The sequence below is a fragment of the Triticum aestivum genome, chromosome 5A (genome assembly GCF_018294505.1).
Source record: "Triticum aestivum cultivar Chinese Spring chromosome 5A, IWGSC CS RefSeq v2.1, whole genome shotgun sequence".
Taxonomy (NCBI): domain Eukaryota; kingdom Viridiplantae; phylum Streptophyta; class Magnoliopsida; order Poales; family Poaceae; genus Triticum; species Triticum aestivum.
In genome coordinates this window covers 3,784,668-3,856,756 of record NC_057806.1, presented here as the reverse complement: position 1 = coordinate 3,856,756, position 72,089 = coordinate 3,784,668, and the positions used below count along the sequence as shown (strand labels likewise).

Below are 72,089 nucleotides of genomic sequence, written 5' to 3'. Positions count from 1 at the left end.
TCACAAATGAGATTGCCGGATTAGGAAGTGAAGAGATGACCGATAAATTCATCATCAAGAAGATTCTAAGAGCCTTGGATGGAAAATATGATACCGTGTGCACATTGATCCAAATGATGCCAAATTACAAAGATCTCAAGCCAACGGAGGTGATTGGAAGAATTGTTGCTCATGAGATGTCACTTAAGGATAAAGAGGAACTTCACAACAAATCAAGTGGTGCCTATAAAGCCTCATGTGAAGCCCCTACATCATCAAGTGAGAAACAAGACTTCAATGAAGAATTGATCTTAATGGTGAGGAACTTCAACAAGTTCTACAAGAGTAGAAGCAAAGATAGAAGCTCCAAGTCAAGGTCCTACAATGACAAAAGATCTTCTAGTCGAGAGCGAAACTGTTACAATTGTGGAAGACCTGGACACTATTCCAATGAGTGTACGGCTCCCTACAAGAGAAGAGAAGATTCTCCAAAAAGAAGAAGCAAAGGATCACCACCAAGAGAGAGAAGGAGTAGAGATGATCATTATGAGAGAAGATACTCACGGAGAAGCAAGGATTCGGAAAGGAAGGAAAAATCATCAAGGAGCTACACAAGACGAAGACATCAAGCTCATGTTGGTGAATGGGTATCTGGCTCCGACTCCGACAGCCACTCCGAGAGAAGTTATCACTCCGACTCCGAAGATACTCAAGATGAAGGTGTTGCCGGTCTAGCACTTGTGTTAACCAACTCCTACGACATATTTGACTCACCAAATGAGGGAATTGGAAGATGCTTCATGGCCAAAGGTCCTAAGGTAACACACCCCGAGTATGTTGATTTCAATAGTGATGAAGATGACTTGTTAGGTGATGATTTGCTTGTTGACAACTCTAGTGATGAATACTATGATAAAAGACAAATTAATCATGCTAATCAAGATAAAACGAATGACAATGATAAGGAGAAGATTGAGGCTCTAACTAAAGAACTAAAAACTCTTAAGTTAGCTCATGACACTATCTTCGAAGATCATCGAGAACTTTTAAGAGCTCATGAGAAATTACGCTTTGAAAAGCTCAATCTTGAGCAAGAGCATGAGTTCTTAAAAGCAATCAATGATAATCTCCGCAAGAAAAGTTCTTCTTACATTGCCAAGCGTTTGCTCTTATCCACTTACATGCCTCAAGTCAAGTCTAACAAGAAAGATTCTTCCTCTAGCAGTAACAATGATCATGTTAAATCCAATATGGTTGCTTCTAGTAGTTCTCTTGATTCCACTAATGATTCTCTTAGCCAAGTTACACTTGAGCAAGAAAATAGCTTATTGAAGGGAATTATAGAGAAAGGAGTGTACAAAAGCCTTGCCGGGAGTAAGCAATTCGAAGAAATTGTGCGCAAGCAAGGAATGCACCGGAAGAATCAAGGTGTTGGTTTTGAACGAAAGTTCAATGCCAATGGAGTTGAGTGGGAAGAAGATCAATAACCCAAGACAAAGTTTGTCCCTCAACAAGAGAAGTATACTTCTTTCAAGGGGACACAAGCTCAAGACGATCTTCCACCACAAGACTACAAGCAAAAAGGCAAGGACAAGCTTCAAGAGGAAATTGATGCATTTGAAGAAGCTCCGAAGACCTTAGTCAAGTGGATTCCCAAGACTACTTCAAGCTCCACTTCATCAAGTACGACTACAACTCCAAGGATTCCCATCAAGATGATGTGGATCCAAAAGAAGAAGAACTAGAGAGTTCTTGAGGGTGATTCCGCCAACATACTTCACTCTTATCATTTTGGCAAGAACAAGTGCAATCAACTTCCACATCTTGCACTAGTTCAAGGAGTCACAAACCCTCTTATTGGTAAGACAAGGGACAAGGTAACCTAAAAGTTTTCATGGACATCATCTTTTGTGTGCATCACTCTATGTCTATGGATATCCTTGTTTGTTCCTTGTGGGACTAACCCATGTAGGTATTGAAAGTGCAATTCACTCAAATGGATAGCTCCAAGAGATCTACATCAACATTGAGCATCCACGTCTTCAATATCTACATGAAGTCTTCCTCGACAAAACCCAAGGTTAGTTCATCCCTCTTAGGGGAGATATCACATCTAGGGGGAGCTTTACTCTAAGACTTGAGCTAAAGCAACTCTAAAGATGTGAACAAAACAATGCTTTATGTAAAAGTGGTAACCCCACTTGAGCTTAAACGATGAGTATGACCCATGATCAAGTGATCTCACTTGACTCCTAAGTCAATATACTCATATATAGATGACCTAGTCATCGCAAATTGCTTGATAGATGCTAGTATTGGTTGTGCATGTCTTGTCACATATTTCATTTGCCATCTTATTGTGTGAGCATGCTGGTTGCATATTTTACTCATTCGAGGACATCCACTTGTTGTTTTGATTGTTCGGCTTTATTTCTTTTTGCCAAGTGGATGGACAAGAATGCGTAAGAACCTCCTCTAGCTATCTATGCTTTTCTCGTCTCAAACTCTATTCATGCTGCATCACAAAATTTGATCAAGTCAGATTCGAACCACTCTGTGTGAGGAGCGCTCAGAGTCCCTGATTCGTCATAGACTTAAACTTCCAAAACCTCTTTATGATTCTCGGTCTGACCGATACTCCACTTTCGGTCCTACCGAGATCATTAAGTTGATCTAGGTTTTCGATCTCGGTGCAACGGATTTGAACTTTTCGGTCACACCGAGTTTCAGTAACTGCACGCAGTTATGAATCTCGGTGCCACCGAGTCGTTCCACTCGGTCACACCGACAGGGTCGGGCTATATATAGTCACGGGCAAAATTTGGAAATTTCTCCGAACCCCTTCGCCCGCGTGATAGCCTGCTCTGCCCTCGAGGTCTCCGGATCGTCTTCTCGCCGCCAGCAGCCTCCAGTCGCTGGTATCCATCGCCGTCAACGGGAATTCTGCCCTGTCGTTGCCGCCATAGCAAGTCCCCGCCGAACTAACGTATGGACTTGATCTCTGTGCTATTCCTCAATCTGATTCCTAGCACATTGTGATCATATTGATTCTTGCCACGTTTGAGAAACTTCTATCCAGTCAAAACGCCCGTAGTTTAGGTTTGATTCGAAAATTCTAGGTTTAGGTTTCCGCCGAAACCATCTCGGACCCACCGAGTTGAAAAACTCGGTCCCACCGATTTGGCTTATGCCATTGCACAAGTGAGACTCGGTCTGACCGAGAATTACTTATCGGTGTGACCGATTTTTGAAATCAGTGAAACCCTAGCAGTCTCGGTGCCACCGAACTGTGATTCGGTCCTACCGAGTTCACTAGTTTAGGTTCCAAAATTGCTTCGGTATCACCGAGTTTGAAAATCGGTAGATCCGAGATGATTTCAGTAGGAAACTAAAACTAAGTTTTTGGATCATTCTTTTGCAAAATTCTCTGCATTTTGTGATGCTCATCCTTTCTACCTCATCTATAATCTATTCACAGGGTCAGCTGTCAGTTGCAGCATGTCTGATCAAAGTGATAGCCAAAATATGTCAGAGCAGCAAGTGGTGATGAGTGAGGGCACTATTCCCTCCAGTTCATCTGATGAAGGCAGCAGGAGCACTCCTAGCAATTTGCCAAAGGCTGCCACGAGACAAAGGAAGAAGAAAACTTCAGACTCTGAAGATGAGGACTATGTGGCAGAGGAAGAGGCCACTTCCAAGAGAATTGAGCCAGCTCAAGGCACTAAGCCAGGTCAGAAAATCAAAAGGCCAGCAGGCAGGCAGCCCATGTCAAAGGCTAGAGCCTCAACTGAGAAGCCCACTTCCCAAGAGCCAGTTGCAGCTGAGGGCAAGAAAAGGAAGGAGAGAGTGAAGAAGACTGTGGCTAGAGTGCTTGGCAAAGCTTCCATCATGGAAGAGGAAGAGGAAGAAGAGCAGCTGCACCAGCGCCCAAGGCACCCAAGCTAATGGGTGATGCCATAAGGTCAGGGGCTACTGCATCTAAGCCCAAAGCTGCCTCCAAGCCAAAACCTAAGAGAAATACAAGGAGCATTCCTGCAGCTGAGAAGAACAAGGCCCCAGTGCCTGAGACTGTTGCTGAGGATGAGGAAGAAAATGTCCTAAGGAAGCTAAAGCCCAAGATCCCAGACCACAACGATGCTCATCCTGTGGTGAGGACATGAAGCTTAGAAGAGATTCAGGGTTGAGGAAATGGAGAGAAGCAGACCCATATGCTTAAAGGAGAAGGACTGCCGTGGACTACAGGTTTCACACCAAGGAGCAGCAGGATTTCTATGAGACTGTTTTACTAGATAAGAAGCCAATTGTCTGTGACATGAGATGGGTTGACTGGACCTACATGAGGGAGAAGAGGAACACTACCCAGGAGTATATGACAGCTTTCATGCTTGTGGAGTAGCTGACTTTGTTGGGCAGAAGCTCACAAAGTGGAACGAGGAACTGATCATGCAATTCTACTCCACGGCTCACTTTTATCCAGATGGGAGGATCACATGGATGTCTGAGGGTACAAGGTACCAATCCACAGTTGCTGAGTGGCCACAGATCATAAATGCCCCAGAGGAGCAAGATGATGACTTGGATATCTATGCCAAGAAGAAGATGGATCACAACTCAATGTCAAATATGTACAAGGAGATCCCAAATGAAGCACTTGATACCTTCAAGTTTGGCTCTCTGCATTACCTTCTGTCAGGGCTCCCGACGATCAATTGGATACTAAGGCACACCTTATTGCCTAAGTCTGGAGATCACAAGATGATCAGAGGCCATGCCATCAACTTGCTACATGTGTTTGATGTGCCTCAGAAGTTCAAGGTGATGAGCCTCATAGTGGAAACTATCAAGAGGACTGCAGCAGATCAGAAGAGGAGCTGCGGATATGCCCCTCAAATTTAGGAGCTCATCAACTCAAAGATGGGCACAGGCATATATCTGTTGGACAAGGAACACCTGCCCATCCGTCCAGATTTCGAGGACAATCAAGTTGTCATGACTGAGAACGAGCCATCATTTGCCCAAGCATTTGCAAAGAAGGAGACGGCAAGGAAGGAGAAAGCTGCCAAGATGCCTACCCAAGAGGAGGCATCTGAATACTTCTTGAAGACCAAACAAGAGCAGCTCGGTTACTTGATTGCATCCACGCTGAGGATTGAGCAAAGTCTGGCCACTCTCACTCAGAATCAGCAGAGCCTAGAGAGAATCATGGAACAGAAGTTCTATGACTTGGATGTCAAGGTAACGGAAGTTCAGTCTGCAGTGGAGCAGCTCCAGGAGGACATGCAGGAGAGGAGAGGCAGGACTACCACTCATACCTTTGCCAGAGTGCCACGAGGCCCGAGGTCATCTGTCGTGCCGGTTGCTGACACCAGAGCCACCACTTCAGCACCAGCTACAGCCTCAGTTCCACCAGCTCCAGCATCTACTTCTGCTCCAACTCCAGCGACTACTTCAGCATCTACCGAAGCCTTCGTCCTTGGAGTGATCCGGACTCCACCACCACCTGAGGATCAAGCCTGAGCGTCGATCTAGTGCTATGCATTTTCTAGGAACTTTTTGGTAACTTGTTGCCAAAGGGGGAGAAGATGTATAGATCATAGGCTTCGAGAGAGAGAGTGTTGCTTTTCTCTCTTGCTTTATTTGGTGGTTTTTCGAACTTGTCTGCTTTTGAGTGCTTGAGATACTACGTCATTATTTGTGAGACATTGATGATCATGTGTTTGATCATAAGCTACACTTAATGCTTGCTTAATGCTATTATCTTATCTTATGTGATCATTCATTACTCTTGGTGATGAGTGCATGTATTTCACTCTTATCATTTTAAGCGCTCCACCAAGATGTATGTGACATGGAAGAGTAACCCATGACTCTAACTCTTTGTGCATTTACAGTCCAAAGCAAATTTTAAATATGCACAAATTTAGGGGGAGCTCTTACTTATCACATACTTCTCAAAGCGACGATATATTTCACGCTTATTATCATTTTTTAAAGCTTTGATCTATATGTTGTCATCAATTACAAAAAAGGGGGAGATTGAAAGTGCAACTATCCCTAGGTGGTTTTGGTAATTCATAACAACATATAGCTCATTGAGCTAATGCTATTCCAAGATGATTATTTCAGGAAAGCTCAATGATTGGCATGGCATGGATGTGAAAGTGGAACCCTCAAAATGCTAAGGATAAAGGATTGGCTCAAGCTCAAAAGCTCAAGACTCTTCATTTATATTTTAGTGATCCAAGATCACATTGAGTCTTTAGGAAAAGCCAATACTATTAAGGAGGGATGAGGTGTTGCTTAATGAGCCTCTTGCTTCATGTGCTTAGTGATATGCTCCAAAACCCTCAACTATTTCCCATATCCACATATGACCTAAACCCTAAGCCAAACTCGGTCCTACCGATTCTTCCTATCCGGCGCCACCGAGTTTCACTTGTCATTAGCCACTGCCAAACCCTAGCAATTCGGTTCTACCGATAAGGATCTCGGTCTCACCGAGATGGGGTTGCAAACTCTCTATTTCCCTTTCGTAACTTTTCGGTCTTACCGAAAGAGCGAATCGGTCCCACCGAGATTGCAATGTAAACTCAGTGTTTCCCCTTTGTAACTTTTCGGTCTCACCGAGTTCCACTCGGTCTCACCGAAAGAGCAAATCGGTCCCACCGAGTTTGCCTGACCAACTCTCTGGTTAGCTAATTACCAAATTCGGTCTCACCGAGTTTGTGTAATCGGTCTCACCGAGATTACGTTATGCCCAAACCCTAACTATGTCGGTCCTACCGAGTTGCATGTCAGTCCCACCGAAAATCACTAACGGTCACTAGGTTTACATTTTCGGTCCGACCGACCTTGTTGATTCGGTCCCACCGAGATTGGAAAACTGTGTAACGGTTGGATTTTGTGTGGAGGCTATATATACCCCTCCACCTCCTTCTCATTCGATGAGAGAGCCATCAGAACACACACACCATTCCAACTCATATGTTCTGAGAGAGAACCACCTACTCATGTGTTGAGATCAAGACATTCCATTCCTACCATATGAATCTTGTTCTCTAGCCTTCCCAAGTTTCTTTCCACTAAAACCCTCTTTCCACCAAATCCAAATCCTATGAGAGAGAGTTGAGTGTTGGGGAGACTATCATTTGAAGCACAAGAGCAAGGAGTTCATTACCTACACACCATTTGTTACTTCTTGGAGAGTGGTGTCTCCTAGATTGGCTAGGTGTCACTTGGGAGCCTCCGACAAGATTGTGGAGTTGAACCAAGGAGTTTGTAAGGGCAAGGAGATCGCCTACTTCATGAAGATCTACCGCTAGTGAGGCAAGTCCTGTGTGGGCGATGGCCATGGTGGGATAGACAAGGTTGCTTCTTCGTGGACCCTTTGTGGGTGGTTGCTTCTTCGTGGACCCTTCGTGGGTGGAGCCCTATGTGGACTCGCGCAACCGTTACCCTTCGTGGGTTGAAGTCTCCATCAACGTGGATGTAGGATAACACCACCTATCCGAAGCACGGGAAAAACATCCGTGTCTCCAATAGCGTTTGAATTCTCCAAACCCTTCCCTTTACATTCTCGCAAGTTGCATGCTTTACTTTCCGCTGCCTATATACTCTTTGCATGCTTGCTTGAATTATGTGATGATTGCTTGACTTGTCCTAAATTAGCTAAAATCTGCCAAGAACTAAAATTGGGAAAAGGTTAAGTTTTATTTGGTCAAGTAGTCTAATCACCCCCCTCTAGACATACTTTCGATCCTACAGCAACTCCCGTATACCGTAGGAGTACCTTGGGTGTGCCAAACGTCACAACATAACTGGGTGACTATAAAGGTACATTACAGGTATCTCCGAAAGTGTCTGTTGGGTTGGCACGAATCGAGACTGGGATTTGTCACTCCGTATGACGGAGAGGTATCTCTGGGCCCACTCGGTAATGCATCATCATAATGAGCTCAATGTGATCAAGTGGTTGATCACGGGATCATGCATTACGGTACGAGTAAAATGACTTGCCGGTAACGAGTCTGAACAAGGTACTGGGATACCGACGATCGAGTCTCGGGCAAGTAATGTACCGATTGACAAAGGGAATTGTATACGGGATTGATTAAGTCCTCGACATCGTGGTTCATCCAATGAGATCATCGAGGAGCAAGTGGGAGCCAACATGGGTATCCAGATCCCGCTATTCGTTATTGACCGAAGAGGCATCTCGGTCATGTCTGCGTGTCTCCCGAACCCGTAGGGTCTACACACTTAAGGTTCGGTGACGCTAGGGTTGTAGAGATATTAGTATGCAGTAACCGGAAAGTTGTTCGGAGTCTCGGATGAGATCCTGGACATCAGAGGAGTTCCGGAATGGTCCGGAGGTAAATATTTATATATAGGAAGTCCAGTTTCGGCCAGCGGGAAGGTTTCGAGGGTTACCGGTATTGTACCGGGACCACCGGAAGGGTCCCGGGGGTCCACCGGATGGGGCCACCTATCCCGGAGGGCCCCATGGGCTGAAGTGGCGTGGGAACCACCCCTGATGGGCTGGTGCGCCCCACCCAAGGGCCCAAGGCGCCTAGGGTTGGAAACCCTAGGGGGTCGTTGCCCCCCGAGGGGGCATGCGCCCCCCCTGGTTGGAAACCTTAAGGGGCCGTTGCCCCCAGGGGCCGCCCCCCTTTAGATGGGATCTCCAAGGGGGCATGCGCCCCCCCTAGCCCCTATATATAGTGGAAGGGAGGGAGGGCAGCCGCACCTTGCTCTTGGCGCCTCCCTCTCCCTCCGTAACACCTCTCCTCCCCGCTTGTGCTTGGCGAAGTCCTGCCAGGATCCTGCTGCATCCACCACCACGCCGTCGTGCTGCTGGATCTTCATCAACCTCTCCTTCCCCCTTGATGGATCAAGAAGGAGGAGACGTCTTCCCAACCGTACGTGTGTTGAACGCGGAGGTGTTGTCCGTTCGGCACTTGGTCATCGGTGATTTGGATCACGGCGAGTACGACTCCATCATCCCCGTTCACTTGAACGCTTCCGCTCGTGATCTACAAGGGTATGTAGATGCACTCCTATTCCCCTCATTGCTAGAATACTCCATAGATTGATCTTGGTGATGCGTAGAATTTTTTTAATTTCTGCTACGATCCCCAACAGTGACATCATGAGCTAGGTCTATGCGTAGTTACTATGCACGAGTAGAACACAAAGTAGTTGTGGGCGTCGATATTGTCAATTTGCTTGCCGTTACTAGTCTTATCTTGATTCGGCGGCGTCGTGGGATGAAGCGGCCCGGACCAAGCTTACACGTACGCTTATGTGAGACCGGTTCCACCGACTGACATGCACTAGTTGCATAAGGTGGCTGGCGGGTGTCTGTCTCTCACACTTTAGTCGGATCGGATTCGATGAACAGGGTCCTTATGAAGGGTAAATAGAAATTGGCAATTCACATTGTGGTTTTGGCGTAGGTATGAAACGTTCTTGCTAGAAACCTATAGAAGCCACGTAAAAACTTGCAACAACAATTAGAGGACGCCTAACTTGTTTTTGCAGCAAGTGTTTTGTGATGTGATATGGCCAAAGGTTGTGATGAATGATGAATGATATATGTGATGTATGAGATTGATCATGTTCTTGTAATAGGAATCACGACTTGCATGTCGATAAGTATGACAACCGGCAGGAGCCATAGGAGTTGTCTTTTTTTATTTATGACCTGCATGTCAACATAAACGTCATGTAATTACTTTACTTTATTGCTAAAGCGTTAGCCATAGTAGTAGAAGTAATAGATGACGAGACAACTTCAAGAAGACACGATGATGGAGATCATGATGATGGAGATCATCGTGTCATGCCGGTGACAACGATGATCATGGAGCCCCGAAGATGGAGATCAAAAGGAGCAAATGATATTGGCCATATCATGTCACTATTTGATTGCATGTGATGTTTATCATGTTTTACATCTTATTTGCTTAGAACGACGGTAGCTTAAATAAGATGATCCCTCGTAATAATTTCAAGAAAGTGTTCCCCCTAACTGTGCACCGTTGCGAAGGTTCGTTGTTTCGAAGCACCACGTGATGATCGTGTGTGATAGATTCTAACGTTCGAATACAACGGGTGTAAGACAGATTTACACACTCAATACACTTAGGTTGACTTGACGAGCCTAGCATGTACAGACATGGCCTCGGAACACAGAAGACCGAAAGGTCGAGCATGAGTCGTATAGAAGATATGATCAACATGAAGATGTTCACCGATGTTGACTAGTCCGTCTCACGTGATGCTCGGACACGGCCTAGTTAAGTCGGATCATGTTATACTTAGATGACTGGAGGGATGTCTATCTGAGTGGGAGTTCATTTAATAATTTGATTAGATGAACTTAATTATCATGAACTTAGTCTAAAATCTTTACAATATGTCTTGTAGATCAAATGGCCCACGTTGTCCTCAACTTCAACGCGTTCCTAGAGAAAACCAAGCTGAAAGACGATGGCAACAACTATACGGACTAGGTCCAGAACCTGAGGATCATCCTCATAGCTGCTAAGAAAGATTATGTCCTAGAAGCACCGCTAGGTGACGCACCCGTCCCACAGAACCAAGACGTTATGAACGCTTGGCAGACACGTGCTGATGATTACTCCCTCGTTCAGTGCGGCATGCTTTACAGCTTAGAACCGGGGCTCCAAAAGCGTTTTGAGTGACACGGAGCATATGAGATGTTCGAAGAGCTAAAAATGGTTTTCCAAGCTCATGCCCGGGTCGAGAGATATGAAGTCTCCGACAAGTTCTTCAGCTGTAAGATGGAGGAAAATAGTTCTATCAGTGAGCACATACTCACAATGTCTGGGTAGCATAACCGCTTGACTCAGCTGGGAGTTAATCTCCCGGATGACGCGGTCATTGACAGAATCCTTCAGTCGCTTCCATCGAGCTACAAGAGCTTTGTGATGAACTTCAATATGCAGGGGATGGAAAAGACCATTCCTGAAGTATTTGCAATGCTGAAATCAGCAGAGGTAGAAGTCAAAAAGGAACATCAAGTGTTGATGGTGAATAAAACCACTAAGTTCAAGAAAGTCAAGGGTAAGAAGAACTTCAAGAAGGACGGCAAGGGAGTTGCCGCGCCCGGTAAGCAAGCTGCCGGGAAGAAGCCAAAGAATGGACCCAAGCCCGAGACTGAGTGTTTTTATTGCAAGGGAAGTGGTCACTGGAAGCGGAACTGCCCCAAATACTTAGCGGACAAGAAGGACGGCATCACGAAAGGTATATGTGATATACATGTAATTGATGTGTACCTTACCAGTACTCGTAGTAGCTCCTGGGTATTTGATACCAGTGCGGTTGCTCACATTTGTAACTCAAAGCAGGAGCTGCGGAATAAACGGAGACTGGCGAAGGACGAGGTGATGATGCGCGTCGGGAATGGTTCCAAGGTCGATGTGATTGCCGTCGGCACGCTACCTCTACATTTACCTACGGGATTAGTTTTAAACCTCAACAATTGTTATTTAGTGCCAGCTTTGAGCATGAACATTGTATCAGGATCTCGTTTAATACGAGATGGCTACTCATTTAAATCCAAGAATAATGGTTGTTCTATTTATATGAGAGATATGTTTTATGGTCATGCTCCGATGGTGAATGGTTTCTTCTTAATGAATCTCGAGCGTAATGCTACACATATTCATAGTGTGAATACCAAAAGATGTAAGGTTGATAATGATAGTCCCACATACTTGTGGCACTGCCGCCTTGGTCACACAGGTGTCAAACGCATGAAGAAGCTCCATGCAGATGGACTTTTAGAGTCTCTTGATTACGAATCATTTGACACATTCGAACCATGCCTCATGGGTAAGATGACCAAGACTCCGTTCTTAGGAACAATGGAGCGAGCAACCAACTTATTGGAAATCATACATACTGATGTGTGCGGTCCAATGAGTGTTGAGGCTCGCGGTGGCTATCGTTATGTTCTCACCCTCACTGATGACTTGAGTAGATATGGGTATGTCTACTTAATGAAACACAAGTCTGAGACCTTTGAAAAGTTCAAGGAATTTCAGAGTCAGGTTGAGAATCAACGTGACAGGAAAATCAAGTTCTTGCGATCAGATCATGGGGGAGAATACTTGAGTCACGAATTTGGCACACACTTAAGAAAATGTGGAATAGTTTCACAACTCACGCCGCCTGGAACACCTCAGCGTAATGGTGTGTCCGAACGTCGTAATCGCACTCTATTAGATATGGTGCGATCTATGATGTCTCTTATCGATTTACCGCTATCATTTTGGGGCTATGCTTTAGAGACTGCTGCATTCACTTTAAATAGGGCTCCGTCGAAATCCGTTGAGACGACACCGTATGAATTATGGTTTGGGAAGAAACCGAAGCTGTCGTTTCTAAAAGTTTGGGGATGCGATGCTTATGTCAAGAAACTTCAACCTGAAAAGCTCGAACCCAAGTCGGAAAAATGCGTCTTCATAGGATACCCTAAAGAAACTGTTGGGTATACCTTCTACCTCAGATCCGAAGGCAAGATATTTGTTGCCAAGAATGGGTCCTTTCTAGAGAAAGAGTTTCTCTCAAAAGAAATAAGTGGGAGGAAGGTAGAACTTGATGAAGTATTACCTCTTGAACCGGTAAGTGGCGCAGCTCAAGAAAATGTTCCTGAGGTGCCTGCACCGACTAGAGAGGAAGTTGATGATGATGATCATGAAACTTCAGATCAAGTTGCTACTGAACTTCATAGGTCCACAAGGACACGTTCCGCACCAGAGTGGTACGGCAACCCTGTCTTGGAAATCATGTTGTTAGACAACGGAGAACCTTCGAACTATGAAGAAGCGATGGCGGGCCCAGATTCCGACAAATGGCTAGAAGCCATGAAATCCGAGATAGAATCCATGTATGAAAACAAAGTATGGACTTTGACTGACTTTCCCGAAGATCGGCGAGCCATAGAAAATAAATGGATCTTTAAGAAGAAGACAGACACGGATGGTAATGACCATCTATAAGGCTCGACTTGTCGCTAAGGGTTATCGACAAGTTCAAGGGGTTGACTATGATGAGACTTTCTCACCTGTAGTGAAGCTGAAGTCCATCCGAATCATGTTAGCAATTGCCGCATTCTATGATTATGAGATATGGAAAATGGACGTCAAAACGGCATTCCTTAACGGATTTCTTAAGGAAGAATTGTATATGATGCAGCCGGAAGGTTTTGTCGATCCTAAGAATGCTAACAAGGTGTGCAAGATCCAACGCTCAATCTATGGGCTGGTGCAAGCATCTCGGAGTTGGAACATTCGCTTTGATGAGATGATCAAAGTGTTTGGGTTTATGCAGACTTATGGAGAAGCCTGCGTTTACAAGTGAGTGGGAGCTCTGTAGCATTTCTCATATTATATGTGGATGACATACTATTGATGGGAAATGATGTAGAATTCTTGGAAAGCATAAAGGCCTATTTGAACAAGTGTTTTTCAATGAAGGACCTTGGAGGAGCTGCTTATATATTAGGCATCAAGATCTATAGAGATAGATCGAGACGCCTCATCGGTCTTTCACAAAGTACGTACCTTGACAAGATATTGAAGAAGTTCAATATGGATCAGTCCAAGAAGGGGTTCTTGCCTGTATTGCAAGGTGTGATATTGAGCACGGCTCAATGCCCGACCACGGCAAAAGATATAGAAAAGATGAGTGTCATCCCCTATGCCTCAGCCATAGGGTCTATTATGTATGCCATGCTGTGTACCAGACCTGATGTAAACCTTGCCGTAAGTTTGGTAGGTAGGTACCAAAGTAATCCCGGCAAGGAACACTGGACAGCGGTCAAAAACATCCTGAAGTACCTGAAAAGGACCAAGGATATGTTTCTCGTTTATGGAGGTGACGAAGAGCTCGTCGTAATGGGTTACGTCGACGCTAGCTTCGACACAGATCTGGATGACTCTAAGTCACAAACCGGATACGTGTATATTTTGAATGGTGGGGCAGTAAGCTGGTGCAGTTGCAAGCAAAGCATCGTGGCGGGATCTACATGTGAAGCAGAATACATGGCAGCCTCGGAGGCAGCACAAGAAGAAGTCTGGGTGAAGGAGTTCACCACCGACCTAGGAGTCATACCCAATGAGTCGGGGCCGATGACTCTCTTCTGTGACAACACTGGAGCTATTGCCCTTGCCAAGGAGCCCAGGTTTCACAGGAAGACCAGGCATATCAAGCGTCGCTTCAACTCCATTCGTGAAAGTGTTCAAAATGGAGACATAGAAATTTGTAAAGTACATACGGACCTGAATGTAGCAGATCCGTTGACTAAACCTCTCCCTAGAGCAAAACATGATCAACACCAGAATTCCATGGGTGTTCGATTCATCACAATGTAACTAGATGATTGACTCTAGTGCAAGTGGGAGACTGTTGGAAATATGCCCTAGAGGCAATAATAAAATGATTATTATATTTCCTTGTTCATGATAATTGTCTATTATTCATGCTATAATTGTATCATCCGGAAATCGTAATACATGTGTGAATACATAGACCACAATGTGTCCCTAGTGAGCCTCTAGTTGACTAGCTCATTGATCAACAGATAGTCATGGTTTCCTGGCTATGGACATGGGGATGTCATTGATAATGGGATCACATCATTAGGAGAATGATGTGATGGACAAGACCCAATCCTAAGCTTAGCTCAAAGATCGTGTAGTTCGTTTGCTTTAGCTTTTCTGAATGTCGAGTATCATTTCCTTAGACCATGAGATTGTGCAACTCCCGGATACCGTAGGAGTACCTTGGGTGTGCCAAACGTCACAACGTAACTGGGTGACTATAAAGGTACATTACAGGTATCTCTGAAAGTGTCTGTTGGGTTGGCACGAATCGAGACTGGGATTTGTCACTCCGTATGACAGAGAGGTATCTCTGGGCCCACTCGGTAATGCATCATCATAATGAGCTCAATGTGATCAAGTGGTTGATCGCGGGATCATGCATTACGGTATGAGTAAAGTGACTTGCCGATAACGAGACTGAACAAGGTATTGGGATACCGACGATCGAGTCTCGGGCAAGTAACGTACCAATTGACAAAGGGAATTGTATATGGGATTGATTAAGTCCTCGACATCGTGGTTCATCCGATGAGATCATCGAGGAGCATGTGGGAGCCAACATGGTATCCAGATCCCGCTGTTGGTTATTGACCGGAGAGGCGTCTCGATCATGTCTGCGTGTCTCCCGAACCCGTAGGGTCTACACACTTAAGGTTCGGTGACGCTAGGGTTGTAGAGATATTAGTATGCAGTAACCCGAAAGTTGTTCGGAGTCCCGGATGAGATCCCGGACGTCACGAGGAGTTCCGGAATGGTCCGGAGGTAAAGATTTATATATAGGAAGTCCAGTTTCGGCCAGCCGGAAGGTTTCGGGGGTTACCGGTATTGTACCGGGACCACCGAAAGGGTCCCGGGTGTCCACCGGATGGGGCCACCTATCCCGTAGGGCCCCATGGGCTGAAGTGGCGTGGGAACCAGACCCTGATGGGCTGGTGCGCCCCACCCAAGGGCCCAAGGCGCCTAGGCTTGGAAACCCTAGGGGGCCGTTGCCCCCCGAGGGGGCATGCGCCCCCCTGGTTGGAAACCCTAATGGGGCCGTTGCCCCCAGGGGCCGCCGCCCCCCCCCTTTTAGATGGGATCTCCAAGGGGGCATGCGCCCCCCTAGCCCCTATATATAGTGGAAGGGAGGGAGGGCAGCCGCACCTTGCTCTTGGCGCCTCCCTCTCCCTCCGTAACACCTCTCCTCCCCGCTTGTGCTTGGCGAAGTCCTGCCGGGATCCTGCTGCATCCACCACCACGCCGTCGTGCTACTGGATCTTCATCAACCTCTCCTTCCCTTTTGCTGGATCAAGAAGGAGGAGACGTCTTCCCAACCATACGTGTTTTGAACGCGGAGGTGTTGTCGGTTCATCACTTGGTCATCGGTGATTTGGATCACGGCGAGTACGACTCCATCATCCCCGTTCACTTGAACGCTTCCACTCGCGATCTACAAGGGTATGTAGATGCACTCCTATTCCCCTCGTTTCTAGAATACTCCATAGATTGATCTTGGTGATGCGTAGAAATTTTTTAATTTCTGCTACGATCCCCAACACTGTCATGTTTGAATAATAATTGCCATGTTGTCAATATTTGTAGAAACTATGGACACCGCCCGAGACGAAGTACAAGAAGAGTTGTTGGGGGACATAATCGGACGAGGAAGTGATGACGTCGTCTCGTTGTTTCTCAACGACACTGATGGTCTGGAAGCAGCTGGCTATGATTATGATGGCTCCGGTGACCTAATGCCGGTGCAAGAAGGAGACCGTGAGGACGGCTCCGGTGACCCAATGCCGGTGCAAGAAGGAGACCGTGATGACGTCTCGGGTGACCGAACCGAGTCCGGCCAGGTATATATATTAGTTAAGCTTCTGCTGACTAGCTAATTGATGCATTCATTGTTTTGGTATGTACACATATTAATTTAGTCTTTGTTCTTTTTTCTAGCCCTCCGGATCGAGCACAACTTTGGTAAAGAGATGAGGCCCGAAGAAAAAGTTGAGCTCGGATGAAAAGTTTGAGATCATAGCAATCGCGCCCGACGGCCAACCGATTGAACCCCTCCGGACAAAGAGCGCATTTGTTGCTCAGTGCGGGGTTTTGGTTAGGGACAAGATCCCGATCAGCATCCAGCAATGGTTAAAGCCGGCTACAGAAGACCCTGAGGTGTCTTATGTCAATGATATGCAGAAAAATGATTCCAGTCAAATTTCACCCTACCGCCAGAGGATGATCCAGAGAAGCCAATTAAAGAGCAATTAATCAAGTCTTTTGCTCTTAAGAGGATGGCAGAACTATTCAGGAGGTGGAAGAAAGAGCTGAATAAGTTTGTCGAAAATAAAGAGACACCAGAATTCAAGGGCAGATATGAGAAGATCAGAGATCACCGGCCCGCATTTGTGGCCCACAAGACATCGAAAAAGAGTAAGAAGATGTCGGCGACAAACAAGCAAAATGCTGCAAAGAAGAAGCATCACCATCGCACGGGGTCAAGTGGCTACCTCGTAGCCCGACCTAAGTGGGCCAAGACTAAGAATGATCTGGTTGATAAAGGGATCGAACCAGAGACAATTAACTGGCCAGACCGTTGCCGGACTTGGTTCTTCGGGGCTGGCGGAACCTTGGACCCTGTAACAGGGAAGTGCATTTGGACGAACGATCAAATGGACATACCAGTCAGGAAGCTTCAGCAGTATATCGAAGCAGTGCAGCAAGGGATGTTCTTTCCAGATAGAGAGAACGACGAGCTCACAATGGCCATTTGGAATCCTGAGCACCCTGGACGGACACGAGGCACGCTAGGCTCCATTCCGTGGAAGGTTGGGTTTCCGGACACAGGCGGTTACAAATCCCAGGAGAGGAGAAAAAACTTGCAGAAGACCCAAATGCAAGCGCTGCAAGCAAGGGTACAAGCGATAGAGGAACGAGAAGCAAATCATAGCAAACATACTGCCGAAGCTTCCCCCGAAGCTACCCCGCCATCTCAGCGGAGAAGCAGCGTGGCTTCCACCGAGCTGCTTCAGCCGGAGCATGACTTGACGGCTCTCGCCAGCTATCCCGTGGATGCTATCACGGAGTCTCAAAATTGCCACCTTATGACGCAATGGATGAATTTGAAGGTCAAGGCGGCTGTTGGCTCTGTTTATCCTACTGAACCCGGCGCAACTTTTCACCGCCGTCCGATTCCAGAAGGATATGCTAAGGTGATGGTGGATGAAATAACGGAGGGATTTGAGGACCTCCAGCTTGACCACCCTACTGGTGAAGGGGAGACTAGGCTGGGGTCTGCTCTGAAGACTCCATGCCTATGGCGGAAGGAGCTCATCAACCTTCCGAACTAGACGCCTCCGCCTCCTCCTCCTCCTCCGGCAAGTCAGGGCACTCCGCCTCCTCCACCGCCTCCTCCTCCGGCAAGTCAGGGCACTCCACCTCCTCCACCGCCTCCTCCTCCGGCGAGTCAGGGCAGTCCGCCTCCTCCACCGCCTCCTCCTCCGGTGAGTGACGATCAGGGCACTCGACCGGCTCCTTCTCCGGCGCGGGGAGGGCACTCCGCCTGCGCCGACGCGCCCGAGCAGCCAGCCTCCTCCTTCTCCGCCTCATCAGCAAGGGCGGAAGAGACCTACCGCCGCTCCGGCTGCTCCGGCGCGTCGTAGTCCTTCTCCTCCGCCTCGTAAGCAAGTAAAGAAGACAACCGCTCCGTCTGCTCTGCCGGCGTCTAGCAGTACAGCCAGAGGCGGGAGGAAATACAGATTCGGTCCTTCTCTAAAGACTCCAGAGAAGTTACCATACGAGAGGACCCCAGAGGAGAACGCCGAGATCGCACGAGAAGAAGTGAGGAACTACTTTAAAGGGGTGAAAGCAAAGAAACATCCACCTCCGGAGGAGAAGGTAGATCCGGTGAAAGCGAAGTGCATTCTGGCTGCCCTGACAAAACCACACAAGTGTCCGCCGAAAGGAAACTATGAGCGCATTATTGGAAAGGAATTTGCCGAAGCGGAGCGGTTGGGAAGTACTGTCAGTGATCAAAGGCTGAAACAACGACGAGCTGGGAAACAAATTGCCCAGCTCGGTGAACAAGCGAAGCAATCGTGCCCCCCGCTCAAGGTGCCTAGCGACAACGTCGCTAATGATCCGAGGATGGTGCCCGGTTATAGCAATCTTGGCGATTACCTACCCGACGATGTACATTATGATTTCATGGAGGTGCAGATACAAAGATACGAGTACGGGAAGCCTCTCGTCAAAGATGAAAGATCTCTATCAACGATGATGCGAAGATTGCATGATTGGTACTTGAAAATCTGCAGAGACTCTGGGGGGAGGAGTACTTTGTATGTGAAAGTTAAAAAGGAGCATGACCTCGTTGGAATTGAACTGTTGCCTGTTCCATTTGAGGAGTTCTTTCAGTTTTTCAATCAATTGGCCCTCGATAAAACAACGGTCACCTGCTACTGTCTGTAAGTAGTACTACTTCTGTCATTAAGTCTCTCTATATAGCTCAGCTCTTTCATTGCATGTATTTATAATCATCCTCACTATATTATGCAGATTGAAGATCGCCGAATTGAAGAAAAGACAAGTCGGTGATATTGGGTTCATTAACACATATCTCATAGATGCAACTCAGGTTAAATTTCATGCCGCAGATACCGAGGCCAACTTGCTACGATCGTTGGTAATAAATGAAAACAAAGATATAATACTCTTTCCTTACAACTTCAGGTGAGTGTTACTATCTTGTGCGTATTCAGTTTCCCTTATATATTAGTCAAGGTTATAGTAATGTAATTGATGAGTTATGCATGCGTGTGCAGTTACCACTATATTCTCCTAGAGATTAAGCTTGAGCAGGGACTAGTAACCGTCTTAGACTCAAGACGAAAAGATCCCCAGGACTATGCGGACATGACTCAAATGCTCGAGAAGTAAGTTAAATCGATCATTATCCATCATATCAGCAACTTTGTTCATTTCCTGATATATCAAGTAATTGTTTTCTTTGTCTGGCAGGGTTTGGAAAAAATTCTCCAAAAAAGCTCCAGGACTCCCGAAGAAGCTGCAATTTAGACACCCGAAAGTAAGTACTATAGTAGCATGTTCCGCGCATCTTCTATTGATTCAAGCGCTAGTTTCATCAATACCATTTGGCATTCTTGCTTATCAGTTTGATTAACCTCTATTTCTTGTAAAGTGGTTGTGGCAGGAACAAGGGAATGATTTCTGTGGATACTACGTTTGCGAGTCCATCCGCCACATGATCTGTGAGCGGGGCTACACTGACGAACAATATGAAGTACGTAAATAACAACATTCACAATTTTATTTTATTACCATCATTTGTGTTGAGTTTCATTCATTCATATATATATGTGTTGACCCCCTTCTTCAAATTAGATGTTTCGGAAGCGAGATGAACTCCTAGCACCAGCTCGCATGCGAGCAATTCAAGAGGAATTGGCGGCATTCTTTTTTGACCACGTGATCGCTGAAGACAGAGAATACTATGTGGACCATGAGTCCGTATGATTATATTTGTAAGAGATAATTATTGTATATATGTAGCTGGTAGTGTCGGATAGATATACGAGAACTTGTTGTTCGACCAATCTCTCGGAGAAGAAGAGGTGGTCGATATCACTTCTCTATGTATGCATATATGTTCATGACCATCTTCTGTTTCCTTCGTTTGCTTACTAGCTAGCTAGCGTGTCTAGTCCTCTCTATACGTATGTATAGTACGTAGCGTCGACCAAGCACGGATATAAGAGAGGACACTTCTCTCTATTAATTATAGCTAGCTAACACAATATATGAAACACCTAAATTAACCCCACAAAACCCCCAAACCTCCCCCCTTTAAAAAAAAACAAAAACCCCAGCCACAGAAATGCTGACGCGTGGATGCCTATTGGTCCCGGTTGCTGCCACCAACCGGGACCAAAGGGTCTCCTGCCTGGGCTCCGCGCACAGGCCACGTGGAGGCCCATCTGTCCCGGTTCTGGATTGAACCGGGACTAAAGGGACAGGGCATTAGTGCCGACCCTTTAGTCCCGGTTCAGGAACCGGGACAAAAGGCCCTTACGAACCGGGACAACAGGCCCTTTTTCTACCAGTGTACGCAAGTCAATGAAGGAAGAAAAACCTAACCTGGTTAGCAACCTACTGGCTCTCTTCACTACATATGCATGCTTTTTCGAGCTTGGCTCTCTCACTACACTACAACCAAGCAAGCTGCCTAGCTTGAGTACTATAGATTAGATTTAGGTTGAGTCAGCAGACAAACCAAAGTCATGGATACTGGCTGTCACTACACACACTAGAGTGATTGGTATGTACAAGTGGCCAGAGGATGTCAAAGATCCAAGAGATACAGTTCATCGTTGAATGAGTATATCTTCTAGGGTTTGTACCATCCTACAAGTCTATATGGATTACTCTCGTGACCACTAATTCTAGCTGCTAGATATGTGCATGCCATGGATTCATGGAAGCTGGTCCTACATGCATAGCTATACACACCAAAGAGAGAAAGAAAGTGACTCCAGTCTCAACTCACTTCATGGCACATGCATCATTGCATTGCATAGTTCAACTTGAATTGTTAGCTCGTGTGTGTCTTTCAACTCACTGCATCATGGCGTACCTATAGCGAAGACGGGTCTAACTAGAGTGTTGAGACCATCCAGAAAGAATTCTCAAGATTTATTAAACATAGTACTACATCAGGAGTAACAATTGAAATTAAACAAACGAATATAATTGTAAGTCCTTCGAATAGAGATTAACTGATTCTTATCTTTATGAATACATATAAATTAAAGGTGACAACGCCTTATGCAAGCCATGCATATCTTATGTCGCTCAAAGAGATATATATGAACTAATGTAAGCACATACGTGTGATGAACTAGTCAACTAACTGTTCTAAGGGAACTCTCCAATCCAACATGGGGTGTATGGAGAAGACATGACGAGCCGTATATCATCATTCAATAATTCTTTGAAATGCGAATAACCCTCTGGGCATATATTTCCTAAGACTTCAATCTTCGAGCCATTTAAATGAGATGCCAGTCCTGTGATTTCTGTCCCCTCTGATTCACTCAGGAACACAATCTCTTTATGGGGGTGAAACCCGAGTATCTGAATATCATAGTCATTACCATCACGACTCTCTTTTTTCTGGTAGCAATCTTCAACATCATCATCATTGTCAGAGTTCCATTCATATATATGTTTACTTGGTTCCTTGATGTCATTTGAAGAACGAGTAGAACAAAACAAGTTGTAGTTAATATCTTCTAAGATCCAGTGTCCATGGACTCGTTGGTTGAACCGATGGTGTGCTAGCATGGGATTAAGGTCCTTGTCATGCTTCAGTATCCATTCCATTTGACCACATGATTCATTAAGGATCCAAACTCGAAGCAAACACTTATGTTCTTCAAATGCCACAGAGTACACTCCCTTTTCTGATCTTACTATATTAAGGTCTAGGTAGTACTCCGCTTTAATAACAATTGGTGGTTTAATTACACGGTATGTATTATCTGACAATGATATTCTGCAAAATCAAATCATGCATTGTCCATGATTGTTTTAATGACCAACCACCACCAAGATAAACATCAGATAACATAATAACAGAGCTGGTAAGTATGTACCTCATAAGAAAAGCAGCCCCACAGTGTATATAAAGTGCTCCTAGAAAATAGATTGCAGCATCCCTGAAATTCATCCAACCCACCCGCATCTCACTGACGGTCCTTGCTACATCACCTTCTCGGACGAAATACCTCTCCTCCCAGCAACTAGTCCTTGATGAGAACATGTACATCTTACATGGAGACGGTGGCCATTCAGAATCCTCCATCGGGAGGTCTGCCTTGTCTGCCCCACCACGACCCTTGTCATGCAAACGTGGGATCATAAGCACCTCGTAGTGTGTGAATATCATCGGATCATACACCAAATGCCGGATGTACCGCACATTCCAGCTAATACAATCTTGGCCCGGGCACGGTGGGAAAGCGTTCCACTGACGGGTGGCAGGGTTAACCACACGGTTTTTGCTGAGCAAGAGTAGCCCGTTGCAGTGATCGTGTATCTGGTAATCGTGCCAATCATCGCACTTGTCCCAAATAGTGCCGGCATGAGGGGCGGTGGAGGGCAGGAAGCTGAGGTTGCCGCTGACCGCATCTCCGGAGGAGGGGCAGGCGAAGAACTCGGGATACTTGTGCGCGTTGAAGTGCATGAAAAGGCCGGCGAACGAGAGCGGGAGAAGGTCGGCGCGCATGAGGCGGTGGGCGTCGACCACTTCGCGCCAGGCCCTGCAGACGCAGTGGGAGGCAGCGACCTAGCGCGGCGGGACGCGGCGGAGGACGTCGGCGAGCACGTCTTCCGGCAGGTCAGGCGTCAGCCCCTGCTCCCCCTTTCGTCTACGCGTGCGGCCTTCAGCGGCCGGTCTTCGTCGGCAGCCATGGCGTGCCTACCGTACGTGATGATCTTCGCTCTGGAAGAAACCCTAAATTGATTATGATTTTGTGTCGCGTGGAGACCACGCCGCGCGTGTTGTATGAGAAGATTGGCTCGGGGTGCACCTTCATCGGCCGGTTTGGAAAGCCGTCTGGAAGCACGCAATCTGTAGGTGGTTTAGTGGGCTCTCATCGCACTTAGATTGATTCATTAGACAGATTTTTTTATGTGCGCTAGCCCTATTAGCCCACGGGGAATCCACTTAACCCACGAGGAAAAAAAACTATCAAAGTTGACATCGTTTCGTGACCGACAATGACTAATTTGCACTTCCCGCGGCAAACTTCCAAAAATGTTGGACCTTTGAGTTCAAGCCGGCGACGGATTCCATCGATGCGAGGCCGAAGGCACCAGATCCAGACCACCACCAACACGACGCTGGCGACTGGACGCCACGGGGACGCCGGCGAGCTGCTATCGTCCACCACGACGCGACGGTGGCGAGTTGGCGCTGTCAGGGACGGACCTACGGGCAGGAGGAGAGGAAGGCACCACCCATTACCGCCGCCAAGCTCCTGGCACCGGTGGCCGCGAGCTTCAGGGGAGACCTCCTTCCCTGCATCCTCCTCTGCCGAGGCAGCCGGCGAGGCGCCCCTGCTCTGTCAGCTGGTGAGACAAATCCTTCTCCGACAGTTTAATAATGCAGCATATACAGTTTGGATGCAACAGCAAAACTGAATTCTTTGATACTCCGACAGTTGATTAGGCATTCAGGACTTAATTGGCTGCTCCAACCAAACAATAACCATAACAGTGGAGTATCATCAAGAAGCAGCTGTGCAGTTCTACCAGGATCATTTCAAATGTCTGTTTATCGCACTTTCCCTCTATTTTTTTCTTCTTATTTTTAGTTTAGCATTCTCAGCGGTGCTTGTTTCTCCTCGGAGTAGTTTGGATGCAACAACCAAGTTCCGAATTCCAATAGCAAAACTGACGATTGGCTGTCATGGTTCTGTAGAAATTAAAGGGAACAATCCTTTGCCGACACGGTTCGTGCAATCACATCTGCATACTCCTCCAAAACAAGCATCGTTTGATAATCTGAATTTCTTGCCGCTGCTCAGTTTTTTGTTTTCTGAACTGCATTGTCCACTGGAGTATCTTGTCTGCATTGTTTTCTGAACATGGCAACCATGAACTGTGGTGTGATGCATGTTGGAAGAAAAGAACAAGAATAGAAACCATATAGCAGAACAATTAATGGGTCATGATGGGCACTAGGAGAGGGTGTGAGGTCAATGGTTTTTTTTGTTTTTCTTCTCTTTCAATGGTGTTATCTTGCTTCAGAGAGACACTGGCAAGACTCACCACACTTGCAGAGACACCACTGTTCCATGAGAAATCAGACATTAAAAGACCATATCTTGATTCAGTGAGACACTTGCAACTCACTGCACACACTTGACAATTTCTAGACTGAACCTGTCTAGCCATGGGGACAGGTGAAAAAAAGGGGAGTAGATTCATCCCCCCAGCAAAACAAGCATTGTTTGATACACTTTCCACCTCTATGGATCTGAACATCTCTAGTTACTATTCTCTGATTAAGGACTAGCCAAATGAATGTTTGATTCTTAAAGGTATTTTCATCTTCCACGTGAATTAGTATACTCTGATTAAGCACAGCAACAGTAATTTTTCATTATGGGTAGAGCTCTTGCAACTTGCAAGATGAAAAAGTTAGTTTTGCACAGCACACATGGATCACTTTTTTGGAGCCTGAAATCACTGTAGCATGAGTTATCTACTGCAGGAAAATAATGTAGCCTCCACATCCATCAACAAAGAGGGGGGGCACATTAACAGCTCATTAAGCAAGAGGAGATGGCAGGGCTATCCAATTAAATCCCATTCTTATCTTCTTCTTCTTTCTTCCCTTGAGAAATTAATTAATTAATTATAAGCAGGAGTATTTTACAGAGAAAGATGCAAAAACGGTTACTGGTCATTCAGCTTATCTGAATCTTCTGCCAAAATCACCTTATCTGAATCTTCAAGTACTCCTGGCTGCAAATGTAATTCAGCTTAACCAACTGGTTATTCCTCGCACCAACCAGAGTACTAGCTGATCCCAAGTACTCCCCTGCTTGGAGTAAAGAAGAGCTGCTCTTTTCCTGCTGCTTGGAGGCTGCTGGTGCTCTGTTATTGCTGCTTGAAGGCTCCTGGTTCTCTTTTCCTGCTGCTTGGAGGCTATTGGTACTCGAAGGGTGTTTCTGCCGCTTCAAGGAGGTGGCTGCTCTTTTCCTGCTGCTCGGAGGCTGCTCGTGCTCTTTTCCTGCTGCTTGAAGGTTGTTGCTGCTCCGCTCCTGCTTGTTGGAGACTGCTGGTACTCTTTTCCTGCTGCTCGGAGGCTGCTCGTGCTCTTTTCCTGCTGCTTGAAGGTTGTTGCTGCTCCGCTCCTGCTTGTTGGAGACTGCTGGTACTCTTTTCCTGCTGCTCGGAGGCTGCTCGTGCTCTTTTCCTGCTGCTTGAAGGTTGTTGCTGCTCCGCTCCTGCTTCTTGGAGACTGCTGGTACTCTTTTCCTGCTGCTTGAAGGCTCTTGATTCTCTTTTCCTGCTGCTTGGAGGCTGCTGGTATTCGAAGGGTGTTTCTGCTTCTTGAAGGCTGCTAGGGCTCTTTTCTTGTTGTTCTTTTCCTGCTGCTTCTGCTCTTTTTCTGCTGCTAAGATTGCTTCTGCCTCTTCTATAAAGGCTATACGAAGCCGTCCTTCTTCCTGCCGGCGTACCTTGTTCATGTGAGGGATCGAGTAGTTTATCGCTCCCTTGTTTCTCATTACCTCTTGGATGCATTACTGTGACGCCTCAAATGACCCCACTCGAACCTTGAGTGTAAGGTCGTGCAGCTTACACCCAATGCCTTTGACAGACCTCGCAATGTTCTCCTTCTGTTCAATGGGATTGTCACCACCCTCGACAGATCCAAATCTTTCCGCTTGCGGCCAACTCTACCTGGCTTTTGATTTGAGACATCAACTTTCTCCCCTTTTTCAATCTGTTTAAGAGCTCTTTCCCATATTCTCTCAACAGTTCTTACGGTTGTATCGAGTAGGCTAGCAATGACCTCCTTGTCTTTTTTTAGAACTTGTCCATTTTGGGTCTTGATCACCATGAGTGCAAAATAAATACCATATCTCTCCTCATTTGTGAGTTCCCCATGAATTGGTTTCTGTACATCACTTGCTTCCTCATGAATTGCTTCCTCTAGACCACTTGCTTCTTCATGAATTGGTTCCTCTACACCACTTGTTTCTTCCCCTATCAAATAAGGAGCAAAAGATAAGTCATGTAGCTATTGCAAATAATAGGAGTAGATCATGGAAATGAAAATGAAAATGCAAAAGTTTTGGAGGTAGTACCTGTTGCTTCATTATTGACTGGTTCTTCATTGTTGTGTCGTTGTTGACTGTTGTGTTCTTCCTGTTGATCTGCAGGTTCTGAGGCATTATCTTGTCGAGGACTCATGTTGAGATAATGCCTCAGAACAGCATTAGGTTCTGGGCTCTCATTATTGACGACATATGTGTATATATGCATGCTCAGTGGAGGCTGACTCTCTTCACTCTGGTCTCCTACCAAGCAAGTTGCCTAGCTAGAGATATAAGTACTCCCTCCGTAAAGAAATATAAGAGTGTTTACATCGCTAATTTAGTTATCTAAACACCCTTATATTTTTTTACAGAGGAAGTACTATAGATTAGATTTAGGTTGAGTCAGCAGACAAAAACCAAAGTCATGCATACTGCCATTACACTACATTAGAGTGATTGGCACGTCCAAGTGGCCAGAGGATGTCTAAGATCCAAGAGGCATGGTCCATCACTGAAGGAGTATATATTCTAGGTCTTGTACCATTCTACGAGTCTATATGGAATCCGAGTATCTGAATATCATAGCTCTTATTATCATCATGACTCTCTTTATTATGGTAATAACAATCTTGAACATCATCATTGTCAGAATCCCATTCATATATCCGTTCAGTTGATGCTTCCTTGAAGTCATTTAGAGAACGAATAGAACGAAACCAGTTGTAGTTAATATCTTCTAAGATCCAGTGTCCACGGACTCGTTGGTTGAACCGGTGGCGTACTAGCACGGGATTAAGGTCTATGTCATCCTTCAACATCCACTCCATTTGACCACATGATTCATTAAGGATCCAAACTCGAAGCAAACACTTATCTTCTTCAAATGCCACAAGGTACACCCCCTTTTTTGATTTTGCTATATTAATATCTAGAGAGCTGTCCACTTTCATAACAATTGGTGTTTTAATTACACGGTATGCATTATCTGACAATGATATTCTGCATAATCAAATCATGCATTGTCCATAAATGTTTTAATAACAAACCACCACCAAGATAGACATCAGATAATATAATAACAAAGCTGGTAAACATGTACCTCATAAGAAAAGCAGCCCCGCAGTGCATATAAAGTGCTCTTCGAAAATAGACAGCAGCCTCGCTGAATTCCTGCCAACCCACCCGCATCTCGCCGACGGTCCTTGCCGCACCGCCTTCTCGGACGAAATACTTGTCCTCCCAACAACTAGTCCTTGATGAGAACACATACATCTTGCATGGAGACTGTGGCCACTCGGATTCCTCCATGGAGAGGTCTGCCTCGTCTTCGTCACATATACGATCGTTGTTGTCACGCAAACATGGGATCATAAGTACCTCATAGTGTGGGGATATCATCGGATCATAGACCAAATGACTAGAGTACCACATGTTCCATCTAGTACAATCTTGGGCCGGGCACGGCGGGAAAGCATTCCACTGACGGGTGGCAGGGTTAACGACACAATTTTTGCTGAGCAAGAGTAGCCCATTACAGTGATCCTCGATGTTGTAGCCATGCCAATCATCAGAGTGTTCCCATATAGTGCCGGCGCGAGGGCCGGTGGAGGGCAGGAAGCTGAGGTCGCCGCTGATGGCATCTCCCGAGGAGGAGGAGGAGGGGCGGGCGAAGAATTCGGGATACTTGTGCTCCATGAAGTGGACGAAGAGGCCGGCGAACGAGAGCGGGAGCAGGTCGGCGCGCATGAGGCGGTGGGCGTCGACCACTTCGCGCCAGGCCCTGCAGACGCGGCGGGCACGTCTTCCGGCAGGTCAGGCGTCAGCCCCTGCTCCCCCTTTCGTCTACGCGTGCGGCCTTCAGCGGCCGGTCTTCGTCGGCAGCCATGGCGTGCCTACCGTACGTGATGATCTTCGCTCTGGAAGAAACCCTAGATTGATTATGATTTTGTGTCCGCGCGTGTTGTATGAGGAGATTGGCTCGGGGTGCACCGTCATCGGCCGGTTTGGAAAGCCGTCTGGAAGCACGCAATCTGCAGGTGGTTTAGTGGGCTCTCATCGCACTTAGATTGATTCATTAGTGGGCTCTCATTAGACAGATTTTTTTTATGTGCGCTAGCCCTATTAGCCCACGTACATACTGGATTTCATCAATGATTGATTACTTCCTAGCTAAGTTCTTCTTCTTCCATCCATTTATGATCAAAGTTGCCATCGTTTGGTCTTTGGTGACCGACCATGAACAACGTTGAGGCTGATTCTTCTTCCATTTGTGGAGCAAATGGTCGTGTGGTGGCAACTTCTTAATAAGGTTGAGAACGTCTGATCTGTCACCTATCCTGTAACTGAAAGCGGAGAATGTCCATGAACCCCACATTGCATGCCATAAGGCGGCCTAATCTTCTACTAGACGTACTGTTTCGATCGAGAGTGGAGTAAAAATAAAGAAGGGGTTGTTGGCTTTTCACCTGCTTTAGTACATCAAAGGTGCCGTAAATTATTTATTTCCAACCCAAGAAGGAAAAGATAAGATGTGGAGCCCAAAATGGAATGGAAAATGCTGAGAGAATAGAAAGTACTGAAATGGAAGAAAATTGTCAAGCTGTTCCAGAGTAGCTAATCTACAGCAGAATGGTACAACATGTAGATTGCATCATCATCGTTAATTACTGTCTGTTCTTTATTTAAGAGAGGTGGATCAAGCTCCAAATGAGCAGTGCCTGCTTGTTCCAATTGATTCGGTCCCTCTTAATTAGCACACCATTAATCATGTTTTCCTCCGTACAACTTGTTGATGAGCAAGTCGTACCACAAGGCCAGTGCAGCAATAGAATGTTTAAAGACTCGGACAGGCATGCATGTAGTACAACATTCCATTTGTCAAGCAGTGCCCTAATTAAAGCAAGAATTTGTGATTAAGAGGCTGTCAAACCTCAACACCCTCCCTTCTGATGTTAATGTTAGTCAGGTACATACAGTGACGTTTGAACCGATCTGCGGTCATCTCACGTCTCATTTTGACAGATACGGGAACCTCACAACGTATTGTCCATGCACATTGTCATTCTGATGTTGTTAGTTTTCAGACAAATTAAAATCAACCAACTTGGTCGTCATCAAAGATTTTGCACGCCGGGAGATCAAATTCTCCAATCAATTCTGGCAGGTTCAGTTTGATTTGCTTTCTAGCTAATGTTATCTTACTATGCAGTACATGGAGGCTCAATGAAAATTCATTCATTCATTCATGCGTTATTTTCATTTCCTTTTCTTCTTTTTTTGACAGGGTGCATGCTCCACCTAACATGAAACTGGAGGCGACATTGTTGAAGTTGAAGCACCGCACCTACTTGGTCGTCAAATTCAACAGCGCGGTTAATACACGAAAGGGGTCGTTGTCTTGTGGCCATTTTTAGCATGATCATTAACTTATTGCAAACTGAAGGAAACAAAAATGGGCAAAGATAAGGTGGAGCTAGCCCAACTTGGAATGGCGAAATGTTTGCGGAGAGGATAGCTCTCTTCTTTTGGATCGGTGCACAATTGATGATATATACTCATCGTTTTTACCTGTTCGCGGGAAAAGATAGAATGCAACTTGGAGAGAAAATAACCAGAGAGAGAGAGAGAGAGAGAGAGAGAAGCAACAATTTGAGAAAAGAAAGAAGAGGAAGGTTAGGTCTAGGTAGGTAGTAGGTGATTGAAAATGAATGAATGATATTGGTGTGAGATTCAGAGATAGGATGGAGCACCACCTACCCTTGAACCAAGCAAAGTAGTACGATGTCCGTACATCAGTCCAAGAGACAGTTGAGTTGATGAGACCATTTGCTGGGCTTGGTCACCTAATTAATTTGGTCAAAGCTTTTGCTTAATCCAGTCCCTCACTGAGACTGTTCTTAATTAGACTTTTGATCAGCTAGACTGGTAGGTACGTAGAATCTATGTGTTAGTTTACTACTACTAATCCTAACACTAACACCAGTTGAAGCATGAAGCTTGTTGCGGTCCATGGACGATGAACAAGGGCTTGGCGTTTTTTTGCTTGAATAAGTACTTAGTTAACATACAATACATTAATACGAGAACGGCGAAAGAGCGGACGAGCTCGCTTGCTCTCGCTAAGTGGAACTCTACTGGTGGTGCAAGGAATGTCCAAGGATACGCATCGTGAAACTGAAACAGTAGCGTGCGGTTTTGTATGCCCGTGACAGAGCGACGGCGCCGTCACGGCAGTCCGTGCATAAGTTTCATTGGTATATGTATATGTATATACAGGACCTATATGTACACCACGTGTTCGGGCTATGTCGCAGAAACTTGGGTGTGTTATTTCCAGTATATATAATTAGGAGTAATTACTACATGTGGTGTCTTCTTGTTCTCAAAAAGGAAAATACATGCGGTGCTTCTGTTGTGTTGTCTGACTAAAACACATGCCTTATTTGTGTGTGGTATTATTTCTCGCAACTATACTACTTGTGGAACTTGAATGTTGTCTGCAACAATTTCCACTAAAAAGACTGCCGCTGGAGAGTTGAGATTAGTTTTTTTTTGTGTGCCTCAACTCCAAGACCAGATAACTTGCACCCTCTAAAACCAAACAAGGTTCGTCCTTGGACTCGGTTTTGACCACACTCAAATTCACATAATTATTCAAATCCGTGAAAGTGCTTGAAATTTACGTACTTTTTTCCAAATCCGCTTACTTTTTCCAAGTACATATAATTTTTCAGAATTCACATACTTTTTTCAAATCCATGATTTTTTTAAAATTCATGTACCTTTTCAAATCCACATAATAATTCCAAGTTCACGTAATTTTTTCTAGTGAACTTATATCTTATCAAATTCATGAACTTTTTAATGTTTCACGTACTTTTTTCATGTTTGCATAAATATTTCCAATTAATGTACTTTTTTAGTATTCATGTACTTTATTAAAAAAAATCATAAATTTAAAAAATATCACGAACCTAGAAAAAGTAGGCGGATTCAGAAAAAAGCGAACGTGAAGAAATTACACGGATCTGAAGAAATGTATGCGAATTTGAAAAAAGCGCATGAGTTTGAAAAAATGACGTGAACTTGAGAAAAATACTTGAATTTGAAAAAATTAAACGAATTTAAAAAAAATCATTGATTTGAATTAAAAATATACGTGATTTTTTTAAAAAAATCAGGGATTTGAACAAAATTATGTGGCTTGACAATATTTGTAAGTTAATAAAGGCAGATACTTAAGGTATAGGATTGGATGTGGCCGGCTTCCGCATTCGTGTCGACTGGACCATCCACCTGAACGTTTGAGGGGAGTTTGAGACGGTTGTAGATGCTTCTAGTGCCCGCTCATGCAAAAGTTGATGTATCAAATATCCTGGTGTGTAGTTGTTGTGCCAAAGTGTAGGTGTGGACGTTGAGCACCCCTGGTTTTGCACTCGCAGCCTCGCACATGTTGGTCCTGAACGTCCCGTCCCCCCCCCCCCCCCCCCCCCCGGGTCTGTTAATCATGTGGGCCCGTCCTACCTGCAAAGCCCAATACACAACGTATACATCTGACAGTACCTGACGCAGCCCAATTCGGACGAGAACGAGCGCCCAGCGATTCCAGGAGCATGCGAGCTCATCCGTTCCTATGGATTTCTCACATTAATACATATTACCTATTTTGAAACGGAGGTAGTACAACATATTGATGTGCTGCTGAATTAATGTATCAAGACATTCACATATGTAGAAGAAAGCCAAGACAAGTGGGAGAGTATCAAAGTTAAGGGCTCCTTTGGTTCATAGAAATTATGTACTATGCTTTTTGGAGGAACTTTTCTATTGGTGGTCATTTGATTCGTTTGATTGGAATCCTCGGGAACTATTCCATTGGATTAATTTGTACTCCCTTTGATCTATATTTTTTTGTCACTCAAATGGATATATCTAGACGTATTTTAGTGCTAGATACATCCTTTTGGGCGACAAGTAATATGGATCGAAGAGAATGGTAAATTTTGGAGGAAAATTTTCATCCACTCAAACCCCCTATGATAGAATTCATCTGTTTTTCTTGTGCTATCAAACACTCTTCTATTCAAAATCATGCATAAGAGGACATGACACTTTGTTCATGCGTTTATTCTATTCATGCATTTTGTGAATCCCGCAAATCAAATAGGCCCTAAACATATGGAGTAGCACCATATGGCTTAGCTTTGTTTTAGTGAACATACCACATGCATTTTGTGAATCCCGCAAATCAAGCCATATGTTCACTAAAACTGCCAAATACATTCTACCTTGAAGTTAATCATTCCTAAGTTTGATCAAATATATAGAAGAAAAATCCAGGAACTACAATATTGACCAAATACATTACAAAAGTATATCTGATGGTGGATATATTGATATTGATTTGAGGGTGTCCTTATAATACCTCTTTCTAATAAATGGATTTGGCAGTTCTCTGCTAACATTAAAAAAAACTATACTCATCTAATGTCTCATTTTTTATGGTGATCCAAATTAACATCACAAAAGGTACATGTTTCACGTACATTTCATCTGGGGCCTAAACTGGAATTGGAAGCAAGATGCTTGATGAATCGATTTTGTCGTGAAATTCGATGGACGTGTTTAACTTCGGATCGATCTCTAGTTACAGCCTCTCGGTGGAAAGTGGAGTGGAAAAATAGAAGAAGGGGTCGTTGGCTTCGCACCAGTTTTGCTATAATCTTCATTCATTCAAATGAAAAAAGGGGGGAAATAAGATGGAGCCCAAGTTGGAATGGGAAACGTTTGGAGGGACCTGAATTCTTCTTTAGGATTCGTGTACAATGGCTAACAAATGGTAGAATGCTACTTGGATAGAAAATTACCCCAAAACAAGTGGCATGCTTTATCCTTTATGGATTGTGAAATTGATTGCCCTGTCAACAAATAGTGAAAGAAAAGAAGGTAGGGGTGGACAGGTAGGTAGTTGGGTGGGTGAAAATGAATGAAGTCGGTCTCTTGGTATGAGATGTTTGAGAATCTAGTGATAAGGCTTGTAGCAAGCGAATTAGCACTCGTAAGGTTCACTTTGAGAATGAGAGGACGGGATCTTGGCAACAGTAGTACGATACCCGTACAGGCAAAGAATCAGTGGATGAAACCAAACCATTTGCTGCTGGGTTTGGTCACCTACCAATTTCAGTCAATGCTCTTGCTTAATCTAATCTCTCACATGAGATTTTAGTTAATTGTTAGACCATTGGACGGGTAGACCGGTTGGTAGAATGAGAATATATGTTGGGGCTGTGTGTTAGTTTAGTACTCTATGATACTAGTTGAAGCACCGATCAAGCATGATGTGGTCCATGGATAGTTTTAATGGAAAATCAGTGAGAAAAAACCCGAGATGTGAGGGGGGAAATCAAAAAGGTAGGAGAGAAGAAAAACTTGTGTAAGGTTCCGCCATCCTCTTATGATAGAATGAGGGAACCTTGCAAATTTTTTAAGTATGATAGACAAGTACTAGTTAATAACATACATACATATTGATGTGTCGTGGAATTTATCTCTTAGGGCCTTCACAATAGTAGAAGAAAGCCATAGGATCCCATATGATTTAAATCCTTAGAAGTTTTTCTTATGGTGGTTGTCTTGATTCTTGGATTGGAATTCTTAGGAATATTTGTATAAGATTGATTGTACTACATTTTGAAGGTAAATTTTCATACACTCAAACCCTTTATTTTCTTGTGCTGTCAAATACCCTTTCACTCAAATTCATGTAGTTTGGTAATCCTACATGATATAAGAGGACGTGACACTCTATTCCCGCGTTTTCATGTTCGTGTGTTTCGTCACGTTAATTAATCCCCAAAATGTCGAAATCGGCTGACCAACCTCACCCTCAGTCGGTTGCCTCCCGCATGCTCGTCACGCACCGCCCATGGGTGCCCCACATCAGAAGCGCCTCCGACCTTATCCCTTCCCCTCTTCTTCCTAATTTGCTCGACACATCGCGCGCCCCAACAATCCTCCAGTCCGGCCACTGACCACGTAAATCCAACGGCTGCGTGCGACATGATCCAATGGTCCGCATGGTCACCGATCCGCAGCGGTAGTGTGGTGTAGAGGATCGTCCGTTCCTTTGTCCAGAAATTCCCCCTGTCCCTCCCATGTGCCTTCTCACTCGATGTAGATAGGAATTCCCTTTTCTAATAAATAAAAATAGGCCAAAATCTCACGTGAACGAGGGTGTCAATTAAGTGTGAGTGTCGACACTCTTTCACAGTGTATAAATTCAGTTAAAAATTCATCATTTCTAAGTTTGATCCAATGTATAGAAGAAAAATCCAACAACTACAAAATACATCACAAAAATATATCTGATGGTAGATATACTGATATTGATTTGAGGGTGTTCTTATAACACCTCCTTCTAATAAATGGATTTTAGAGCTAACATTTAGAAAAAATGTAAGCTCATCTCATGTCTCATGTTGACGGTCATCCAAACAGCACGAAAAAGTTTTTTTTTAGAAAAGAAGGATGACCCCCGGCCTCTGCATCTGGGAGATGCATACGGCCACTTTATTGATTATTCTCAGGACCTTACAAAGTATTACAACAATGAGTCTGAATCCACCATCTTAGCAACACATGCCGCTATTTCTATCCAAAATGATGAAAGGGTGCTAGTTGGGCCACTACCCAAACCACTCACCTAAGACTAACATCAAAAGCCGGAAACCGAAACATTCAGAAGCCCTAGCCGAGCCACATACCGGGTCTGGGGCACAATCCGGTCAGACGCACTCGTGTGTCGTCACCGCCATCTTCCATAGGTCCGTGTACATTTCATCTGGCACCTAAACTGAAATTGGAAGCAAGATGGTTGGCGAATCGATTTTGTCGTGGAATTCAACAGACGTGTTTAACTTGGAATGGGAAACGTTGAGAGAGAGAGAGAGCACTTCTTTTTAATTGGTGCACAATTGCTAACGATCATCTTTTCTCTCATTATGCGGGAAATCGTAAAATGCAGCTTGGATAGAAAATTACCCCGAGATAAATGGCATGCTTTCTGCATTCTAAAATTGATTGCCCTGATAAACAAATTGAGAAAAAAAAAGATAGGTGTGGATAGGTAGGTAAGTGGGTGGGTGAAAATGAATGGAGTTGGCCTCTTGGTGTGAGAGGTTTTGGGAATCCAAAGATAAGATGTAGCTCCATCTACTCTTGTAGCAAAGCAAATTAGTACGTGTACACTTCCGTTTGAGAATCAGAGAGGATATGGGCAATAGTAGTACGGTACCCATACAGCGAAGGAATCAGTTGATGAAACCAAACCGTTTGATGGGTTTGGTCAGCTATTAATTTAGTCAAAGCTCTTGCGTAATCTAAGACTACCCATAGTGAGAGTAACATAGGTAGTAACATCACACATATCTAAATAAAACAAATGATGTGACAAGTAATAAATGAAAAAAGAAAGGCATATGGTAACATAGCTAGTTACTAGTAGTATGAGTAACAACACATATATCAAGGCAAGATAAGTCTATAGCCTAATAAATAATGTGTTGTATGTTACCACATATATGTTACTCTCCACTATAGAGGTAGTAACATAGAGTAGTAACATGGGCATGTTACTACTCTATGTTACTACCCATCGTGGCTAGTCTAAGACCTCTCCCAATGCAATGGTGCTTAGATGAGGTGCTAACTGCATTAAATACCTTAGCAACTCAACTCCCCAATGCATAGATGCTTAACTTGTTGCTAAGCACACTTTATTTAATGAGTTAGCACCTAAAGTCTTTCATGCATTGGTCAAATTATTTAACTTAAGTGGTTTGCCTAGGTTATCGTGCTTGGCATTGGTTCTTCCTGAGGTCACCAAAGTATCTATGTGCTCTTTAAATGTTGTGCCATGTTATTTTTTCGTTTATGTGGTATGCTTAACCTCTGTCCACGGTGAAGCACTGGGAAGGGCCTAATCCCTCGCTGAGATTGTAATTAATTATTAGACTGCTGGACAGACAGATTGGTTGGTAGAATGAGAATCTATGTTGGGGCCGGGTGTTAGTTTAGTACTCCTTGATACTAGTTGAAGCACCAATCAAGCATGTCATGGTCCATGGGTGGTTGTAAGAAAAAAAATGATGAAATAAAAAACTCAGAGATGTGAGGAGGAAATCAAAATGGGAAAAGGAAAGGAAAACTTGTGTAAGGTTGGGCAAAATACGAGCGGACGACGGAACTTTATGTCTTCTTTAAGCACGAGAGATAAGTACTATCAGTAGTTAATAACACACAAATTAATAATACGCCTGTAACTTTTTGTAAGATGTTTGTTCAGTCTATGGTAACGTCAAAAACGTCTTATATTAACGATTCAGCCAGCCTCTAAAACCAGTCTAGGTCATCTGTCTCCCGTCGGCGTCTTTGGCGGCCCTAGGGCCATGCAGACGTGGTGGATCCCGGTCTTTGCCACCGGAGCGCTCCATTTTCAGATTTTTTTTAGTTTTGTTAGGTTTGTGTCAGGCTCAGTAAGGCGAGACGGCGGCGGCTCCCTGAAGACGGAATAAGATTCTTCCCGTCTAGCCCCCGTTCCGGTGGTGTATCTAGCATCGTCGGAGGGCATGTGGAGGTGTGTGTCCGATGGATCTCGCGGGATTTGATCGGTGCTTGTCTTTGGTGGATCTACTCGGATCTGGTCTTCGTTCGTGTGTCTTTAGATTGAATCCTTCCGATCTACGCGTCTTTTCATCGGCAACGGTTGCTGCTCTAGTGTGTTGGTCCTATGAGGCCTTAGCACGACGACTTCCCGATTGTCTACTACAACTAATTTCGCCCGGCTTCGACGTGGGAGGGGCGATGACGGCGGCGCCCCTCCGGCTCGTTTCAGTGCTTGAAGTCGGCGCTAAATGGTCTACGAATCTGGATGCAATTTTTATTGTTTCTGATGTTTATTGTGCTGCCATGATTGAAAATGAATAGATTGGAAGTTTTTCAAAAAAAATGTCTTATATTAAGTTACGAATGGGGTACATACATATTGATGTGCCGCTGATTTTATCTATCAAGACCTACACAATAGTAGAAGAAAACCACATACATCGCATAGGATTTTTTCTTACGGTGGTCGTCTTGATTCATTAGACTGGTATTCTTACGAATACTTGTATAAAATTCATTTGTATTATATTTTGAAGGTAAATTTTCATACACATAAACCTTTTGGTTGAAATCCTTTGTCTTTCCTTGTGCTATCAAACACTCTTCTTATAGTTTGGTAATCCTACATGATACAAGAAGACATGACACTCCCTTATTCATGTCCGTGTGTAGTGAATTCAGAAAAGGTCCAAATCGGCTGACCAATCTCAGCCTTGGTCGGTCGTCTCCCGCACGCTTGTCATGCACCGCTCATGCGTGCCCCACACGTGAGGCGTCTCATAGCTTATCTCTTTCCCTCTTTCTCCTCGTTCGCTCGCCAGATCGTGCACCCCGACGAATCCTTCGGTCCGATGATGCGGATGCAACGGCTACGTGCGACATGATCCAGCGGTCCGCATGCTCACCGATCCGACGCAGGTAGTGTAGTGTAGAGGATCCTCCATTCCTTCGTGCGGAATTTTCCTTTGCCCCTCCCATGTGCCTTATCACTATATGTAGATAGGAATTTCCTTTTTCAGTCAAATAGACCCAGTGCCAATTAAGTGTCAGCACTACACACTGCTCACAGTGACACACGAAGAGACAAGATAGAGAGAGAGGGCCCTCCGTTCCTTTGTTCAAAAATTTCCATTTTCCCTCCCATGTGCCATCTCTCTCACTCTATGTTGATAGGAATCTCCTTTTCTAATAAAATAGGCAAAAATCTCACGTGAACGAGGGCGCCAACTACGTGACACACAAAGAGAGGGCTCCCAGAGAGAGAGAGAGAGAGAGGGGGGGGGGAGGGTCCTCCGTTCCTTTGTCCAAAAATTTCCTTTGTAGCAACAACTACAATAGTGACCAAATACATTATGAAAATATATATGGTGGTGGATACATTGACATTGATTTGGGGGTGTTTTTATAATACCCCTTTTTAATAAATGGATTTGACAGTTCCTTGCAAAAATAAAAATAATATCTATGCTCTCATTTCATGTCTCATTTCAGTGTTCTAGACATCATAAAAAGGCACATGCTTCATGTACATTTCATATGGCACCTAATCTGGAATCGGAAGCAAGATGGTTGACGAATCGATTTTGTCGTGAAATTCAACAGATGTGTTTAATTTCGGATCGATCTCTAATTACACTCCCACGATCAGAAGTGGATTGAAAAATAGAAGAAGGGGCCGTTGGTTTCGCACCAGCTTTACTATAACCTTCATTCATTCCAACGAAAAAAGGGCAAAGATAAGATGGAGCCCAAATTGGAATAGGAAACGTTTGGAGAGTGCATAGTCCATTTGGATTTGTGCACAACAATGGCTAACGATCATCTTTTCACCCATTTTACGGGAAATGGTAAAGTGCAACTTGGAGAGAAAATAAGTAGCATGCGTTCTGAAATTGGTTGCCTGATCAACACATTGAGAAAGAAAGAAGATAGGGGTGGACAGGTAGGTAGGTTGGTGGGTGAAAATGAATGGAGTTGGCCTCTTGGTGTGAGATGCTTGAGAATCCAGAGATAAGATGGAGCACACCATCTACTCCTGTAGCAAGCAAATTAGTACACGTAAGGTTCAGTTTGAGAATTAAAGGGGGATCTGGGCTGATACTCCCTCCGTAAAGAAATATAAGAGCGTTTAGATCACTAAGGGAGTACCAAACCGTTTGCTGGGTTTGTTCACCTACTAGTTTAGTCGAAGCTCTCGCTTAATCTAATCCCTCACTTAGATTGTAGTTAATTATTAGACCGCTGAACAGATAGATTGATTGGTGGAATGAGAATCTATGTTAGGGCCGGGTGTTAGTTTAGTACTCCTTGGTACTAGTTGAAGCACCGATCCAGCATGCCGTGGTCCATGGATAGTTTTAATGAAAACCCAGTTGAAAAAAAAACCAGAGATGTGAGGGGAAGAAAAATTTCCGTAAGGTCCTGCCATCCGCTTATGATAGATAAGTATGATAGAATGATGGAACCTTACATTTTCTTTAAGTATGATAGATAAGTATTAGCTAATAACATACACACACTAATAGAGTATTTGACAAAAAACTATCACATTAGAGGTTGCCGTCCCACTGAAATACCACATTCAAAAAAGTGAATGATGACAACCAAATTTTTCTAATTTTGTGACTGAAAACTACCAATTTTAGAAAATGACCAGTTTAGATGATTTAAACATGTTTATGACATACGGGACCCACAGGTCAGGGCTGACGTGGCGGCGAAGTCAACTCCGTTTATTTTAACCGTTAGGTTGACCGTTATTACATGTGGGGTCCACACGCCGGCATCAATCTTTTTCTTCATCCCTCTCTCTCTCTCTGGCATTTCCACGAACATCTTGTGTGCACCCGTGCTTGAGCTCCGAACTCCTCCATGGCGACGCCCAGGCGCAGCACCTCCCCGGCATTGGTCGGGGAATGGAGACGGCGGCGCAACCACGGCGGGTGGAGCCGCCTTGCCCGCACCGGCGACCACAGACTCCTTGAAGAGCTCGGCCGCGGCCGTCGCGAGCGTGTGCGGAGCCGTGTGCGCAGCGCCTGCCGCCACAAGCGTGCGTGCGCAGCCGCCGCCGCCGCGTGCTGGCCGGCTGGCGGCCGCCGCCGCCGCGAGCACGTGTGCAGCCGCCGTTGCCGCGAGCATGTGCGGAGCCGTGCGCGCAGCACTTGCCGCCGCAAAGGTGCATGCAGTCGCGTGAGCCGGCGACGGGCTCTTCCTAGGAGTGGTTGGGCAGCTCGGGCTCTCCGGATCCAGACGGGTTCGAGGCAGGGGAGAGGTGAGCGCCGGCAGTGAAGCGCTGCGGAGGTGGCTCGCGGGTGCACATGATGTGTTTGAAGAAATGCCAGAAAGAGAAGGAGGAGGAAGAGGAAGCTTGATGCTGATGTGTGGGCCCCACTCATAATAACGGTCAAAATAAACGGAGTTGACTTTGTCGTCACGTCAACCCTAATGTATGGGTCCCGTATGTCATAAACGTGTTTAAATTGTCTAAACTGGCCATTTTTTTAAAGTGGTAGTTTTTAGTCACAAAGTTAGCAAATTTTGGTAGTTATCAGTCAATTTTCTAAATGTGGTAGTTCAGTGGGACGGCAACCCCTAAGGTGGTAGTTTTTCGTCAAATACTCCACATTAATACATACATATTGATGTGTCGTGGAATTTATCTATCAAAGCCTTCGCAATAGTAGAAGAAAGCCATAGGATCCCATATGATTTAAATCCTTAGAATTTTTCTTACGGTGGTCATCTTGATTCGTTGGATTGGAATTCTTACGAATATTTGAGTAAGATTGATTGTACTACATTTTGAAGGTAAATTTTCATAAGCTCGAACCCTTTATTTTCTTGTGCTGTCAAACAACCTTTCATCCAAATTTCTGTAGTTTGGTAATCCTACATGATATAAGAGGACATGACACTCTATTCTTGCATTTTTCATGTTCGTGTGATTCCTCAAGTTAATTTCAAAAAAGTCCAAGTCGGCTGACCAACCTCAGCCTCGGTCGGTCGCCTCCTGCACGCTCGTCACGCACCGCCCATGCGTGCCCCACACGGGAGGCGCCTCTGACCTTATCCCTTCCCCTCATTTTCCTCATTCGCTCGACACATCGTGCCCCCTGACGATCCTCCGGTCCGCCACGTGACCACGCGAATCCAATGGCCACGTGCGTCATGATCCAACGGCCCGCGTGGTCACCGATCCGACACCGGTAGTGTAGTGTAGAGGATCGTCCGTCCCTTTGTCCGGAAAATTCCTCCGTCCCTCCCATGTGCCTTCTCACTCTATGCAGATAGGAATTTCCTTTTGCATCAAAGATAGGCCAAAATCTCACTCTATGTTAACACCACCATACACACCTTCACAATGTTGATGTGCTGTTGAATTTATGTATCAAGACATTCACATGTGTAGAAGAAAGCCAAGACAAGTGGGTGAGTATCAAAGTTAAGGGCTCATTTGGTTCATAGAAATTTTGTACTATGATTTTTGGAGGAATTTTTTTTGAAGGTGGTCATTTGATCCATTTGATTGGAATCCTTGGGAATTATTTCATTGGATTATATACAAAGTATTTTAGTGCTAGATACATCCTTTTGGGCGACATGTAATACGGATCCGAGAGAGTGGTAAATTTTGGAGGAAAATTTCCATCCACTCAAAACCTCCTATGGTAGAATTGATCTGTTTTTCTTGCGCTATCAAACACTCTTCTATAATTCTATTCAAATTCATGTATAAGAGGACATGACACTTTGCTCATGTGTTTGTTCTATTCATGCATTTTGTGAATCCCGTGAATCAAATAGGCCCTAAACATATGGAGTAGTACCAATGGGAGGGTGTCAAGTGGCAGCGCTAGACCCTCTGATACATGCATAACAAGGAGGAAGGGTGTAGTGTAGTGTAGAGAATCCTCCTTTGTCCATAATTTTCCTTTGTCCTTCCCATGTGCCTTTTTCACTCTATGTAGATAGGAATTTCACTTTCAAATCAAATAGGCTCAATTCTCACGTGAACGAGGGTGCCAATTAAGTGTGACACTCCTTCACAATGATACAAAAGGAGAGAGAGAAAAATGCTCTAGTGCAGTGTAGATCCTCCATTCATTTGCCCAAAAATTTCCTTTTCCCTCCCTCCCTCCCATGTGCCTTTTCTCTAGGTATTTCCTTTTCTGTTCAACACCATAACACCATTAATTAATTATTTACTACTACTACACTCCTCCATTCTTCTTCTGGAGTTACTCATACAAATCTGTAATCACACTCTCTCGATTGAAAGTGGAGTGAAAAATAGAACAAGGGGTCATTGGATTCTCACAACTTTCACTATAATCTTCTGTCATTGCAACGAGAAAAAGGGCAAAGATAAGATGGGCCCAAGTTGGAATGGGAAACGTTTGGAGAGAGCACAGCTCCTCTTTTGGATTGGTGCACAATTGCTAACAGTCATCTTTTTCCCATTTTGCGGCGGATAGAAAATTACCCCAAGTCTTGAATTTTGGGGCCCAAGATAAGTGGCATGCTTTCTGCATTGTGAAAGTGATTGCCCTGTCAACAATTTGAGAAAGAAAAGAGATAGGGGTGGACAGGTAGGTAGGTGGGTGGGTGAAAATGAATGGAGTTGGCCTCTTGGTGTGAGACGCTTGAGAATCCAGAGATAATATGGAGCATCATCTACTCCCGTAGCAAGAAAATTAGTGCTCGTAAGGTTCAGTTTGAGAATCAGTAGTACGACACCTCACACCCGTACAGCCAAAGAATCGGTTGATGGAACCAAACCGTTTGCTAGGTCTGGTCACCTACCAATTTAGTCAATGCTCTTGCTTAATCTAATCCCTAACTGAGATTGTAATTAATTATTAGACGGCTGGACAGATAGATTGGTTGGTAGAATGAGAATCTATGTTGGGGCCGGTTGTTAGTTTAGTACTCCTTGATCCTAGTTGACGCACTGATCAAGCATGTCGTCGTGGTCCATGGAAGGTTTTAAGCGAAAATCAGTGAAAAAAACCCGAGATGTGAGGGGGAAGCAAAATGGTAAGAGGGAAGAAAAACATGCATCGGATTGGACAAAATATAAGCGGACGATGGAACCTTACTTTTTTATAAGTATGGTAGATAAGTACTTGTTAATAATATACACATATTAATACTCCCTCCATTTCTAAATATATGTCTTTTTAGATATTTCCAATATGAACTGCATATAGAGCAAAAAGAGTGAATCTACATACTTTAAAGTATGTCTATATACATCCGTATATAGTTCATATTGAAATCTATAGAGAGAAATCTCTAGAAAGACTTATATTTAGGAAGGGAGGCAGTACATACATAATGATGTGTCGCGGAATATATCTATCAAGGCCTACACAATAGTAGAAGAACATCACAGAAATCCCATGGGATTTAAATCCTTAGGGTTTTTTTTCTTACGATGGTCGTCTTGATTCATTGGATTGATATTCTTACGAACACTTGTATTAAATTCATTTATACTATATTTTGAAGGTAAATTTTCATACACTTAAACCCTTTGGTCGAAATCCTTTGTTTTTGCTTGTGCTATCAAACACTCTTCCATTCAAATTCCTATAGTTTGGTAATCCTACATGATACAAGAGGGCATGCCACTCTATTCCCGCGTTATTCATGTTTGTGTGTAGTGAATCCAAAAAAGGTCCAAATCAGCTGACCAACCTCTGCCTTGGTCGGTAAATTTTCATACACTTAAACCCTTTGGTCGAAATCCTTTGTTTTTGTTTGTGCTATCAAACACTCTTCCATTCAAATTGATACAAGAGGACATGACCAACCTTTGCCTCGGTCGGTCCCCTCCCCCGCGCGCGCGTCACGCACCGCCCATGCGGGCCCCACACACGGGGCGTGCCCTAGCTTATCCCTTCCCCTCTTTATTCTCGTCCACTCGCGACATCGCACGCCCCGGCTATCCTCCGTTCCAACCACGCGGCCACGCGGATCCAACGGATATGGGCGACATGATCCCACGGTCCGCATGGTCGCCAATCCGACGCCGGTAGCGTGGTGTAGAGAAATCAAGGGATTATCCCAAAAAAGAATTGCAAATCAGCCGGCCGACCTCAGCCTCGGTCGGGCGCCTCCCGCACGCTCGTCACGCACCGCCCATGCGTGCCTCACACGGGAGGCGCCTCCGGCCTTATCCCTTCACCTCTTTCTCCTCGTTCGCCCAACACATCACACGCACCGACGATCCTCCGATCCACCACGTGACCACGCGTACCCAACGGCCGCGTGCGACACGATCCACCGGTCCGCGTGGCCACCGATCCGGCACCGGGAGTGCAGCGCAGAGGATCGTCGGTCCCTTTGTCCAGAAATTTCCTTTACCCCTCCCATGCGCCTTCTCATTCTACGCAGAAAAGAATTTCCTTTTGCATCAAAGAAATGCCAAAATCTCAACGTGAGGGAGGAGGGTGCCAATTAAGTGTGAGCACCACCATACCTACACTCCTACACAATAAAACACAAGGAGGGGGAGAAAGGGACCTCCGTTCCTTTGTCCACAAATTTTCCGTTTTCCCTCCTAAACATCCCATGTGCCGCGCGTAGATAGGAATTCCCCGTTTCTGTTAATTAATTCATTATTTACTGCCGGTACCACAACCTTCCTCTTCCTCCCTCCCTCCAGCGCCAGCGGTGGCTGCCACCTCTTTGCCTCCCACACCTTCTCCATTCTTCCTCCTCTTCTCCTTCGGTTACTCCTCCACTCCAGTCCGGTCTGGTCCAGTCCAACCATCCCCGCCCCACCCACGAGGACTCCATTCCATCTGCGGAGGTGAGATGATAGAGGCTAAGGTGTCCCGATGTTTCGATGAGATGGTGGCTATCATTTTCTGTGGGAGTCGACCTTGACGATCCGACTATAAACGTGCGAGACGTCGCGCCTTAGCAATCGCTAAACCAACTTCCGATGGTTATTGACCACGCCGGAGCACGATCAACCTGACCACGAGGGTCTGTTTCCTGCGAGCAAACGAAGAACAAGCAAGAAGCTGAGATTGCAATCGGGATATTGCGAATAAAAGATGAAAGCTTTATTGATCAAGGTGGGGTTCTGTGACGTCTTGGTCTAGTCGTTGGACACAAACGAAGTACGCGAAGTTGCAGCTATGGCGAACTTTTAATCTAAACAAAACTCAAAGTCTAAACGACGCCCTAAGGGCTGTATATATGGAGGAAGAGGGGGGAATTTCGTGGCCCTTGAGGGTGGGGTCTGAAACCAACCCTAACTCTTGTTTCCCCACACATACGGACTCTAAAATCATGCCAGTTTAATCCACCCATAAAACGTGCAAGCATAGCTTCATTCTCCTCAACAATACCACATCTAATCATGCCAGTTTGTAATTCCTGATAATATTCTTCTACAGAATTTTTCCCTGTCTTAAGCGCTGCAATTTTTGAAGTAATTCACGTTGATAATATGGTGGAACCCAACGAATACGCATAGCAGTTTTCAAAGCAGCCCAAGTAGCCGGAATAGGATATAATCTACAATGCTCAGACCACCAAACACATGCAAAACTAGTGAATGCACAAACAGCAGCAGGGACACGTCTCTCCTTGGGATATTGTAAACATGTAAATCGTTGTTCAGTTTCTAACTCCCAAGTAAGATATATATCAGGAACATATCTACCCTCAAATGGTGGAATATTCAATTTTAGTTTAGGGAGATGGTCATGATCTCGTACCTGAGGGTGAGCCCTACCATTGCCATTATTTGCATGTGGACGACCTGGTGGTTGCTGTGCTGGTGGTGGCACGTAGTTCTGATTTTGATCAACCTCATCCTCATAATCTTCCCACATAATCATCCTCCTCCACATCAGCAGTAGGAGCCACAGAAGTATCAACAGCAGCACCAGCAGTTTGGCCCGACTGAAGAGGGACACGGCTCGCTCGGCGGAGGGCTGTTTCTCGACGTGGAGGTAGTCGATGTTGTTGCTGTTGTTGCAGAGGTGCGGCAGGAGCAGCCGGTGGTGGTGGTGGAAAACGCGAAAGCAATTCAGCAAACTTGTTATCAAGCTTTGTTTCAAACGTCTTCTCCATGCCATCTATCTTCTCCATGGCCTCTTCAAATCTGTTTATCACATCTTGCACCTGTCCACTCATCATTTGCTGAAACGTATCATGAAGCTCCTTGTTCGTCAAGTTCTCCCAGTCAGTCTCGTCGACTTGTGATCCTGGCATGGTTAGCAGCAATAGAAACACACAAGAATATGATCCTACAGACTACTAACAAGTGGTGGTGGTGGCGGGTGTCACAAATCCGTCAAGCAAATCTCAAATTCTTACCAGTTCTTACCCAGCAGCAGGCGGTGATCGGCAATCGTTGTAGTCAAAACTCTCAAAAGCTTGGATAGAGCGATTGCCAGGGAGAGTCAAACGCACGACGTAGATGTATGTGGAGCTGGGAAGACTTATAGTATGGTAGCAAAAAGGGTCAGCAATAATCAATTCAGAGATGCAAAGTTGAATAAACGCTCAACGACGGTACTGTGCTGGTCCTAGGCTAGACCGTGCTAGAGAGGCGAGCCTAGAACACTAACAAAATCACGGCGCTGCACGTAAATAAGGGAAAAGCACACTCTGGAACTCTTTTTTTTCGCTCTTTTTTTTGCGCTCCTTTTTTTTGCGCTCTTTTTTTTGCGAAAAATCACTATAATGGCGAGTGTCTCAAAACTCTTCCCTCGTCAAACTGATAGGATGGGCATGAAATTTTTTTTTCATTTTTTTTTCGGAAATCAGGGCAGCGACGACGAAAAAGTGCGACAAAAAATCACTATGATGGCACGTGGCTCAAAAGACTCAGAAAAGCCTAAAAATAGGATAGGGAAAAAAATTTGCCCATGAAAATTTTGGCCTAAAAACTGCCCGGGGGTCTCCAGACTTTTTTTTTCCGAGACCTACGTAGGCAAGGAAACACGAAACGGAATTTAGATTGATCTCAAGAACAAACCTAATATGAGAAGAACTCGGATTGGTGGTGGATATATGGTTGTGGTATATGGCAGCGGTGGTGGTATATGGTAGCGGTGGTGGTATATGGATACAGATTGGTGGTGGTATATGGATACAGATTGGTGGTGGTATATGGATATGGATTCAGAGCGGTGGCGGATAAGCAAAAGTGGTAGATGGGCGATGATGATGGTGCGGCGGCGGCGTGACAACTTATGACCAGAACTCGAAACTCTAAAAGACTAGACTCTAAGACCAGCAACTTGACACACGACGATGCAACCGCAAATTCAACAAAGCAAAAACCCTAAAAAGATTATGCAAAGGCTCAGATTGGTTCGGATATGATGAACTAACCCTAATTTTTTTTTCTGGCTTTTTCGTCGACTGTAGGTATGAAGAACAGACTCGATCTAATCTATGAAAAACTGTAAAATCTCACCGAGCAACCTGGAAATCTGATACCACTTGATAGAGGCTAAGGTGTCCCGATGTTTCGATGAGATGGTGGCTATCGTTTTCTGTGGGAGTCGACCTTGACGATCCGACTACGAACGTGCCAGACGTCGCGCCTTAGCAATCGCTAAACCAACTTCCGATGGTTATTGACCACGCCGGAGCACGATCAACCTGACCACGAGGGTCTGTTTCCTGCGAGCAAACGAAGAACAAGAAAGAAGCTGAGATTGCAATCGGGATATTGCGAATATAAGATGAAAGCTTTATTGATCAAGATGGGGTTCTGTGACGTCTTGGTCTGGTCGTTGGACACAAACGAAGTACGCGAAGTTGCAGCTATGGCGAACTTTTAATCTAAACAAAACCCAAAGTCTAAACGACGCCCTAAGGGCTGTATATATGGAGGAAGAGGGGGGAATTTCGTGGCCCTTGAGGGTGGGGTCCGAAACCAACCCTAACTCTTGTTTCCCCACACATACGGACTCTAAAAATAGCCTATACTTAAGTATTTCGAAATTACATGGGTATGGCCCATTAATAAGGTGAAGCAGCACCTAGAATAGCCTATGGACGAATATTATGAAGTGGCATCTTGTATATTTCGTCCAAGGCTTCATGCACTCCTTATGGCGGCTTCAAAGTCCTGAAATCATCACTTGTAACTCCGTTCTTGATCCCCTTGCGCATGCCATCAACTCCATGCGTGTTCTTGCTCCAATGTTCATCCTTCTCCAAGCTAGGCCCTTCATTTGTAAGCAAAACAAATGTATCCAATTTAGGCAGCATCATAATCTCATGAACATTAGAATCATTACCAAGAAACGAAAGTACCTGGTAATTTAATTGGCGTGCTCGAGCTCTAGTAATTGGTCCAGTATATGTAACAGTAGGGGTTGTGGGTGTAACAATGGTATTGATGTCCTCATCATCCTCCCCTTCTTGAAATGAAGTCGTCCTCGACGGAAGCGCATCTTCCTCACCCAAATAAGGCTTCAAATCTGCAATGTTAAAAGTGGGACTAACCCCAAAATCTACAGGTAGCTCAAGTTTATATGCATTATCATTTATTTTCTCTAACACCTTAAAAGGACCATCAACACGTGGCATTAGCTTTGATTTGCGCAGATTAGGAAATCTATCTTTACGCAAATGTAACCAAACAAGATCTCCAGGCGCAAACACAACATGTTTTCTACCCTTATCTCCAGCAAGTTTATATTTAGCATTCATACGCTCAATGTTTTCCTTAGTTAACTCATGCATTTTTACAATCAATTCAGAACGTTCTTTAGCATCAAAATTAACCTTCTCTGAAGATGGAAGAGGCAACAAATCAATAGGTGCACGAGGTAGGAAACCATACACAATTTCAAAAGGGCACATCTTAGTAGTAGAATGCAATGAACGATTATAAGCAAATTCAATATGAGGCAAGCATTCTTCCCACATTTTCTTGTTATTCTTCAAAACAGCCCTAAGCATAGTAGACAATGTTCTATTGACTACTTCAGTTTGTCCATCAGTTTGGGGGTGACAAGTAGTACTAAAAAGCAGCTTAGTCCCCAACTTAGCCCATAAACATCTCCAAAAGTGGCTAAGAAATTTAGTATCACGATCTGAAACAATAGTATTTGGCACACCATGTAAGCGAATAATTTCACGAAAGAACAAATCAGCAACATTAACAGCATCATCGCTTTTATGACATGGTATAAAGTGTGCCATTTTCGAGAACCTATCCACGACAACAAATATGCTATCCCTCCCCTTTTTGTTCGAGGTAAACCTAAAACAAAGTCCATAGATATATCCTCCCAAGGAACACTAGGTACAGGCAAAGGCATATATAAACCATGAGGATTGAGTCGTGACTTAGCTCTTTGACATGTAGTGCAGCGAGCAACAAAACGCTCAACATCCCGTCTCATCTTTGGCCAAAAGAAATGTGTAGCAAGTATATCCTCCGTCTTCTTGACGCCAAAGTGTCCCATTAATCCTCCTCCATGCGCCTCCTGCAACAACAAAAGACGAACGGAGCTAGCTGGAATGCATAGCTTGTTAGCACGAAACACAAATCCATCGTTAAGAACGAACTTGTTCCAAGTTCTCCCTTCCTTATAATTCTGCAATACATCTTTAAATTCAGCATCATGAACACATTGATCTTTGATGGTATCCAAACCAAATATTTTAAAGTCAAGTTGTGAAAGCATAGTATAACGACGAGACAAGGCATCAGCAATAACATTTTCTTTATCCTTCTTGTGTTTAATGACATAAGGGAAAGTCTCAATGGATTCAACCCATTTAGCATGTCTACGGTTCAGTTTTGCTTGACTTTTAATGTGTTTCAAAGATTCATGATCAGAATGTATAACAAATTCCTTGGGCCATAAATAATGTTGCCATGTTTCTAAGGTCCGAACAAGAGCATATAATTCTTTATCATAAGTAGAATAGTTCATACTAGGCCCACTCAATTTTTCAGAAAAGTATGCAACAAGTTTTCCATCTTGTAATAACACACCTCCTAATCCAATTCCACTAGCATCATATTCAAGCTCAAAAGTCTTATTGAAATTAGGAAGTTGGAGTAAAGGAGCATGTGTCAACTTATCTTTCAATACCGTGAAAGCTTCTTCCTGTGCGGTACCCCAAACAAAAGGCACATCCTTCTTTGTAAGCTCGTTGAGAGGTGCAGCAATGGTGCTGAAATCTCTCACAAAACGCCTATAGAAACCAGCGAGGCCAAGGAAACTCCTCACTTGTGTGACCGTTTTGGGCTGCGGCCAACTCTCAATAGCTTCAATCTTGGCTTTATCAACTTCAATTCCCTGTGGAGTAACAACATAGCCAAGAAAAGATACTCGGTCGGTGCAAAAGGTGCACTTTCCAAGGTTTCCAAACAAACGTGCATCACGTAGAGCAATAAAAACAGCACGTAAATGTTCCAAATGTTCCTCCAAAGATTTGCTATAAATCAATATGTCATCAAAGTAAACTACCACAAATCATCCAATGAAAGCACGTAAAACTTCGTTCATTAACCTCATGAAAGTACTAGGTGCATTAGTTAACCCAAAAGGCATGACTAACCACTCATATAATTCAAACTTAGTTTTAAATGATGTTTTCCATTCATCACCCAATTTCATACGAATTTGATGGTATCCACTACGCAAATCAACTTTGGAGAATATTGTAGAGCCACTCAATTCATCAAGCATATCATCTAGCCTAGGAATAGGATGACGATAATGAATAGTAATATTATTAATGCCTTTACAATCAATGCACATACGCGACGTACCATCCTTTTTCGGCACTAAAATGATAGGAACAGCACAAGGACTAAGGGATTCGCGTATATAACCTTTGTTGAGCAGTTCTTGTACTTGACGCATAATCTCCTTCGTCTCCTCTGGATTGGTACGGTATGGTGCACGGTTGGGTAGCGAAGCACCGGGAATTAAGTCAATTTGATGCTCAATCCCTCGAATAGGTGGTAATCCCGGTGGCACGTCTTGTGGAAAGACGTCAGCGAACTCCTGCAAAATGTTAGTGACAGCAGGGGGCAAAGAGGAAGGCACGTCCTCGAATGAAAATAATGCCTCTTTGCACACAAAAGCATAGCAAACAGATTTGCTAAAATCTAGCTCATCAATATCAGATTTGGTGGCAAGTAAACATGCACTTTTCAATTTAATTTCAGAAACAACAGTAGATGGTTTATTATTAGGCTTCATTTGGTGCTCAAATTCTTTTGCCACAATCTGATTTTCACTCTTATTTGTCTCCTGTTTTGCTTTATTAGCTCTATTAATATCATCTTTCAAAATGGAATCAGGAGTCATAGGAAGCAAAGTAATATTTTTATCGTTATGAACAAGAGTATACTGATTGTTTCTACCACGGTGTACAGAATTTTTATCAAATTGCCATGGTCTACCAAGTAATAAGGAACATGCTTGCATAGGTACCACATCACAATCAGCATAATCAGCATATGTAGAGATACTAAAATGCACCCGAACAGTACGTGTTACCTTAACCTTGCCGCTGTTGTTGAACCATTGGATGTAGTAAGGATGTGGATGTGGTCTTGTGGTGAGAGATAGCTTCTCCACCATCTCCATGCTAGCCAAGTTATTGCAGCTCCCTCCATCTATGATCACGCGAACAGAACGTTCCTTCACAACTCTCTTTGTATGGAACAAATTATGCCTCTGATTTTGCTCAGCTTGTGTAACCTGCACACTCGAAACACGTTGAGCAACTAAACATTCATACCTGTCAGCATCTTCAGGAGCCATGTATTGCGTCTCATGATCAAAATCGTCTCCACCGTGTTCTTTACGTGTAATAAGAGCCAAAGTCTCCTCATCATAGTCACTAGCGGACTCATACCCACCATCCTCAGTAACAATCATCACACGCTTAGATGGGCATTCTCTCGCATAATGACCTCCACCCTTGCAACGTCGACAAATAATATCATGTGTTTGCCCTGTTGATGCCATGGATGAAGAAGAGCTCTTTGCAGGCCCAGAAGGTGTGCTCTTGGCAGATAGTGGTGATTGTGCCTGCTTTATTGTATCACGGTTGGAGGTGGCAGCCGACGGAGGCGCCGGTGTAGCAGAACATGTGGAAGTAGATGATGCATGTGGTGTCCATGATGAAGGTCGACCTGCAGAAAAGTTAGTCCGCGCCAATGCCTGTCGATCCTGCACTTCACGTTCAGCTTTACAAGCAAGATGGAATAAACGAGTGATATTAGTATACTCCTTATACTCTAGAATCATCTGAATCTCTCTATTTAATCCACCCATAAAACGTGCAAGCATAGCTTCATTCTCCTCAACAATACCACATCTAATCATGCCAGTTTGTAATTCCTGATAATATTCTTCTACAGAATTTTTTCCCTGTCTTAAGCGCTGCAATTTTTGAAGTAATTCACGTTGATAATATGGTGGAACCCAACAAATACGCATAGCAGTTTTCAAAGCAGCCCAAGTAGCCGGAATAGGATATAATCTACAATGCTCAGACCACCAAACACATGCAAAACTAGTGAATGCACAAACAGCAGCAGGAACACGTCTCTCCTCGGGATATTGTAAACATGTAAATCGTTGTTCAGTTTCTAACTCCCAAGTAAGATATATATCAGGAACATATCTACCCTCAAATGGTGGAATATTCAATTTTAGTTTAGGGAGATGGTCATGATCTCGTACCTGAGGGTGAGCCCTACCATTGCCATTATTTGCATGTGGACGACCTGGTGGTTGCTGTGCTGGTGGTGGCACGTAGTTCTGATTTTGATCAACCTCATCCTCATAATCTCCCACATAATCATCCTCCTCCACATCAGCAGTAGGAAACACAGAAGTATCAACAGCAGCACCAGCAGTTTGGCCCGACTGAAGAGGGACACGGCTCGCTCGGCGGAGGGCTGTTTCTCGACATGGAGGTAGTCGATGTTGTTGCTGTTGTTGCAGAGGTGCGGCAGGAGCAGCCGGTGGTGGTGGTGGAAAACGCGAAAGCAATTCAGCAAACTTGTTATCGAGCTTTGTTTCAAACGTCTTCTCCATGCCATCTATCTTCTCCATGGCCTCTTCAAATCTGTTTATCACATCTTGCACCTGTCCACTCATCATTTGCTGAAACGTATCATGAAGTTCCTTGTTCGTCAAGTTCTTCCAGTCAGTCTCATCGACTTGTGATCCTGGCATGGTTAGCAGCAATAGAAACACACAAGAATATGATCCTACAGACTACTAACAAGTGGTGGTGGTGGCGGGTGTCACAAATCCGTCAAGCAAATCTCAAATTCTTACCAGTTCTTACCCAGCAGCAGGCGGTGATCGGCAACCGTTGTAGTCAAAACTCTCAAAAGCTTGGATAGAGCGATTGCCAGAGAAAGTCAAACGCACGACGTAGATGTATGTGGAGCTGGGAAGGCTTATAGTATGGTAGCAAAAAGGGTCAGCAATAATCAATTCAGAGATGCAAAGTTGAATAAACGCTCAACGACGGTACTGTGCTGGTCCTAGGCTAGACCGTGCTAGAGACGCGAGCCTAGAACACTAACAAAATCACGGCGCTGCACGTAAATAAGGGAAAAGCACACTCTGGAACTCTTTTTTTTCGCTCTTTTTTTTGCGCTCCTTTTTTTTGCGCTCTTTTTTTTGCGAAAAATCACTATAATGGCGAGTGTATCTGGTAATTTAACTGACGTGCGCGAGCTCTAGTAATTGGTCCAGTATATGTCAGTAGAGGCTATGGGTGTAACAATGGTATTGATGTCGTCATCATGAGAAGATCATGAGAAGATCTTGGTTCCGGCGAGGGGAACCGCCGACCCTCCCACCGGGAAGGGAAAGAAAGGCGCGAGGCGGAGGGAGGGAGGGAGATCCCTGCCGCCGCCATGGCCGAGAAGGAGGCCGGCAACCTCGAGGCCGTCCTCAAGGAGGTCGTCGACCTGGTACGCACCCTACCACCGCGGCCTCTTCCGCTCTCCTCTCCTCCCCTCAGTCCAGGCTTCTTGGGGGGCTTCTTTCTTGGGGGGATTTGGAGCTTCTTGCGCCTTTGATTCGCTGCCAGGGGTTCCTCGCTTCCTCTTAATTCGACTTCTTGGTTCAGACATTGTAGCATCTCAGGAGCTCCTCCTCCCCTCCCCTTCTTTCGCCCTTCAATCAATCTTGTTTAGTTCATACCGCCGCTGCTCTGTTCCTCAAGTTCGGCTCTGCTTCTTGTGCTGCTGCAGGAGAACATACCCCTGGAGGAGGTGTTCGACAACCTGAGATGCAGCCGCGCCGGCCTCACCGCGGAGCAGGCGCAGCAGCGCCTCCAAATCTTCGGCGCCAACAAGCTGGAGGAGAAGGAGGAGAGCAAGGTCCTCAAGTTCCTGGGCTTCATGTGGAACCCGCTCTCCTGGGTCATGGAGGCCGCCGCCATCATGGCCATCGCGCTCGCCAACGGAGGGGTATTTCTCTTTTTCCTTCCCATCTTGCTTACTGCACTCTGCACTGCATACACAAATTTACAGTCCAAGATTGGGTCATTTCACATCTTGTATGTATGCCTTGTTTAACTGGAGATTGCGTGTCTGTCATCAGGGCAACTGGTTCCTCAACCTGAAAATTTCTCAACTTGAATGAAGATTCTAGTTGAGGACAAGTGAATAAATCTGACTAGTTCTTTGTTGCTTAGAAACTTAGAGTTCAAGATCGGGTGATCTAACATCTTCTTTTAATATTCTTGTGTGATTTTGTCATCAGGGGAGCCAACCTGCTGACCCTCAATTTTTTTTTCTTCTCACCATGTTTGCTGCGTACACAAACTTACAGTTCAAGATTGGACAATGTAACATTTGTTTTGTTTTGTTTTGTTCTTCTTGTCTAATTTTGCCGTCAATCAGAATAAGCCGCCGGACTGGCAGGACTTCATCGGCATCATCACCCTGCTGGTTATCAACTCCACCATCAGTTTCATCGAGGAGAACAATGCCGGCAACGCCGCCGCCGCGCTCATGGCCCGTCTCGCGCCCAAAGCCAAGGTCCTGTCATTTGCGCCACCTACCACTCTATATATGCTGCTTCAGTATGCCTACATGTCGGTTTTCAGTTGAGGTGTCCCAACCCACATAGCTCATTCACAAGTCTGAACTTTTCTGTCATAATTCAGATTCTTCGCGATGGCCGGTGGACCGAGGAAGACGCGGCCATCCTTGTGCCAGGGGACGTCATCAGCATCAAGCTCGGAGACATCATACCTGCAGATGCACGCCTCCTAGAGGGAGACCCTCTCAAGATTGATCAGGTCCTTCCCTTCCCATTGTTCCTGACTTGTTGAAGCTGTTACTTTTGAGGCTTCTCTGCATAACATAATTTCTCTTCTCTTGTGCTGTAGTCTGCCCTCACTGGAGAATCATTGCCGGCCACCAAAGGCCCCGGTGATGGCGTCTACTCCGGTTCGACCGTCAAGCAAGGTGAGATCGAAGCCGTCGTGATCGCCACCGGTGTTCACACCTTCTTCGGAAAGGCTGCGCACCTTGTTGACTCCACTAACCAAGTGGGCCATTTTCAGAAGGCAAGACTGTAGCCATCACCTTACCTTTCTGTTTATTTCTTGATTGCATTTGTTGACGATATCGATGATACTATTATCTTACTGGTGCAGGTTCTGACGGCCATTGGGAACTTCTGCATTTGTTCGATTGGTGTGGGAATGTTCATCGAGATCATTGTAATGTATCCTATCCAGCACAGGGCGTACCGCCCTGGAATCGACAACCTCTTGGTCCTTCTCATTGGAGGCATTCCCATAGCCATGCCGACAGTCTTATCCGTGACTATGGCTATCGGGTCACATCGATTATCTCAACAGGTTTTCACCTGCTACACAAGCATAGTTTGGTTTTTGGTTTTTTTAATCTGCATTAATTTACTGAACCACGGTATGATTTATTTTTTCAGGGAGCTATCACAAAGAGAATGACTGCAATCGAGGAGATGGCGGGCATGGATGTCCTTTGCAGTGACAAAACTGGGACTTTGACTCTCAATAAGCTTACTGTGGACAAGAACCTTGTTGAGGTAAGGCGAGGATATTACTTGAACAATCTCGAAAAAAAAAAAGGATATTACTTGAACTCTTGCATTCTTTTTCTGATTCATATATCTTATGAAAACAAGTCTGGCCCAGGTTTTCGAAAGAGGCATCACTCAGGACCAAGTGATTCTCATGGCTGCTAGAGCGTCTCGAACAGAAAACCAAGATGCTATCGATACTGCAATTGTTGGGATGCTAGCTGATCCGAAAGAGGTACTGTGCCATACTTTGTCGATGCGCTGGCAGATGATTTTACCTCATTTATATGATGAAATGACTGTTTGCCCATATGTTTACGCAGGCACGTGCTGGTATTCAAGAAGTTCATTTTCTGCCATTCAATCCTACTGACAAGAGAACGGCGCTGACATACATTGACGCTGATGGCAAAATGCACCGTGTTAGTAAGGGTGCACCCGAGCAGGTACCACAAGAATGAACTGGTTTTATGTTGATATCCTAGCATTGCCTTATGGGAATATTATGCTCACGATTGCTATAAACCCAATGAATTGACTGCAGATTCTTCACCTCGCTCACAACACATCGGAAATAGAGCGGAGGGTCCATGCTGTGATTGACAAATTTGCAGAGCGTGGACTTCGATCGCTGGCTGTAGCGTATCAGGTGAGAAAAATTACAGCATAAAGTTAGTAAGCCTTGTCCATGCAAATGGGAGAGTGCAACTTAAGCGAGTTTTCTGAACAATCTGGCTTCCGTATCCGTCACTTATGCCCTTATAATGACTACCGTTGGTCGACCTTAATTATTTCTTCTTGTATCTGTTTTTGGTATGTGTTGTCTTAACGGTGTATATCCTGAAAATGCAGGAAGTACCAGATGGGAGGAAAGAAAGCCCTGGTGGCCCATGGCACTTTGCTGGTCTGATGCCACTTTTTGATCCTCCTAGACATGACAGTGCTGAAACAATCCGGAGGGCACTTAACCTTGGTGTTAATGTCAAGATGATCACAGGTAATATTTTCATTGGATCAATATCCAATTAATCTCTATCTTTCTTCCTCTGTTCCATTTATGTCTGACGCATTCCTGTTAATTTCAATGTGGCAAGGTTGTTACTTATTTCCTACCATTTCTTATTTTCTTCTTCAAATGTTCAGGTGATCAGCTCGCCATTGGAAAGGAAACAGGGCGTCGCCTGGGAATGGGTACAAACATGTATCCTTCATCTGCTCTGTTGGGGCAGAAAAATTCAGACGAGTCCATTTCTGCTTTACCAGTTGATGATCTCATTGAGAAAGCTGATGGTTTTGCTGGCGTCTTCCCTGGTATGCTTTTTTATGAATGAAATCACAGCACTGCAAAAACTGGGAGTTGGGAGAGCGAACAAATATTTTTAGTTCCACATTGATCGAGTGATTGCTTTTTCTGCAGAGCACAAGTATGAGATTGTGAAACGCCTGCAAGCACGAAAGCACATCTGTGGAATGACGGGTGATGGAGTAAATGATGCTCCAGCTCTAAAGAAAGCAGATATTGGTATTGCTGTTGCTGATGCCACTGATGCAGCCAGGAGTGCTTCAGATATTGTCCTCACAGAACCAGGCCTCAGCGTGATCATCAGTGCTGTGCTTACCAGTCGTGCAATTTTCCAGCGTATGAAGAACTACACTGTATGTGATAGTGTGCCTGAGTATTATTTCCTACTTTTTTGCTTGTGCTGTATATATGGCTAACGCATTGTGATGCGTGCAGATCTATGCTGTCTCCATCACAATTCGTATTGTGGTAAGTTTTTCTTGTATTTCACCTCTGAATTATACTTCCAGAGCAATACATGTTTCGGTCACATGATTTGCAATGCTGGTTTTAAATGGTGTCAAGTTGCACATTCTATTTATTTGGGAAATTGTCATTGATGCTTCTGTTGGGGATCAAAATTTCACTTATTCAACTTAACAAAGGTTACAAGATCTGTACGCATAAATGTTTTTGGAATATATATCCATCTTAAGCACTGAAGTTTCGCCCATCTGGCCTATATGCCTTGCTTCAGGGTTAACTCAGTATCTTCCTTTTCTGCTTACCTTTAACAGCTTGGATTTATGCTACTTGCCCTCATCTGGAAGTTCGACTTTCCACCGTTCATGGTCCTGATCATAGCGATTCTAAATGATGGTACAATCCCTCTACCTCCCTGCTCTGTTTCAGAACAGAAGTAGAATCAGAAAGTATATAAATATTTAAACTTCTTTAACTATTTGTCGTGAACTTGTGGTCAATAGGTACCATCATGACTATATCAAAGGATCGGGTAAAACCATCTCCACTACCCGACAGCTGGAAGCTGGCTGAGATTTTCACAACTGGAGTTATCCTTGGTGGATACTTGGCAATAATGACGGTCATCTTCTTCTGGGCTGCGTACAAGACAAACTTTTTCCCGGTAAGATGACTCTGCTTAGGCGAACAAAATCTAAATTTTGGTGAATCTTAAGCGAATTGCTGTGTACCCTTGGGTAGTAAACTTGGCTAAAAACTATTTTTATGATGTCTACTACAACTTACCGACGCTTACAACTTGATAAAATTTCAGAGATTGTTTCATGTCGAAAGCCTCGAGAAGACAGCTCAGGACGATATCCAAAAGCTCGCGGCTGCCATTTACCTCCAAGTCAGCACCATCAGCCAAGCTCTCATCTTTGTCACCAGGTCACGCAGCTGGTCATTTGCCGAGCGTCCTGGGTTTCTACTGGTCTTTGCATTCTTGGTTGCGCAGCTGGTCTGCTCCTAACTCCCTGTCCCTCTTATAAATGAACTGCTTCAGGAGAAAAGCACATCAAGCTAAAAAACCTTCCCATTTAATATTTACAGATTGCTACACTGATCGCGGTGTATGCTGACTGGCCGTTCACTCAGATCAAAGGCATCGGGTGGGGCTGGGCTGGCGTCGTGTGGCTCTACAATATCATCACATACCTCCCGCTCGATATCATCAAGTTCCTCATCCGATACACTCTGAGCGGCAAAGCATGGGATCTCGTCATCGATCAAAGGGTAATAATAACATGTGCTGCACAAACTGTCTTGGCCCACGCCTGTTGGATCATGTATCATGCATGACAAATGTTCATCTTTCTGTAGATTGCGTTCACAAGGAAGAAAGACTTCGGCAAGGAGGAGAGGGAGCTCAAGTGGGCACACGCTCAGAGGACCCTCCATGGGCTGCAGCCACCGGATGCTAAGATGTTCTCGGAGAAGGGGGGCTACAATGAGCTGAATCACATGGCTGAAGAGGCCAAGAGGAGGGCCGAGATTGCAAGGTAGGACCAGTCAATCAATCATAGCCCTTCCTTGCATATAATTTCCCCTGGTCCCTTATCGGCCCCCCTCATTGGCTCATTATCACTCATGAATTCATCTCTGGACATGCATGTGTCTTCTCTAATATCAGTAGGCATGCATGTAGGCAATAGTGACATAAGCAGTTGTGTTTGTCGACAACGGTGTGAAACTAACTGTACTGTCATGGTTACTACAGGTTGAGGGAGCTTCATACTCTCAAAGGGCATGTGGAGTCCGTCGTCAAGCTGAAGGGTCTCGATATCGAGACGATCCAGCAATCCTACACGGTCTGATGATCTGAGCTGTCCAGGAGAAAAAAAGGGGGAAATCCCTAATTTATCCTCTTCTTTGCTGTGAACTTTACCACTGTAATCGTCCGCGTAGTACTTGAGACATATCTACTGTAGTTTAAGCTTGCCGGTTGGTGATATAGTTTCACGCCACCTAAGTAATGGCGTGCGTTTTTTCTGTTTTCAGATAGTATGTATATTATGTTTTTCTCTCTTCATTTTAAGCTCGTTACCGACATGTGGATAAATCGGGTATGGTGGTCTGTTTGTGGGGGCAAGGTAGTGTTAGCATGTGACCTCCATTCAGTGCATGGCGATGAAATGCTTCCTAACTGGGATCTGGTTTCAGATCTGTAGCTGTGGTTTGGCTCAATATTTTTGCCTGCCATGCTTTTGTGTCTGAGAGATGCAGTCAAAGTGCTTCATGGAGATGTCCATCACATAACATTTTGTTTTTGAGTCGAAATACACCGCATAGAGTTTGTGTGCATGTTTCTCTTTTGAGAATCCATTTGCTATCAGTCGCCGATTCCCCGATGATTTTTCATGAACATTTGGACGAATAAGCACCAACATACTGAGCCCACACAAGTCGAACTAATCTAGAAGTTTCTGAAGAGTCGCATGAGTTCCTCGCCGCACCAGGTGACAACTTAAAAGCAACTCTAGCAGAGTACCAATACTAATAAAAGACTACCAAAAGGGCTACCTGCAGGTTACTCGAGAACAAGCAGAAACAATTAATATTTATTAAGATTATTCCATCCATGTACAACAAAGATATCTTGTTACACATGCCTGGACTGGATTGTTTCTTACACATTATCTCTCTTGGAACCGCAAGAAATTTTCCCTCGAGTGCAAATCTCTCCTCCTTCAATCAGGAGGCGAAAAAACAGCTTCCATTCAAGGGAATACTGACTGCTGTATATTTGGCTTGATCAGAGTAAATTTCAGCTGCCGCGCAGTTAAAATCTATCAAAGATGTGATGCAAGCGCACTAGAGCTTCACACGGGAGAAAACACCACAAACAATTCAAACTCGGTACTTGCAGAAATCAGGATGTTGAGATTTACCATGAGATGAAGTAGTATCTCCCAAGAGATGAAACCGTATCTCTAAAGGATGCGAATTTGGAACCTTTAGGGTACCCTCCAACCCTTCCTAGTTCAACTAATGAATATAATTTTTTAGAATTCACATCACTTTTGAAAATTTACTTCATTTGGTTGAACTAAGTAGGGTCTAAGGGTACCCTAAAGGTTTCAAATTTGCATCCGTAGAATCTCTAACGGTTCATCAAGCATACCCTACACAAGATAGTACACGGTAAAACAAGACACCAACCTCACCTTCTCAATGTTAATACTGACTGAACCTTGCAGCAAAGAACCAGAAAGAAAAGCAAACTATTAGATACACCAGTCTGCAAGATGGATTAAAATTCAATGTTCTTCGACAAGCGGTTTGGCAGCCACAGCCAGCAACCATCTGTGATGATCAATTCAGCAACATGTTCCGTAAGGCCATTGATGCAGGAAACTTGATGCTAATAAAGGTACATCATGCAGCCAAACATCCACCCAAAACAGGGCAACATGAAAACTAAAAGCAGAGCTATGGATATGATATGAATAATCAATTAACAAGTTTCTTGTGTGTGTGTTCGGCAGAGGAGGAACACAAGAGATGCTGCTGCTCAGTTCGTCGCCGTCGCATAAATGGCTCAGCGTGGGAGCTTTGAGTAGCATGCCACATAATAATGGCAGCCCAAGTCCAAGTGCGAAAAATAACTCCTTAGCAGCCTGTCACCATCTTTGATCTCACAAAGTTTCCCGCTGTTGATGTTGTATGACAAAAGCTTCTTGGGCCGCTTATCCAGGAGCAAGAGAACCTCTTTTTCCAGGTCAGGGGCGATGATTTGATAATCACACAACCCGGGCAAGTACACTCCTCTGCTGTAGACAAACCCATCCCTTCCAAATGCATCTCGCATAATAATCTGGTTTGCTATATAAGAGAAATAGATAGAGGAGAAAAGGCAGCCCTGAGGGCAGCACCAATATGTTGTCTCTGTGTTCACCAAGGAAGAGTGTTTTGGGGCAAAACGATTTGGAGTTCTTCCTTGGTTATGCGCATTTGTGTGTTCACGAGAAAGCTAAGAGAGATTGAGTCAAGAAAAGAGGGAGCTGCGCGATTCAGTTCCAACACCCTACCCTATCAATCTTTATTTAGTTTTAATTTATGCAGATTGTATGGTGCAACTTATAGAAAATATACAATGGTTGCAAGAACAGTGAACTTTTGATCCCAAAATAGCCACGGACATTCTCAATTTTGTTGCCTCGCAGTAGTGCGAAAATGAACTAAGATTACCTAAACATTACTCATCAGTTAAGGACGTTGATTTGCTACACTATTAAATGGATACAATGAAAGAATAGATGTTCAATACAAATGGTAATAGAAGTTCGATCCATGGATACAGGGTCGGCCTTGGGCATGTGAAACGTGTGTGGTTGCACATGACCTCTAATGTCCTAGGTTTCCGTTTATGTACATACAATAAATACATATAGTATGTACATACAACGAGTACTTAATATTGAACAAGCACTTACTAGTAAAACATAGCAAACAGTCCAATATCCAACAATTTAACCTAAAACATGAAGATACAATGATCCATGATGACAGGAACGAAGAAGTTGGACACCTATCTCGGAAACAAATTGAAATAAGTCTCATAACTACACCCTGAACATGACTAAGGCGGATCATCCACTGCCCGAGAGTTAGGCACTGACTATAGTGTGCTCTGTATATACCAATGTCCCTAGAATGTCCTAAGCGGTTTCACCTTTTAGCTTCTCCTGCCTAGCTTGAGATTTGAGTCTCTACTCCGGTTGTCTTCTATAGTGAGTGTGGGTCATTATAGCCAAGGCCAATCTTGTTTTCCTGCTCCTTGACGTTAGAGTGAACCCATAGACCAAGAAAATAGGACGACAACTTCAAGCTCAATGGCGAAGGCACACGCACACGCATGCTCACACTACATGAAGCTTTCATATAAATCACCACATTACTAGTGAAAATGTGTTACCTCTAAGAGCCAAATATATAGAAATCATTAAGTGTCTAAAGAAAATAAGAGACCCAATTTGTAATAGCAAGTTCACACTATAAAGCAATTTTACTTCGAACGCAAGTATCCCTCTTTGGTGAACGCTTTACAAGTCGTACTAAAGGGAGTAATATTATTTCAGTACTAAGTACAAATCGTATTCACATCATTAACATATTATTGTACCCATCATAATATGTTCCACATATTTTACTAAAAAAATGAATAAAGCAACATAGCAATCGTTACGTACCAAACTCCTCGTGTACTCCAGATTTTTCTATTTGCAATTATCTAATCGTGAAGTTCATTATCAAGATAGATATGTGTACCCCACATTTATTAAGATAATTATGACACACACATCATATAGGCACTTTAATACAAGATTCAGAAATTAATCCAAGAAGACATGAATTTTTGTCATTTATTATTTAATCACATTTAAGTTGAATTGATTTACACATGTTTTAAGGTGTATTTTTATTAAGAAATGTATATTTCCATCTTTAAACTTATCATAATAATTAGCTATCAATGTGAGTTAGGAAAAAATGACTTCTAAACAAGTATTACTATTTAGTATAAATATTGATATTTATTTGGCTCGCACCGGGCCTCAATATTTGTTGGAACGTCCATTTTTTGGACTAGTTGAATCTTCTGAGGATGTGCACTGGTGCCCATCCTGTCAAGAAGCTGGTATGAGCTCAACGTATGAAGAAGCTGAAAGTGGTTGGCCTCGGCCTGATTAGAGGCAATTGAATCCAACGAACAGATCGAATGTAACATCTGCACATGAACAAACCAAATCAGATTAATTATTCTTACAGAAGGCAAAAACGCCTTATAAAAAGCAGCAGACTTTTAGAACATACACAAAGGCGAGTAGCGGATGCATGGACCCTTGATGTGATGCAGATATGACGTCTTAGCAGTGGCGCGGGAGAGGGAGACAACTTCTTTAAGAGATCCAGTGCATCGGGGAGGAGGTTGAAAACTTCAATGGCGGGATCGGAGTGGTTTGCCGAGAGCAGGGCCTTGGTGACCAACAGGTAGCCCTCGGCGAGGGATGTGGTCCAAAAACATATTTTAGAGCACCTGTATCCAGGCCCGTCTTATCTAGCCATCCATTTTTCACATCAAGATCCGTGCAAATACATTTCTATTTTTTGTTTCTCATAAAACATGTTTTCAGGTTCTAACCTTCGCGGAACAGTAGAGCTTTCTAATTAGAATTTAGAATAAATATTTTAGATTTTTTCGTCCAACATAAATATACAAAATATATTTTGTTTGGTTAAAAAAATATTTTTAGTATTTATGTTGGATGAAAAATTCTGAAAGTTTTATCTCACATTCTAGTTAGTAAGTTTTGCAGCATTGCAAAGTTTAAAGTTTAAGACATGTTCTATATGAAAGAAACGAAAAAGAGAAAATTTGATATACAAAGTTAGTTGTCTCGCACATATCTTAAAGCAATATTAGAGATCCAAGATAGCAGGGCCTGGTGCAGGTGCTCTAAAAATCTGCGTCCGGATTTGGTCCCATGGTAAGATGCAGACGCGAGGGGCTTGGACTGGGTGAGAAGCTCAACGGTGACGGAGTGATGGCCCGTTTGGTACATAGCGTGCGACCGCCCGAGGTTCAGATAGAGCAAGACAGACCGCTCCTCCTATGTGGCGGTGGCGGAGACCAGCGGCGTGGCCTTATCGAAGTAGTTGGTGGCGAGGTCGACGTGGCCGAGGTCAAGCACTCCTGGCCGGTGCAGTTGAAGAGGCAGGCGGTCTGCGCGGCGGTCTTGGGGGTCCCTGGAGGGCGCCGGCAATGGGTAGGATCTCCGGCGCCGCCTGCCTGATCTCCGCCTCCGCGGCGCGGTCGGAGGGGATGTTGGAGTTGGCGCGGTGGACGACGGCATTCCAGAGGCGAATGACGAGCTCCCATACTTGGAGCCTCTAGGCGTCGATGAGGTCAGTGACGACGCGGCGGATGTCGGCGAGGAGATTCTCCAGAAAGGAGACGGAGGTGCCTCATAGGTGCGATCAGTGGGATGTAAAAGAAGAGATACACTACCAGCTTAGCGGGCTCCTAAGCTAGCCTGTCAGGCTGATCACTATCTTTCATGGCACATCCTTGAAGGGGTGCTCAATGCATTTGGCTCCGGTGATCCTCCATTGCTTCATGTCCCGTCGGCAGGCTTCCCCCTGAAGGTGCACGCATTGCGCTCGATCCAAATGTGCCAGATGACAATTCGTCTCAAAATAAATGTATCAATTTTGTACTAGTTTTAGTGTAAAGTTATACTAAGTTTTAGACACTTATTTTGGAAGAGAGTGAGTATGAAAAAATAAAGTGACATTATGGCTTTCTTCTAAAAAAAGGAAAATATTCAGGCGTAGAACAGTTGTCTCCACTTTTATATCCAAGTCCACAGGAATACCCGTCTGGACTGAATCCATCAACGCTCGCTCGGTTGTCGTCGCAGCACCTAAGGAGAGAACGAAGCTGAGAAGAGCAACAACTATGTCATCCACACACAGTTGTAGAGAGAAACCGCTCGTTGATGTCGCCGCAGTAGACCGGATATGAGAGAAGATCGGCGGAGGTCACAACTGGAAACCGACAACCTGCACTCAAGACAAGGCTGAACATTTTTTTTATGCATGTAGAATGTTTTCTAAATACGCGATGTACATTTTGTTGATGTGTGTACGATGTTTTTTAAATACACTAACATTTTTATAGTACATTGTAAATATTTTTTAAATACACGTTGAGCATTTTTTTAATGGTATGAAATGTATTTTTAAAATTACACAAACAATTTATGAACATTTTCTAACTAATGTCATGAACTTTTTTTTTGAAACATGTGGGCATTTCTTTGAATGGTACAAACCTTTATATATAAAGGCGAGATTGTGACGAGGAGGCTGCGCTTTGCGCTGAGTGGGGGCCTGGGAGGGCCAAGCAGGCCCGACCCTGTTGGCCAAAGCAGACGCGTCCTGTTCACGGGTTGATCATAGGGGAGAAAAGGATGTACGTACGCCAAGGATGCAGACACACCCTTCTGCCACCCCATTCAAACTTTCATCTCAGAAAATTCACGCGCGCCTCTACGAGACAGCAAGTGTGTGATCCGCTCGGCGGACCCCAGTGTTGAAAACAGGCATTTTTAGCCTGGTATCTTTTAATTTTACCTTAGGCCTATCATAGATCCATTCATTTCATAGTAATTGGTGTGCACACAAAAAAATACTGGTGACTTCAACCTAAATTCATCTGTACCTTCATTGATCTCGACGATTGGTATATGATATCGGTTCTATAAGCAAGGGTTGCCATGCTTTGGAGTTAACTTCAACGGGTCCATCTTTGATTTTTTGGCGGTTCCCGAACCACGGTCATCGGTTCCCCCGGCCCTAAATCCATCGGCTCCATCCTTGATGTCGACGGTTCCGCCTAAGATTGTTATTCTTTGGCGCTCCATCCTCTGCGGTTCTTCGTGAGATATTTCCTCGGTTCCGAGTGTGTAATATATGATATCGGTTCCATAAGCAAGGGTTACCGGTGCTTCGAAATTAACTTCAACGGGCCCATCTTTGATTTTCGGCGGTTCCCGAACCACGGTCGCCGGTTCCCCGACCCTAAATCCATCGGCTCCATGTTCACCTCGTCCATGCACTTGTCTCCAGCTTGGTAAACTTTTCTTTGCAGTAAATAGCTTTGTAAACTTTCATGTTTGCCATTACATTCACTGTAACTTTGCAGAACTTTGAAAATAGACATATTGGTATTTTTGACTAGTGATTGACTACCTAGCGCGCCCAATTGCCCTGAATGTGAACCTGGTTGCCCCCACCAACCATAAAATATTGGATGGCATAAACATTGATATTTGTATTTTAACTTTCTCATCCCGTGTTCGCCCCTTGTTCGGCGTTGCGGCAAGATGCCTCGTTAGCATTGTGGCAGGTTGCCAGGTTGCCTCGTCGCCGACACATTCCAGTGGTTGCTACTGCTGGGATGGACTACTTCTCTTGAATACTCCCTCCGTCCGGGTGTATAAGTCATTCGCGTAGTTCTAGGTCATCGATTTGAGGAATTAAATATGTGTTATATGTCATGAAAAGTATACCACTAGATTTCCACACGGATGTAGTTTCTAAATATATATTTTTTGTCACATATAATACATATTTAGATAGTTAAATTATCGACCTAGAACTACGCGTAGTACTTGAATACACACCTACACCCTCGTTATCCTGCCGCCGCTGCTGCCTGGGACGAGATTGTGCATTGACCACTGTCATCACCCACTAAATTCATGCTGCCCACATAAATAGTTTGATTACGTACGTCTTTGATTCCGTGCGCTAGCCGAAATCCTCAAGTCAAACAACGTACTCCCTCCGTCCATAAATAAGTGTACATCTAGCTTTTGTCTTAAGTCAAAGTTTTAAAACTTTGACCAATTTTATAGAAAAACGTAGCAGCATTTATGGCACTAAATTAGTACAGCTGGATTCGTTTTGAAATGTACTTTCATAATATATCAATTTCATATCATATATGCTACTACTCTTTTTTATAAAGTTGGTCAAAATTCTAAATCTTTAACTTAGAATAAAAGCTAGATGTATACTTATTCACGGACGGAGAGAGTAGTAGCTTTGGAGACCGACGACAACCACCGCGTTTACCACGTTTAATTTGGGGAGAAAGTCCGCGTCTACCATGTTCAAAGAAGAAAATCGTATCGGATCAAGCTAATTAGTGGGATCAAGTCGATCAGTCACCAAGTTTCTTTTCTTGTCTTCCATTCGATTTGAGTTGAATTGATACGTCATTAGCTTTCACGCGCGCGTATGCAAGAGAAAAAAGGTCGATCAAGTTCGGCAGGCATGCAAACGCCCCAAGTACTTCTTTTCCGCGCCATCGTTCCTGTCTCGTCTCCAAAAACAAACTCATTTCATCACCCAGTGTGCATAATACATTATTCTTCACCCGAGCTAATATTACAATCGCTTCATAAATAAATTACGTTTGGAATACAAATAGTTATATTCATATTGATTCACTACGTAAAATTTTGTATAGGAAAATAAAAAAAGGTTATAAATACAGAAATATCGCATTTTATGTATGTTTTACACTATGTTTTTACGTTCGTAATTTTAGGTAACATAAAATATTTTTACGACGAGTACATATTTTCTTACATTCTCTTTTTATGTATGAAATAAGAAAAAAATTACGAAACGTAAAAATACGGTGCATTGACGTTAAAATAGAGAGGGGATGAAGAATAACTATTCCTCATCCAGGATGACGAATAGCGCGACCCTATATATATATATATATATATATATATATATATATATATATATATATATATATATATATATATATATACAAATTTTATCTATAAGCAGTGGTAGTTACCACCTAGCTAATTCCTTTCCACGTGTCCCATCGTACCACCGAACCAAATGGGTTAGTGGATACTAAAAAGATCCAATAACGTGCAACAGGTAGATGTGTTAGTTAGGCGACTCGCTGCCGGCGATTCGTGCCAAACTACAGGACTTGTCGGCCGATCTGGCGCATTGGGAACGTACACATTTTGGCAGTGTCCGTCGGGAGATAGCTCGGTTAAAAAACGAATTAAAGATTCTGCGGGAGATCCCAGGAAGAACTGAACCGAGCCGGGATGAAACTAAAGTAGCTGATCGTCTAGTTGAATTATTTCATCGGGAGGAGATACTCTGGCGTCAACGAGCGCGAGTTGAATGGCTGGCACACGGCGACAAAAATACTTATTTCTTCCATTTGCGAGCAAGTCGGCGGCGACGGAAAAACCAAATAAAATCGCTCCAGCGGCCAGACGGGAGTGTGACAGAAGATACAAATGAGATGGAAGGGCTAGCTACAAACTTCTACAGCAACCTATACACTTCAGAGGGGGTAGCCAACATTGATCGGGTTCTTCAAACTGTACCTGTTAAAGTTACTCCAGCGATGAACGATATGTTGAACGCTCCTTACTCACAAGAAGAGGTCAAGGTGGCTCTTTTCCAGATGTTCCCGACCAAGGCACCGGGGCCAGATGGTTTCCCGGCACACTTCTTTCAACGTCACTGGGACGTCTGTGGACATGAGGTAACGGCTGCGGTCCTTCGTATCATTGATGGTACCGAGTCGGCTGAATGCATAAACGAAACATTGCTGGTGCTAATTCCGAAGGTAAAAAACCCATCTTCTTTAGCACAGTTCAGGCCTATATCCCTATGCAATGTTTTATATAAAATTGCGTCCAAGGTTATCTCCAACAGATTAAAGGCGGTACTACCTGATATTATCTCAGAGGAGCAATCAGCCTTTGTCCCCGGCAGACTCATCTCAGATAACATAATAACTGCATATGAGTGTTTACATTTTATGAAGAGGAACAAAGCTGCCAGAAACAGGTATTGTGCATTAAAACTAGATATGATGAAAGCTTATGACAGAGTCGAATGGGATTATCTACAAGCTATTATGCTGAAGCTCGGTTTCACAGAAAGATGGGTGGATATTGTTATGGGACTGGTGAGGACAGTTAAATTTTCAGTGTTATTTAATGGAAAGAAGTTAGAGGAATTCCAACCTTCACGTGGAATACGTCAGGGAGACCCAATCTCCCCATATTTATTCTTGATAGCAGCGGAGGGCCTTTCGTGCCTTTTAAAATCTATTGATGTGTCATCCAACTTGAATGGGATACAGGTAGCTAACACGGCTCCGCCTGTAAACCATTTACTTTTTGCAGATGACAGCCTGCTGTTCTTCAAGGCTAACTCTAATGGGGCCAATGAGGTCAACCAGGTGTTGAACACTTATTGTCAAGCTTCGGGACAACGGATAAACAATGAGAAGTCGTCAATATTTTTTAGTAAGGGTTGTCCTGACAGTGTGAGACAGGAAATAAAAACCTTGCTGCATGTTCCAAATGAGGCTCTGACTGCTAAGTATCTGGGCATGCCAACAGAAGTAGGGGCTTCAAAGAATGGGGCTTTCAAATATTTGAAGGATTATCTATGGAGTAAAGTTCAGGGATGGATTGAGAAAACTTTATCAGCGGCAGGTAAAGAAGTGTTAGTCAAATCTGTTGCCCAAGCAATACCAGTTTACTCCATGTCTTGTTTCAAGTTGCCTAGAGGATTGTGTGAGCATTTGAACATGTTAATCCGTAAATTCTGGTGGGGCAGCAAGGATGGCCATCGAAAGCCAAATTGGGTGTCGTGGGAATCAATGACCCAGCCAAAAAGTATGGGTGGTCTGGGCTTCAAAGACTTCGAGTTGTTTAACCTGGCACTACTAGCAAAGCAGGCTTGGAGGATTCTTCAATCTCCAAATTCTCTGAGTGCAAGAATTCTCAAGAGCGTCTATTTCCCAAACAATTGTATTCTTGAAGCAGAATTGGGGAGTCAGCCGAGCCAGATTTGGCGAGCGATCATTGAAGGACGGGATTTGTTGAGACAAGGCCTAATAAGGCGAATAGGCAATGGAGAGAACACCAATATCTGGTTGGACAACTGGATCCCGAGGAAGGAAATGTTGAGACCATATGGAAGTTGCCAGAACAATCCGCCGGCTCTTGTATCAGACCTTATTGACCATACAGCAGCAGTTTGGGACATGCAAAGATTACAGGAGGTCTGCCTACCAATTGATATTCCAGCTATACTAACCATACCTCTGTGTACTACAAATATACAGGATACATGGGCTTGGTTCTTCGAGAAAAATGGATGTTTCTCAGTACGATCAGCGTATAGAATGTTGCAGGACAAGAAATACAGAAGAGAAGCTTGGATCGATGGCACTGCAGGTTCCTCGAGCAGTGACCGTGAAGCGGAATCTTGGAAAATGCTTTGGAAAACATCTGTCCCGGGAAAGATTCGTATGTTTTTATGGAGACTGGCTAAACATTCTTTGCCTACAGAAGATGTCCGGGCTCATAGGAATATGGCGACGTCTAGTACGTGTGGCCTGTGCGGTGCGGAGGACTCATGGAGGCACTCTTTGCTTGAGTGTTCAATGTCTAGATGCATATGGGCCATGGTGGACGGAGAACTGGCAGAACACTTATGCGAAACCACGGAGCCTAGTGCGAAACAATGGCTGTTCTCGATGATCGACACGCTATCTCATGCAGCGTTTGTTCGTCTAGCAGTCACCTTATGGGCTACTTGGTGGGTTCGTCGCAAGGCAATCCATGAGGAAACTTACCAGAGTCCCGCTTCGACACATCAGTTTATTGCCAGGTATTTGGATGATCTGGAGCTCCTGCCGAAGAAGGTGGAGAGCTTTACCCGCCAGCCCAGGGGAAGAATTCTCCGTCCCAAGGCACCACCAGCGGGTTTCTCAAAGATTCATGTCGATGCGGCAGTCTCGAAAATTCACAACCGGGGAGCAGCAGCTGCTGTCTGTAGGGACAGTTCAGGGAATTATGTTGGAAGCTCGGCGTTAGTTATACATGGTATAACAGATCCGTCAGTGTTGGAAACAATTGCATGCCGAGAAGGTTTGGCGTTGGCACAAGATCTTATGCTACAAAATCTTGTGCTAGCTTCGGATTCCAGCCAGGTCGTTGAAGACATCAAGAAGTCAAGCCAAGGGGCTCAGGGGGCTATAATTACTGAGATTAGACAACGTTTATTACTTTTTAATTGTAATATAACTTTTGAAGGTAGAACCGCAAATAAGGATGCCGATAGGTTAGCCAAGTTTGCTCATTCCTTAGATCAGGGGCGTCACGTCTGGTTTGGCGCACCCCATGATCCGTTTTGTATCCCACACCATGTGGATTTTGAATAAAACTTGGGTTAACACCTCAAAAAAAAAGTTAGGCAACGTGTCTCTCCGTTCAACAACCTGCTAGCTAATTGGCCGGTCCGTTGAATGGATAAGTGCTCGCTGTGAGCGTGTTCCTTGAGTTTTTTTAGAGTCTTCCTTGGGAATAATTAATTAGTATGCGCATGGAGTATGGTGAAATTCCCTGCAAAAAAAAAAGAGTATGGTGAAATACTTCTGGGTAAATTATGGAGTATATACCTTTAAGTATGGAGTATATATAGCTTGGAGTATGTAGTATATTCCCGCAAAGAAAAGGAGTATGTAGTATATATCACCCGC

At 44.3% G+C, this 72,089-nt stretch overlaps 1 protein-coding gene across 2 annotated transcripts; it reads left to right on the top strand.

Annotated features, from left to right (window-relative positions):
• The first annotated feature begins 44,886 nt into the window (after window positions 1-44,886).
• On the top strand, window positions 44,887-60,019 carry LOC123101933 (plasma membrane ATPase 1). 2 transcript variants are annotated; one of them, XM_044523178.1, is made up of 22 exons: window positions 44,887-44,924; window positions 53,903-53,968; window positions 53,999-54,056; window positions 54,339-54,557; window positions 54,993-55,130; window positions 55,259-55,393; window positions 55,484-55,663; window positions 55,754-55,960; window positions 56,050-56,169; window positions 56,279-56,398; window positions 56,487-56,609; window positions 56,708-56,812; window positions 57,016-57,160; window positions 57,307-57,474; window positions 57,581-57,819; window positions 57,902-57,934; window positions 58,243-58,324; window positions 58,432-58,592; window positions 58,743-58,928; window positions 59,021-59,203; window positions 59,291-59,469; window positions 59,688-60,019. In XM_044523178.1, exons 3-22 carry the CDS (start codon window positions 54,000-54,002, stop codon window positions 59,782-59,784), a joined length of 2,877 nt encoding a protein of 958 aa, XP_044379113.1. In that variant the 5' UTR covers window positions 44,887-44,924; window positions 53,903-53,968; window position 53,999; the 3' UTR covers window positions 59,785-60,019. The 2 variants fall into 2 exon arrangements, with proteins under 2 accessions (XP_044379113.1, XP_044379112.1); XM_044523177.1 differs by lacking the exon at window positions 44,887-44,924 and having other exon boundaries at window positions 53,883-53,966; window positions 53,997-54,056.
• The last annotated feature ends 12,070 nt before the right edge of the window (window positions 60,020-72,089 follow it).

What these genes read in the sequence shown, in the direction of transcription:
- LOC123101933 (XM_044523178.1), top strand. Translation starts at nt 54,000, where the DNA reads ATGGCCGAGAAGGAGGCCGGCAACCTCGAGGCCGTCCTCAAGGAGGTC. An exon ending in CGCTGGCTGTAGCGTATCAG is followed by an intron (nt 56,813 to 57,015) that starts GTGAGAAAAATT and finishes CTGAAAATGCAG; the next exon opens with GAAGTACCAGATGGGAGGAA. An exon ending in ACAAGACAAACTTTTTCCCG is followed by an intron (nt 58,593 to 58,742) that starts GTAAGATGACTC and finishes ATAAAATTTCAG; the next exon opens with AGATTGTTTCATGTCGAAAG.